A 65,417-nucleotide genomic window follows, 5' to 3' on the forward strand; every position below is an offset into this window, starting at 1 on the left:
TAGGAGGATCGGAATGTGCTGTGGCCTCTTCCTGGAGATGTAGAAGCTAGGAGGACCCTTGCTTGGCTGGTCCTAGGGCCGGGATGGGGTGCGTCCATGTTCAGCCTGGGCCTTGGGGTCCTGGATCCGCTGGTTGCTGGGCTAGGAGAGTGTGTGTGCCACCATGGACGGGCAGCCACCTCCTCGATCCCTGGGACCACCATGTTCCCTTGGCTTTCTCCCCACCTGACTCTTCATCTCCAGCTCTACCAAGTGCCGCTCCTCCCCGGGCTTCCGACCGACCTCGCAGCCTTCCTTGCTTGTTTACAGAGTTTCCCTGGCAATGGGATCAACATCCGCAGCCTTACCCCTCCCATAAACAGCGATCGGGTGTGGACAGGAGAACTAATTATATGGTGTGGGCCTCCCAGCAGCACTGGGGGTTGGAGACAAAAGCCTGAGGCTGATGAAACTTGGGGGTCCTGTGACATTCTGCTGTATGCGAAGCGATTTCGATTTCCGATTGCTTGGCTGCTAGTCTGCAGAAATGTACTGATCTTGTATCTCACAGCCGTCCTAAAATCCTGTTCTAGTTTTATTTATTTATTTATCCGTTCCAGAAGGTTTTCTACATGAACAGTAATGTGTGTGACTCAAGACGGTCTTACTTCTTCCTTTCCGATCTGGATGTCTCCTCATTTCCTTTTCTTGCCTTATTGAACAGTCTCCAGCTCAACGTGGGATGGAGCAGAGGGAGGGCGTCTTGCTTCGTGCCTGAGCTCCGGGGGCACCGTCAATTATAGCGTTAACCGTAGTTTTCCTCACAGGTGACTTTTATTGGGTAGACAATGTTTCCTTCTTAGTTTATTTAGTTTTTTAAAAAAGATTTTATTCATTTATTTATTTTTAGAGAGGGAAGGGAGGGAGAAAGAAAGAGAAAAACATCAATGTGCGGTTGCCGGGAGCCGTGGCCTGCAACCCAGGCATGTGCCCTGACTGGGAATCGAACCTGCAACACTTTGAAGTTTATTTAGTTTTTTTTTTTTTTTTAAAGATTTTATTTATTTATTTTTAGAGAGGGAAGGGAGGGAGGGAGGGCGAGAGAGAGAGAGAGAGAGAGAGAGAGAGAGAGAGAGAGAGGGAGAGAGAGAGAGAGAAACATCAATGTGCGGTTGCTGGGGGTTACAGCCTGCAACCCAAGAATGTACCCTGGCTGGGAATCGAACCTGGGACACTTTCGTTCCCAGCCCGTGCTCAATCCACTGAGCTACGCCAGCCAGGGCTTGAAGTTTATTTAGTTTTTAATTAGGAAGTGATGTTGGATTGTTTGATGATTTTTCTACATTACTCAGATGATCATGTGGTTTTAATTTTATATTCTGTTAACATTGCAGGTCATATATGTTAACATATGAGTACATTCACATGTTATTCTGTTCATAATTCTTTTTGTGGTAAACTATATTGATTTTTAACAAATATTAAATCAACCTTGTGTTCCTGGAATAAACCTTCTTAGGTCTTTTTATACACTGTTGAATTTGATTTGCTAACTTCTTTTTAGAATTTTCACATACACGTTCACGAGGTATTCTAATATGTTTTTCTTTTCCTATAATGTCTCTGTCGGGATTTGTGATATTAGATTAATGGGGGCCTCATAGAATGAGTTGAGAAGTATTCCCTCTTCAGCTTTCTGCATTTGTGCAAAATTGGTGTCCTTTTCCTCTTTGTTTGGTAGAATTCACGAGTGGAGTTTGTGAACCTGTGCCTGGACTTTTCCTTGGAGAAGATTAATTACAAATTCAACTTTCAAAAATAGATACAGGGCATAGCCCTGGCTCAGTGGATTGAGCGCGGGCTGCGAACCAAAGTGTCGCAGGTTCGATTCCCAGGCAGGGTACATGCCTGGGTTGCAGGCCACAGCCCCCAGCAACCACACATTGATGTTTCTCTCTCTCTCTAGCTCCCTCCCTTCCCTTTCTAAAAATAAATAAATAAAATCTTTAAAAAAATAGATACAGGGCGATTCAGTCCCTGTATTTTTTTTTTTTTACTGTGGTAAATATACATAACATAAAATTTGCTCATTTAAACAATAAAATTTTTGTTTTATCCTCACCTGAGGACATTTTTTCATTGCTTTTAGAGAGAGAGAGAGAGGAAGGGAAAGGGGGTGGGGAGAGAGGGGGAGGGAGGGGGGAAGAGAGGCTCCCTGGCCAGAGCCCAAGCTGAGCTGTGTCCTCTCTCTGGAGTTCCCTTGTGTCCTGACGTGAAGGTGCTCAGGACTCACCTCTTCCTGGAGCCCTTCTGGACTCCACCTCATGGCCCTGGGCTAGGGGCTCCTCCTCCAGTGACCACGCCCCCCCACCGACCCCTGCAGACCTCCAGCTGAGTGCATGGCCTCTTGCTGACCCTCAGTTAGAGGTGTGTTGCTCGCCTTGCCCCTCTGACCCCGTCACAGAGTCTGGCACAAGGTGATGCTCAGCAGAAGTCTGTGCGAAGATATGAGCACTTCCTCCCTCTCGCCTCGCCAAACCCTGCGGTCAAGTTCACCCCGTGTGCCCGGACTGCAGGGTGGCCAATGCGGTTCTGCATGCCCAGCCCATCTTCCTTCGCAATCTCTCATCTCTTTACCTCCCCTTCCTCCTCATTCACCCGTCATCCTATCGCCCAGATTAGAAGCCTGGGTCACCTGTGACCCCACTTCACTCCTGACCTTCTTCCTGTGGATGCTGACCTTGTGCACAAGCCTTTCTGCACCCCCACTGCTGCCCGCCACACCTCCCACCTCCAAAGGAAACGCAGACCCAGGCCTTGTTCCCCGCTGGCACTCAGTATCGAGTGCTTTGCACACAGCTGGTCCTGAGAGTGCTTTTCTGTGTCCTTGGGTGTCTCGAGGGGCCTCCTGAACTGGGCTTCCTTTTTTTTTTTTTTTGTTCTTCAGGCCTGGCCTGCTGGACAGCTGTGGCCTGACGGCGGCTGCCAAGAGCAGCGGCTTGCCCTTCCTTTTCGCCTTCCTCTGTTTCTTCACCCACGTTCACGACACTTAGACTTATCGAAGCGGTTTGTCTCCGGGTGACGTCAGCTGCTCTTCCCTTGCCAACGGCCTGAGCGCTCCACCAAACAGCTGTTTCTCGTTTATTGCCCCGTTTCTCGTTTATTGCCCCGGGACACTTTTGTGCAGGGTCTTTACCCAACATTCAAGTAAGTGGGACACCTTTCCTCTCCCTGGTGTTTTCGCCTTTCATCATAGTAACTTTTCCAACTTTGCCACACTTGGCAAACGCCCGCCCGGGCTCAGTCACTGCTGGTCAGGGGAGGGTGCACGTTGCATATGTACGTGCTCCGTGCTTTCACGTGGGGCTGACACACCTCTCGTGTCTTCAGGCGGAGTGGCCGGGAGGTCTCAAGAGCGTGAGCTCCCTGCTGAGCTGGGGCTCAACCCTGACTATTCCTTGCGAGTCTCACAGCGGCCTTGGCCTTGGCGTCGGGGTCGTGGGTGCTGGGAGGGGCCAGGCGCCGCGGAGGAGGAGGAAGCTGCAGCGACGCCTCTTCCTGGTTCTCCTCCGGCCCCAGCGCTGGAGGTGGGCCCGGAGGCAGGCCCTTTCGCTGACCTACATTTAACTTGGAGTCAGCCCCCCTGACCCGGGGCCTGGCCGGCGCGGGAGTAAGCCCTGAAGGAGGTGCAGTAAATGTGGTATACATTCGTCATCCCCAAAATTTGGGAAAAGGGATCCGCTGCTCTCTGGTTGGTGGTTTTTCACACGTTTTTATAAATGCTGGCCTATGTATGTCTTCCGCGGGGAGAGCAGGTCCTAGTTTCAGCAGGGATCGATCCGAGCACCCATGATTAGAAACGGGGGGAGGGGAGACCCAGGGCCCCGAGGGGCAAACGTCTTCGTTAACTTGGTACAGAGAAGAGTGCAAAGCGCAGTGGAGGTGCTCAGAGGACATACGTTGAAGTGGGTTGCTTTTTTGCTTTCTGCAAAATTTCCAAGTGTCAGCCAGGGACGACTGGACGTGATTGTAGCGGTTATCTGAAGTTTGGATAATTCATGAGTGGTTTCCTGGGCACGAGGCCACTGCTCTTTAGGCGTGCCAGGAACCCCTGGGCAAGAACCCTCTGTATCTGCGGCCTTAATCCCAAGGTGTGCCTCCGTGCCCGTGCACACGCACGCTCGTGCACCTCGGAGGGTCGAGGCTAGGTGTGGGAGTTAGGGCAGCAGCCGCCCCTGCAGGGACAGCGAGTGCTTTTGCTGGAGTCACCCTTCCTCGGGAGCCTGGGGCTGGAGGAGCGGGGGCAGGGGCCGGAGGCCGAATCCCCGCCCCCTCCGCGCCCCGCCCCCTCCCATTCGCCTTTTCCCGCCTGGTCCCTGCCCCCGCCGTCCCTCCGCGCCCCTCCCCGCTGCGCGCCCGCCCGCTCCCACCTGTCACCCCCATGCTGACCGAGGCGGCTCTGTCCGGGAGGTGTGGAGAGGGGTGGTGGCTGGTGCCCCTCTGCCTCCAGTTGTGTCCTTTGGTTGGGGACAGCGAGGGGCGGTGGAGATGCGGGGGCGCCCGCGTCTGTGATGTCGCGGCCTCTGTGACGTCTCTACAGCAAGTCCCGCCGGCTGGGCCCAGCGCTTCGGATTTCCGGCGGCGCTTGGGTGGCAGCGGCCTCTGGGGGGCAACCTCCGGGGAGGGCGGCCCCACTTGGCTCAGCAGCTGGAGCCCCTCTCTGGAGACCCCTCTCAGCGGCTCTCGCTCCTCTGCAGCCAGCGCAAGGCGGTGGGGACCGCGGCTGGGCTAAGCCGGGGCTTTTCTGGGCGGGTCCTTGCACCTGCCCTGGGCGCACTGGCACAAAGCCGCTGCCCTTTCCGTGTACCCAGGACCCCTCGGAGAACCCACTGAACCTCCCGCATTTACCCCAAGGTGTGCGTGCAGGTCCCCGTGCGCGTGTGTGCGCGCGCACACACACACACACACACACACACACACACACTTGTGTACGGCTTCAGGGGGTGTGGAGCCAGATGACACAGGCACCCCCCCTCAGGCCTGTGTCCGGTGACCAAGGTACCCACTCTGAGAAGCCATTTCTGACGGAATGCAGGCATTCCGGAGGGGGCTGGAAGGGCTGGGAGTCCAGGCCTACTCCTCTCGGGTCAGTGCCCTGGAGGCCTGGCCTCAGGGACAGGGCAGTGGGGGGGGGGCAGGCCCTTTCTGGACATGCATGGGCCCCACTGTCCAGGCCTGGTCAGTGCCCGGGCCTTCTCTCCGTCATCGTGTTCCTCCCCTCGGCCTGGCAGTGTCGGGCAGGGACGTCCCCGCTGCCGCCAGCCAGGTGGGGCATCTTGCCCGACTGGTCTGAGTGGGTAGCTCAGAGGTGGCACTGGGAGTGTGGGAAAAGCAGCCCCAGTCAAGGGTTGAAAACTGCCAGTGCCCCCAACGAGGGGCAGATCTGACATGGTGCCAGCGTGAAGGTCAAGGGAAGCAGCTGCTGGGATCAGAGTCTCGGCCAGTGGGCGGACGAGAGTGGAGGCAGCCGAGGCCCAGATACATGTTGTTACCCGAAGTTTATTGCTTACAGAACCTGATTGCTTACAGAACTTGATTGCTTACAGAGGTCTCTGCAACTCCAGCCCCGAGGGGGCCGGGCTGCAGTTCTTCCCGGGGTGCTGGGGGCCGGGGCCTCTCCCTGGGGAGCGGCGTGGCTCCACGGGGACAGCTGGACCGAAGGCACCTTGGCAAGTCACGGGGTCAAGCTCTTCCCAAGGAGGACTCTCGCAGGCCCCCTCACCCTCAACAATTCACAGTTGATTAATGCTACATGAGTCTCAATCGGCTCCCCCCCCCCCAGATATAAGGCTGGACTGGGGCAACAGAGAGGAATGGAGGCGGGGGGGGCTTCCTCTCAAAGAGATTTGGGTATTTGGGTCACATGTGTGGAGACGGGGTGTGGGGTCCCTGCACCCCATCTCCTAGTCTGCCTGTGCTCATGCAGAACCGACAGACCCGCCCTCCGGGATGGCGGCCAAGAAAGTGCTTTGAGGTCATCAGAGTGCAAAGTGCAGCTGGCAGCGCCCCTGGGACCAGGGGCAGGGTAGGGTCAGTGAGGGCCTGATGCCCGGACTGTGGCTTAGGAAGCTGGCGTGCAAGATGTGGAAGACCGTGGCTCGGGGAGCAGCAGCGCCCCCACCTGCCGCTCTCTCTCCTGGGGGTCTGCCCTGTCCGCAGACGCCTCCCGTTGGGAGGTCCCAGGCCACTCGCCCCTCGCTTTCACAGATGAGAGGACTGAGTGCCGGAGAGTCAGGGGCGTGTCCCTGGGGACTGAGAACTGTGTCACTCAAACACCTGCTTTGGCCCCTCGCTGATGCTGAGTCCAGCACAGGACCTGTGTCGCAACGCCACGACCAGTGTGGCGTCCGCTGCCAGGGAGACGTCCCGGGGTCAGGCGTTCCCCCCATCCCCCCGACTCTGTCGGACAGTTCCTGGGTCTAAAAGGGGCGGATGGCCAGGCAAGGCCAGGAAGGGGGATTAGAGGGCCCCTTCTTTGTCCAAGGGTAGGCACTCCCACTGCCTGGCCCTGTTCCGACACGGGGTGCAGGTCTTTCGACCCCGACACGCTCACACCTGCCTGGGGGCCTAGGGGCTCACCTGCCCCTCCCCCACCCGAGCCGGAACCTGCTCTCCCCTGACTGCTGGTGGTAAGCGGTCACTGATGCAAAGGGGTCAGGCCAGGCTCTTTGGACCAGGGCAGAGAAGACCCTCTCTGTTCCCTGTGGGAAGAGGCCTCCTGCCTTCCTCCTCCTCCGCCTCCTGCTCACACGGGCTCGGGGTGTTCTCCCGGCGGGTCAGGCAGGACACGGGCGGGGAATCCCGGGAGGCATGTTGCCGGTGTCCGCTTTGTCCCCGGTCCCACTGCCCGGGTCCCTGGGAGCGGCCCGAGCCCAAGTCTCGGCGGCAGCACTGGGCACCGAGGGCGGCCGCTGCTGGCTGAGTGGAGCCGGTGGCGCAGGACCGGGCTAGGGTCTGTTCTCCAGCTGGCCGTGCTTGACCCTCCAGCTCCAGGCGAAGCTGCCATCTGGGGCCAGGGTGCACTGCAGGTCGATGCCCGAGTCTGGCACCTCCATGTCATAGCGTACAGGCTGCCCGTCCTTGGTCACCAAGCTGAAGGCTGCAGCTGGGATCTGGGGCAGAGCAGAGCAGAGCAGTGGGCCTGAGACGGTGGCCTGGAGCCCACTGGGAGGACGGAGAAGCTACCCGGAAGCACAGAGCTGCCGGCCTCACCCAGCATGGGGAGAGGCGTCCCTCCAGCCAAGCAGGCGGCCCCGAGGGCATCCTGTGCCTTTCACCTGGGCCAAGCGGGGGTCCCCAGAACCCCTCAGTTACCACGGCCAGTCTTGCCCTGAGCCCCGGGGGACACCCAAGGCCAACTGGTGTCTACGGGGCCATTTCTACTTCAGAAACCTTCCTCTAGGAGGGCTGGGCCAGGTGCCCTGGCTTCTGGGACTCCGCCCCCGAGTGTGTACCTGCCCCTTACCTGGCTGCTGATGCCGGTGGCGATGTCCCCCACCTTGACCCGGTGGAACTCTCGGATGTGCAGGTGCTCGCCATTGAGAGACTGTATTTGGACTTTCACGCCTAGAAGGCAAGCATGGGGGCGGTCAGGAGAGCGGCCGCCGGCTCTCCAGGGAGCCCTGAGCCGAGGGAAGCGGCCGGTGGCAGGGAGGCTGCACAGACGCTGCGGCCCTGAGGTGACATGCCCGCTGGCCCTTCCAGCCACTTCCCTGTCCGCCCCAGAATGTGGCCTGCGCACAAAGCAGGGTACTAAGGTTAGCTTCTATGGGGAAGTAGCACCCCAGGGTGCACACACAGCAGAAAGGAACTGGAGAAAGAGATTCTTAAATTAGACTGCAGGCAACTTAAGAGTGAGACGTTCCCTGAGCTGGCGGGGCCGCTGGCCTGCTGGCGTGGGCCTGAGGCCATGAGTCACGCCGGCCCTGGGGAGGGCCGCGGAGCTGTGAGCTGATGAAACCCTTGTTCTCTCGGAATCACAGCAGAACTTATGCAATCGAGCTTGAAAACTAAGTTCTGTGCATGTATGTTCTTTCTCCACTTCTGACTTCAAATCCCAGAGAAGGATCCCAGCAGACTTGTGGCTGACTTCCTGCTTTGAATGCTCGTCCCTTCGGAAGGCGCTCATTGCTCAGTTTCTTGACCGTCGGCCAAGACTCTTGACTCCTGACCTCGGACACCATGGGCAGCCCTCGGGGGCCGAGGTCCCTCCGCCCCGCCAGGAAAGGGCCATCAGGCCCTTTGCTCTAAATGGCTCAATGGCCAGGTTCTTCAAGTTCTGGCCGCCAGATGCCTCCCCCTCCCTTCCCCATGTGCCAGAGGAAGGGAGACGGAAACCCCTCAGGCTCCCCAGTCCCAGGCGGACCAGGTGCTGGGGGCTGCCGAGCAGGTGGGGGTCCGACCGTACCATTGAAATAGCTCGGGGTGTCGGTGGGCCGGCCCCGGGCCAGCACCATGTTCCAGCTGGAGCTGCGGGCCTCGGGCTGGCTGCTCCAGGAGTGCACGCCAGAGCTCAGGGTGTCTCGTGAGCTCTGGGAGGCCTTCGATGGGTTCTGGAACAACAAGGGTGGCCAGACTCAGGCTCTGGGCTCTGGCCTTGGACTGCTTTGGGGCAAAAGGGCCCTGGGTTCGCCCCTGCGGTGAGGGACTGCTCTCGTCCTAGGCTGGTGCAGGGCTCTGCTGGGTACTTTCGGGGCTAAGCAGGGAGCTGAGGTCAGGAGGGGCCCCGGAACCAGAAGAGGGTGAGGAGTGTTTCTGTGGGGACCGAGACCCAAGTGTCCCTCCCCACCACCCCCAGTAGCCACACCATCCCTTCGTTTCCAGGTGTGCCGGAGACTGGGCTGTCTCACTCCGAGAAACCCAAACTCCCTGCCCCGGTGAGGACCCCACCTCCCGCTCTGTGCCCCGGTGCCTGGCTCACGGCTGACTCACCTTTTCACTGTCGTCTGACAAGGAGAGACTGTCCACGCTGAGGCATGAGAGGATCTGCTCCTGTTCCTCCAGAGAGAAGGGCTGGGACAGGCTGTTCAGAAATAATTCTGCAGAAAAAAGCAGAAGATGCCGTGAAAAACAGGGAGGGCCCCGCTGTGTTGTCAGGGCTCCTCCTGTGTGGGTGGTGGGCGCGGATCCCCAGGGAAGGAGCTGGGAGAGAACCCACGCTGGCTGGCACGAGGAGGAAGCCCAGGCCGTGGCGGGGCCCAGAGACACGGGGACCCCGGGGACCCCGGGGATCCTGAGGCCGCTGTGCCCGCACCTATTTCCAGCTGCTGCAGCTCCTGCTCCGGGAAGGTCGCCCTCCGTTCCGGCGAGCTGGGGTTTTTGGCGGGGGCCGTGTCCAGGGAGGACAGGGGCAAGGGCTCCCACATCCCGGACTCCTCCTTGCCCCACGTCAGGCTCGGACACTTGTTTCTCTCGGGGGGGTCTGGAGGTAGCGGAGGTTGGAGCTTGGGGGCCCCGCCTGTGGTGTCCTCGGCTGGCTGGGGCCCCCAGGCATCTGGGGGCAGCTCCCCCGGCTGGGCTGGAAGGACCTGGTCAGAGCAGGCCGGGCTTGGTGGCGGGCGGGCGTGCTGCGAGGGCGGCCAGCCGGGCTCTCTGCAGTCCCCCCTCCAGGGGCTCTTCAGACCCCCCACTGGAAAACAGAGAGCAGCGTGGTGAGGGGGGTGGGCTGCACAGGCCCTGCCAGACCGGGGGCCCTTCCCGAGCCTCGGGGGAGGGCTCTCGCCTCGCTGAGGGACACACCCGGGAGGAGGCCTGTTCCCTTAGGTGGCCTCCCATATGGGGAGCAGGACGGCACTCCTGGTCTCCGTTCTACTTTCCTCCTGGGTCACAGCAGCAAGTTGAAACACGACAGAGTTGGCTCCAGAAAAGGACTCTGTTACTATCCACGGTCAAGGGAAGATTTAAAAACCGCTCCGGGGCAACACTGACTCAGGCTCCCCCCTAAAGGCCCGTTTCTCCGGAGGGGGCGGCAGACAGCCCCCCCAGCCCATCCTTATAACTTGTGTTTATGGTTGGGGTCGGGGGTGGCGGTCTTCCCTCTCCACCCCCGGAAGCACCGTCTCTCCCCTGCCCACCTGCCAGGTAACATTCCGTTACGTTCAATGCGCCATTCTGGGGTGGATCTTGTTCTTGCAAAGTGTTTGTCATTTTTATTTATCTATTCTTTTTTAATTAAGAAAGAAGGCGTTGTGGTACAGGCCTTGCTCTGTGGGCCCCCTGGTCTCCCAGCCCCGTGGCTTTAGCCGGCCAGGCTGCTCTGTGGACGTGGTGTTGCTTTAACTGCTGCGTGGTTCTCTGTGGGGCGTTCCCCACCTCTGGCCTCTCCACTCCTCCAGGGGGGGAGGGACGCCCACCGCCCCCGCTCTCCTGACGCAAACGACGCTGCGGTGCGCGTCCTCCGCGTACCCCCGTGTACCCCCGTGTGGGTCTGGTGGGAATTCCTTTGGCGGGTGCCCCTGAGTGCAGTGTGGCTCCCAGGCTGTCGGATGTCTGCCTCAGTGCTGGGGCCCAGGCTGTGGCGGGGGACCCTCAGCAGAGCCGGGGGCTCCTGTCCCGCCCCCCCCAACACTTGGTGCTGCCAACTTCCGGGTTCCCCCGACTCAAATGGCCGGAGAGTGACAACTGGCTTTGCTGAACATTCTCTGATCCCTAAAGAGCGGGAGCCACTTTTGGGGTGACCCCGGGCCCCCGTCTCCTGGGCGCGCTGCCTCTGCACAGTACGATGCACTTCCATTCGCTTCGCCTCAGTCTTGCCGACCAGCCTGCAGCTGGGTCATCGCCGTGTTCTACCCGGGGAAACCGAGGCTCGGACAGGTCGACACCTTGACCCCGCCCACTGCGCTACCCCGCAGGCTCTCCGGCCCCTCCAGCCGGCGCGGGGTTCTCACCGTGCTGCAGCGCCAGGCTGACCTTCTGCCACAGCTCCACCGCAGACGCGCGGTGCACGGGCTCTTTCCTCAGCCCCTCCTCCAGGGCCTGGGCGGTGAGAGGGGCGCAGGAGGGCGGGATCTCCCGCACGGGCGGGGGCTCGCTGGCAATCTGGGGGGCAAAAGGCAACCTGTGAGGCCCGCCTCCCCTCGCTTCCCGGCACCCAGCTTTCTCTTCTTGCCTCTCCCTGCTGCCCCCGCCCTGCGGTGCTGCGGTTGGTCACAAGGGCTGGAGGGGCCTGGGGGAGAGAGGGGGCTGGGCCTTTTCCGAGAAGAGGGAGAAAGGGGGCGAGGTTGGGCAGCGGGATGCGCAGGACCTCCAGGCCCAGCCTGTGAGGGGGCAGGCAGAGGTGGCCCAGGTGCGGACCTGCCAGGAACTCAGGGAGACCCCTCACCTGGGCTCTGCCCTTGGACCCTCAGATTTGGGTGGCATGGATTTTAGTCAGGGTCCCACGTTTGTGATAAGGCCTCTTCCTGCCCCCCTGCTCCCATCTGCCGCCGCTGAAGAGCCGCTAAAGTGCCCGGGGCCCCGCCGGCCCTCCCTGCGGCTGTCTCCGGTGCCGCCACTGACCTTGAGGCACAGCGGCCCTCGGAAGTACCGGGTCCAGGGGTGGCAGCCGTTGAGCATGTGCAGCATCATGCAGCAGCTGCTCCACACGTCCACCTTGGCGCCGCAGGGCTGGCCCGTCACCACCTCCGGGGCCATGTGCGTCTCCGTGCCGGGGATGTAGTCCCCTGTGGGGGCGAGCGAGGCGGGAGAGTCCCCAGTGGCCTCTGAGAGGCGAGAGCTTGGACAGCAACCACCCCAGTCCGCTCCTGAGACGCCTGGAACCTGCCTGCGTTCAAGTGCTTTAAGCAGAGACAGAGCCTCGGCCTCGAACCTGCGGGGGCGAGCCGCGTCGGCGGGGGGGGGGCTCTGCTGGGGGCCGGCACGAAGAACACAGCCTCCGCGTGTGGGCTCTGCCCTTGGGGCCGAACCCTCGCGGGGCTTTTTAAAAATGAGGAGGGGCCCGGACACTCAACGTGAGGTTGCAGAAGACTGGTTAACGGGACCATGTTCCTGAAATTTTAGTAAGTGGAAAAAAAAAAAAAATGGAAAACGTATGTGCGTGAAAGACTAGAAGATTGATACCAGATGTCAACGGTATTGTTTTCTGGTGATCTGTATTTTAGTTTTCATTTTTGCTTGGCTCCACTTTCCGCAACCATGTTAGAAAAGAACTTATTTTTGTAATGAGAAAAAAACCAAGTTACTTGGTTAAAGTGGGGGGCAGGTGTCCACCCCCAACTCGCACCTTCGGAATGACCGCCACAGGCCTTTCCTGACACACCACCACGTCTAAAGGGTGGTCCTTCCTTTCGCCAAAATGAAATCATTTGATGCCTAATGCTACACACGAGAAAAGCAAGGCTCCAGATTGGGTGATAATGGCCTTGACTGGGGACAGAAAACAAAAGACCTGGAAGGAATTATCTGAAACATCCATGATTATCTCTCTGGGCGAGAGGAATGGCGAGAATTCTTTTTCTTCCTTCCCTTCCATACCACTTCACTCAGGAGTTGCCAAATATCTTACGATGGATGTGGATTATTTTGATGATTAGAAAAACCTGAGTGAAAAACAGGTATTTCTCCAGCTACAGAGCCCAGGCCTTTGTGCCCCCAGAAATGGAGCTCTCGGGGGTGCGGAAGGCTGAGGTCCCAGGCTGGGAGCGCAGCTCCCCCAGAAAGGCTGGACATGAGCGATGGAGCCATGGCAGCCCCTCCATTCTTCCGCTCGAGGGGAGCGTCAGAAATGAGCTGTTGACAGGCAAGACCGCATGTAAGCCTAACGACCAAAGCCTCACAGGGCAGCCCAGGTGGCTGTGGGCTGACGTGCACTGGTGGACAGAGAGTGCCCGCGTCTCTGCTTGCTGGTGTGGGTGGCATAGGAGAAGACACGGGGCTAATGCTTGTGGAGGCTACTGGCTATCGTCCTGGGGAGGGGTGGGGGAGCTTACCTGTGAGCAAGGAGTTCTCCAGGCCATCGGGTCGAAGGCACACCGCGTGGCCGAAGTCGCAGAGGGCTGCTCGGCTCCCGTCGCTGGACAGGAGCACGTTGTCAGCTGCCAGGCCACCCAGGGAAGAGGAGGAACAGGTGAGTCACGGCCCCGGCCCGCCCTGGACTTCCAGTGAGGCAATTTTCTGGCTGACCCTACGAGGCAGCTGCTGCTTCTGATTACTGTCATTAGTCACGGAGGAAGGGGGGGGGCGCGTCACATCAGTTCAGGGTCGAGGCAGGCAGCAGGCAGGGGTTCCAAAAGCGATGGCTCAGGAGCAGAGTTTAATCCCGGGGACGCTGCCACTCAGCTCTGCTGCCCCTGCCCGCCCACCCCACCCCAGCGGTCACCGGTGGGTAGGAGCTCGACCTGCAGTTCCCCGTGGGCCCCACCCCTGTGGGCAGCGGCAGTGCCGGGCTAAGGGCTAAGAGAACACTCCCTGCCGGCACACCCCTCGCAGCCTGCCCCTGGAGACGGCTGGCGAGGCCCAGCAGGCAATCAGGCAGGATGGGAGAGGAGGCAGCCTGCTGGGGAGCAAGGCCTCACCTTTGACGTCGCCGTGCAGGATCCTGCGGGTGTGCAGGTACTCCAGCCCTTCGAGGGCCTGGCCCAGGTAGTAGAGGGCCCGGTCCTCCGGCAGACAGCCCTTCTGCTTTATGAGCTGGCCCAGGGAGCCACCTAGGAGACCAACGGCCAGGCTTTACACAGCGCTCTTCCAGGCCTCCAAGCCAAGGGCAAGGGCCTTGGAAAAGGAGGTTGTGCAAAAGCAAGCCTTTCCCGCCAATGTCACAGAGCCAAGAGGTTAAGTTAAAAATGGATCGACTGGGGACCCAGGTCAACCTGGGCAAGACTCGGGGAAACCCTTGGCTCCAAACTTTGCAGGAGAGAGTGTGGGACCTAGCTCCTTACCTTCCAGCAGCTCCATGAAGATGTTGACCCAAGGCCCCTCCTTCACCGCTCCATACAAAGGGACGATTCTGGGTGAAGCCAGCCCTGCACACGATGTCAGCTCCTCGGCCCGAAACATGTCCACTCGCACCTGGAGGGGGGGGCCCAGAGGGGGCTGCGAGTCAGGGGGAGGGGCCGGGGCCGGCTCCCCACACAGACACTGCTGGCGTTTCCAGCAACGATTCTGAGCCCAGGCGGGGCCCTGCCTGGCCCACAGGAGCCTCAGAGGACAAGCCGCGCACGCCTGGGGACAGGGGCAACGCCCAGGACTTGATCAGAGTTCCACAGGGCTGACCTGTACGAAACCACGAAACCCTGCAGTCCTCATCTAGGCTCCTGCATGCTGCCCACCCTCAGATCCGCCAAACACAGACTTTTCTTTCCCTCAACACAAATGTCTGGGCATTTCTAGGATATGGGACATCTCGTTCATCAACATGCACAGCGACTCGTCGGATGCTGGGTTTCTGACGGGGCTAGCGCCCAAGTTGATGCTACCAAGATTCTGGCTCTGTCAATGCCTCAGAATCCTCAGCACCCTTCTCCTCCGACTGTCTCTTTCCTTTGAGGACTAAACCGTCCATGTAGACGGTGTAGTGCTGTTTGTTCAGTCTGCAGTGGTTCCCCCAACATCCGGGCACAGGACCGGCTGCTAGGGAGGGGTGTGGCCAAGGACCCTCCCGCCGCCGAACCGCAGGCCTGGGAACACCCACTCCTCTTTGCCGCGACCCGTATGGAACGGCAGGAAGAAACAGACCCTGGATGCCGACATCCTGGGCGGAGACCCTGGCAGAGCCACTTCTAAAAGGAGATCAGTTCTCCTAAGCAATGTATTTCCATAAGTGAAAGGTGGGCGCAGTGGGATCCGCTCCTGGGCACAGTGAAGATTTGACAGGCTGATAACCAGCACCGGGCCTGACAACCAGGTGCTCCGGAAAGCTAGCTTCTCACCCCCTCCCTCCCCAACCCCGACTCGAAGAAGAGCAGCTTATTAAACGCTTAGACTTCCTAAACGGACTTGTTCTTTCTGGCCGCGGGAAGGTTCTCAGGTTCGCCTTAAGAGGTGCCACCAGGGGGCGCCAGTGGCAGCAAAACCAGCCTGGAAGAAATTAGTCAGGACCTGGCAGTTTTCTTTGGAGACCTGCTGACTTGGCAAACAGGAGCTCTGCGATGTGGGGTTTTGGGACTTTTGCCTATCAGTGGAAAGTGTCTCTCTTCTGGTTACGTAAAGAGTATCTGGTTTTGTTAATCAATTCGCGTGAACTTTGACTCTTTGTCAGTGTTTCCAGCTCTGAATCGGAGTTGGAACTAGTTTACCAACGGGACTTGCATTAGCAAATGTCTGTAACCTTAACTGCTCCCAAACTGTTAGCCGAAGCGCCTTGGGGCACCCCGGAGAACGCAGACGGGCGCGCCGGGATATTTTTACTTTTGAGGGCAACAGCAGGGGTGTACATCCGCGGGACACCGAGTAAACGGCTCGCACGGAGCTAGTTCCCTTTCAACGCTAGACGCGCCGCATTCTTTTTGATGATGTATCTTGATGAAGCTCGATTTTTGGAGGTGGTTGTGATAAACACTTCAGACAGATCACGTGGCGTGGGAAACGAAGGTGATGACGGTGTCCGATCTGATTTCAAAGCTTGAGAAGCTGTGTGGTCCCAGTAAGGAGGACACCCCGTTCGTAATTGTGGTGGTTTAAGAACAGAAGAGGGAATTTGCTCTCGGCTCACGTGCATTGTTATTCAGATGGCTACTAAGTCGTTAGGATAAAGGCACTACTTGACCTAATGACTTAATAAATGGAACTGTTAGGTACTTGTCTTGGCCTGGGGGCGCCATGAAAAAATTACGAGCCATTATGATCTGGGAACCAAGAAAGTTTGGGGACCTCTGCCTTAACTTTCAAGAGATCCATGAGTCCTCTAGAGTGGTCCGGCAACGTTTTAAAAACGTTCCCCCTCACCCAACCAAAGGGGGTTGAGGGAGACTCTTGAAAATACAAGGTGCTTTGGAACTCGGGCCGGCTCTGGGAGAGAAGTTGAAAGGGCGTCTGAGGGAGCAAGGCGGGGTGGGGGCGGGGAGCACAGGCTGTGCAGCCTGGCCAGCTGCCGGCCGCTCTGGCCCGTTCCCCTCTCTCTGGTCTTCAGTGTCCTGGTCTGCAAAGTGAGGGGCTGGCCTGCGATAAGGGTGTTACTGAGAACGAACGGGGAATGCACACTTAGCCCTTGCCAGATCGTTGGTTATTTTACATCTTACAGTAGCCTGTGAGGTGATACTGTGTCCACCGAGCAGGCGCTTGAGAGCCGCTGGCCGCACTGGGCCAAGGCCACGCTGTCCCGTGTCTGGGGCGGAGTCAAAAGGAGACCCCAGAACTCCGTGCTGGAGCCGGATGCTCTCAAGTGAACAGTTCCTAACGCTCTTCCGGCCGCAGATGCCTCTGAAGATCTGGTACATGACACGGGCCCTTCCCCATCAAAACTGTGTGTGCACCCACACGTGCCACACACAGGCACACACGTGCACAGGCACATGCTTCAGAATGAAGTTCCGGGGGTTCCTGGATCCTGTGAATCCATCCGCGGACGCGGCGGAGCTCTTCCACATGGCTCGTTAAAAGGCATGAGTGCAATGCACACGCACCAGGGAGTAAGTCTGTCCACCACACACTTTTATACGAGAAAAGCAGGCACGGAACAACCCCTGGGTGCCATCTCCTTTTAAGAAAGGACACGACTACACGTTTATAGCAAATCTAGACACAGATTTAGATCTGTGCATAACATGTGAAAAGGTTTATGTCCAAGAATGGGACCGGGGAACGGAGATTTCTGCTTTTTGGGTATCACTCGAATTCTTTTATACAGTGAGCCTGTATTTACTTGCAATTACAAGGATCAAACAAAACCTTAAAAAACAAGCAAAAACCCTCTACATCAAACCCTGGACTCGTGACCAATCAGCATCTGACCTGGGGCCACGGGTGCTCTGGAAGGAAGGAGGACCAAGGAGGTGCGGTCCTCGCCGTGGGCTGGACCCTCCCCAGGGAGCGTTGGAGGGTGCACAGGCTTGCTCTGACCCTAGGTGCAGCCTGACCTCTGACCCCTGCCCGCCCACCCCCAGCCCCCCACCCCACCCATCCTGCCCCCTCAGCAGGGAACTGTTTCTCAGGCCTTCCAGCTGAACAGCCTGAAACACCCTACTGCCTGCCCTACCTCCCCCACCCCCAGGGAAAGGAAAGGAGGGGCTGTGGGCCCAGCCACGGACAGCCATGTGGGCTGCCCACAAGCCATCCCCACTGAGGCCCTGGGCAGTGGGAGAGCCCCGAGAGTGGATGCCCTGGTGGGCCCGGCGGAAGCCGAAGCGCAGGGCTGAGGGCGGGGCAGTGCTCGGAGCTCGCCTCGCTGCCCCGGGGAGGTGAGAAACGGAGCCTGTGTCCCCTTCCACTATGTCGGGGCTGTTTACCCCGTTGCCTGGGACCCGGAACTTTAGCAGGGGAACAGCTGAGAAGCCGGGTGACTAAGCTCCCCAGCACTGGCCGCTCATCTCCGGGGCACTTCACACCCTCCGCCCGCCTCCCCAGAGGGACAGCTGGGCCTTCTCCGGTGGCCCGGGGAGGGAGCCGCAGCTGAGCAGGTCAGGCACGTGGCCCTGACATCCCAGGGGAAGAGGATCCACGCTGGCGAGAAGTCCGCACAGGTTAAGGTCAGTGGGGAGGTCAGCGAGGGTGGGGCTTGATTATCTGACACAGTGTGTCTGAAGTTTGGGGTAATACCTGCGGATAGTCCCCGCTCCGCTCCCTTCACCCAGGGGCTCAGACTCCAGAGCTCTCAACGTCCTGGCCCATATGCCAGCTGGGGAGCCGGGCTCATTAACATCACAGTCTGTGCTTCACCCCTTAAAGCCACAGGCACCCGGACAGCGGCAGAGCTGATGTCCTCTCTGCCTGGGGCCTGGTCTGGCTGTGTGGTGCCTTTCCCCTCGGGGACCAGGAGATCCTCGATGAAAGCCGCTTGAGAGCTGGTCCTTCTCTGGGCTGGGTTATTTCACCTTGCCCAGGGGCCCAGGGGCCCAGACAACGGCCCACGGAAAGGGCTCTGACTTCCAGCTTCAGAGGCCCTGGACGCTGGCTTCGGGCCAGGGCCAGGTGGCTCCCTGGCAGGGTGAGCTGAGAGTCCGAGCTCGGGGAGGAGGTGGCAGAGGGGGGGCAGGGCTGGCACCCCCCAGGCCTGTGGGCCTGAGTGGGACTCCACAGGAGAGGCCTCAGTTCCCGGCTGGCTGTGTGGCTTTGGGCAAAAGGCACGTGACCGCCCTGGCTGGTGTAACTCAGTGAATTGAGCTCGGGCTGCAAACCAAAGTGTCACAGGTTCGATTCCCAGTCAGGGCACATGCCTGGGTTGCAGGCCACGGCCCCCAGCAACCGCACATTCATGTTTCTCTCTCTTTCTCTTTCTCCCTCCCTTCCCTCTCTAAAAATAAAAAATAAAAAAAGGCACATGACCCTCTCTGGTCCCCAATTCGAACACCGGGGAGACGGGGGAGGGGAGAGGTGATTCACGCCTCTTCTGTCTCTCCTCGAATTCCTGGCACCACAGGTCCTTCTCCCCACCTTCCCTGAAACGTGGTTCCAAGGTGCACTCTAGTCACACCAGCCGGGGTCTCTCGCTATGTCTCACTTCCCCACGTCGTCCGTCTCCCAGGACGGATCGGACCAGGGTGACGGGAGGCAGAGCCCTACCTTGAACCAGACTGGACTCCCCACACGCAAGGCCTCCTCCGGGAGGCCCCTGTTAGGTGGAGGCTCTTGCTCTTACCTTCTGGTGCAGGTGTGGGGTGACCCCACCGCGGGGTGACCCCACCGTGATTAACGCTCCGCCCACCTCCTGGTTTCACTGGCCCCTGGCTTAGCCTCAGGAGCGGCCCAGGCTGCACGCACCCTCCGGTCCCCTCTCAGGGACACACAGACCCAGCGCAGCTCCCGGGCCAGGACGTGTGGCTGAAGCGGACCCAGGGGCTGCTGGGACAGCCAGGCTCCGTCAGCGAGTCAGACCCTGGGCCACCCTGGGACTGTGCTTGAAGGGAAAGCAGAGGGAGCGCGCAGGCAGCCCCGGGGCGCCGGCGCTCTGTCTGGCGTACCTTCTTGACGGCGCACCGGAAGCCGGTCTGCTTGTCCTCCATCCTGTGCACCTCCCCGAAGGAGCCTCGGCCCAGGCAGGGCTGGCGCGTGGCCCAGTGGACCTCCTCCCGGTACTCGTAATCCACCGGCTTCAGCTTCTGGAGTGGGCAGGAGAGAGGCCGGTCTCAGTGGCCAGGACCACGGAGGGACGCAGAGTCACAGCGGCGAGGGCTCTGTGGTAGCGGGTGGTCCTCGCCGGGCTGCTGGGCTGAGCCCTAACCGCCACAGGCACCGCCGAGTGGGGGGCTGGGAGGGGCTATTCCTTCTGGGGTGATACGAAGAAGGCCAAGGCAAAGGAGGGCCTCCCGTACCGCTCGAGGCAAGGCTGGTCCTTGTGATGCAAAGCTTCCCAGACTTGTGGGTGTGGGATAGAAATGGAATTGTCAACAACTTGACAATGAAAAAAATACAATTCAGTAGCTAAAGGGTAGAAGAAAGGGAAGGACAGGGAAGGGGCAGGTGCCGAGGGACGGTGTCCAAGATGGATCGAATAAAGCTTGGAAATATAAGTGTGTGAGCCCTGGCTGGCGTAGCTCAGTGGATTGAGCGTGGGCTGCGAACCAAAGCATTGCAGGTTCGATTCCCAGCCAGGGTACATGCCTGGGTTGCAGGCCATGACCCCCAGCAACTGCACATTGATGTTTCTCTCTCTCACTCTCTTTCTCCCTTCCCTCTCTAAAAATAAATAAATCTTAAAAAAAGAAATATAAGTATGCAAAAGCCATTTAAAGTTCCAAACTTTTTTAACTAGAAAGAGAGAGAGAACTGAAGTAGGAGAATGAGAGAAAAAAGGGGAGAGAAGGAAGTAGCGGAGGGGGCAAAATCCTCCCATTTCTTATCGGGGTCACTGGGGAAGTTCTGAGGTTGCTGCTTGCTGGTTCCTGTTTCTCGGCGTGTGTGTTATCCATGCAACACACGCACACACACACACACACACACACTTTGGCAACAGTGAAGGAACCAAACAGAAATGAAAACAGAAATAGCTAAAAAGACAGAAAAGGGAGCCTGGAGGTTGAGTGGGGGACTGCTGCTCGTCATCAATGATGAGTCATTGGCTGTGATTTCATTTTTAACCACGTGCACGAGTGATTTTGATAAAGAGGAAAATCATCCCCCTGACGGGTGTGACCTTGACAGTGGGCCTGCCAGGTTTCCAGCGGTGCCCCTTCTCCCATGGCGACCCCTTAGACGCCTGATTCCCAACTGCTGCCCCGGAGCCAGGGCTTGGTGGTAGGGGTCCGTGGGTGTGTGTTTTGGGGGCTTATTTACCTCGGTGAGTAGGACCCCCTCGCTGTCTTCGGCTTTGGGGCTGGGCTCCGGGGGCCTGGAGCCCTGCGCCGTCCAGGTCTTGGCCAGGCTGGCCAGGCTGTGGGGCTGCCCGGAGCTCACGCTGCCCTGCAGAGCGTGCACCAGGTACTCCTCCACAGAAGACTTCTCGTGAGTGCTGCGGGGAGGGCAGCCGGGCTCCAGGGGTGGGCCGGGCAGGGGCTTCTGACTGTCGACATAGGCCAGTTTGCCCAGCGGGGGGCCGGGCAGGGGCTGCTGGCTGTCCACGCCGGCCAGCTTGCTCAGGAAGAAGGACTCCAGGCGGTGAGGTTTCCAGGGCTGGAGAGGGTGGAAGGGGAAGGGGCCGGGAAGTCTGCCGTAGGGGAAGGGGTGAGCGGGCTGGGGCAGCGGGCCCGCGTCCTGCGGGTGGTGGAGCTTCCACACGTGGCTCAGACACTGCAAGGGGCTGATCAGCTTGTGGAGTTCCGACCGAGGCAGCGCCGGACGCAGCCCCTCCCCGAGTTTCTTAAAACAGAGTTGGCCGAGGCCCGGCTCCTTCAGCGGCTTGGTGAACTGGGGGGCGCTCCTAATGTACGAGGTGCCAAGGGGGGACTCGTCCTCCTGCGGGGAGAACACGGGTGTGGGTGAGGGCACAGGGCCAGGGCATGGGTGCCGCCCCCGATGCCCCGGGGGCCGGGGCTGGGAGTGATGACGGGTCTCACCTGTACGGGCACCGTGCAGCTCTCCTGCTCGGGGGTCCTGGGCAGGGGTCTGGCCAAGGCCGCTCCCGCCGGAGCCAGGGGCTTCGAGCTCTTCTTCTTGCGTTTCTTCCGGGCTTTGCTGCGACGCTTCCCCTTCCAGCACACACGGGCCATTTTGCCTTCGGTCGCGTGGGCCACATTGTTGGGGATCTGATCGAGGCTCTCAGACTGGCTGTCAGAAAGGCGACAGACAAGCATTTTGAGGGCGAGGAGGTGGGAAGGCACAACCACTGAGATGACTGTGCTTGGCGCCGCAGACAAACCCCAGCTTACTTGGTACCAGTGGGAACGGGGGGACATCCCTAAAACCCCAGGAACCTCAGTTTTCTCATCTATAACATGGACGCAGTATTTTCTGCCCCGGAGGTGGAGAGGTTTAAAGAAACAGCTCATTTAAGAAGCCTACCTCAGTGCCTGGGCCCCAAGGCGAGCTTCCAGTGAGCAATACTATGACCGTGGCAGCACGCACGCCACTCTTCCAGACACACACCTATTCCTGCTCTCCACGCGGGGCTGCCCCTGGAGGTCCCAGAAGGTGGCGTGTGACTCCGAGGGTCACACTCCACGGTGGGCATTCTTAGCTCTGACCGACAAGAGTTTGTTTCTGCCCTGGCTGGCGTAGCTCAGTGGGTTGAGCGCGGGCTGCGAACCAAAGTGTCGCAGGTTCGATTCCCAGTCAGGGTACATGCCTGGGTTGCGGGCCATGACCCCCAGCGGCCGCACATTGATGTTTCTCTCTCTCTCTCTCTCTCTCTCTCTCTCTCTCTCTTTCTCCCTCCCTTCCCTCTCTAAAAATAAGTATATAAAATCTAAAAAAAAAAAAGAATAAATGATTCTTTGGAAAAAAAAAAAGAGTTTGTTTCTGTCACCTCCGGAAGCAGGGACAGTGGAGGGCGGTTACCTCTGGTACCTGGTGGCCATCGGAATGCGAGGAGCCACAGAAACAAAGACATTCTGCCTGAGTGACCGGGCACTAGGGGAGCCTGGCCTTCCCGGATGGCCTGAGGCTCACCGCCACTGCCGCCATGGGGGATGTCACTTGGCTCTTACCTCTGCCCAGTCCGACCACGGCCTCGCCTGCCCTGCCCTGGCCTCGTCTTGGGAGGCAGACTCCCCCAGGCCTGGGAGGCTGCTAGAGGCCTACACACTTCCCTCGGGTAGCTGAAAGAAGGGGGTCCCTTGCAGACCCCCGGCCCTGGGCAAAGGGCATCCGGGGCAGCGTGAGGAAGCTGACCAAACATGGAGTGTTCTGGGTCCGAGGGTGGCAGCCCACCCCACAGTTTTGTTTTTTTTTTTAATCACTAGCAGTTTCCAAATTCCAATGATAAAAAAAACTCCGCCTCGCAGTAGAGGAGGAAGCTGTTTCCAGGTTCAGCTTTCAGTGGCCAAGAGTCATCCTCGGGGCCGGCCGAGGAGCCTGGGAACGGGCTGGACCTCGCTTGGCCTCCGTCCGACAGGGCCGCGGAGCCGTGAGTCTGTCCGACCCGCCTGTTTGCAAACGCTCATCCCTCCCGGGGCGTGCCTCGCAGGGGAAGAGACACAGCAGGTTTCTCCCACAGTTCCAGGGGCCCCTCTGGGCCTGCGCTCGCGGTCACGCACCAGCGAGAAAGCGCCCCGTGTTCCCAGCACCCTCCCTCACTGATGGGAAACGAGGGGGAACAGCGAGGAGGACTCCGAGGAGAACAAAAATAAAACGTCAAGCTGATGGGACCCAGAGGCAGTCATCCACACGCTGTGAAAGGCTTTTGAAAAGCTTATTTGGCCGAGAGAGCCGCGCAGCCAGGAAAGGCTGGGCGGGTGCCAGGGCTGCGTGCACCACAGGTGCTGAGGGCGGGAGCCAGGGAGCCGGGGCCTGGGCGTGGGGGGGCCTCGGGCGGGAGGGTGCCGGCTCAGGTCCCCGTGTCCCCCCGCAAGCTCACCTCCTTACCTGTACTGTTTCGACCCCGCGATGAAGATCCGTTCGGAAAAGGTGGGGCTGAACTCTTGGCTGTTCTCACCTTTGGAGTAAGGAGAGAGGGCCGTTGGACGAACCAGCAGCAGGGAGAAGAGAAGGGGCGGGAATTCAGCACTTAGGGGAGGGGCGTTTTGCAGACACCGGCCGGCCTGGGCCACCCCTCCCCCGCCTCCCCGACAGATGGCTCACCCCCTCACCCACGCTGGCCCCTCTCTCGGGCTGTCTCACCCCACCCTCCCAGTCTGAGGGTCACGCCTACAATGTGGGGTCCCGGGGCGCCCACCTCGCTTCCTTCACTGTGAAACTTCAGTGAGACGGTCCCTACAGAACCTTCAGCACAGTGTTCGGCACATGTGACAGCTCGAAAAATATGTGCTATTATTTATATGTTTACATACATGTGCATGTGTGTGTTCACGGGAGTCTTAGTATAGTCTGTCACTTGCTCCACTTCAGTTTTTATGCCCTTATCTCCTCAAAAACCAGGCAGAAGGCAGTGGAAGGCGAGAAGGATGTATGTGGGCAAATGCCAGCACAAGCTGCCTGTCTTCGCCCCAAGATACCTCGTGGGCTGGGGAGGTGGGGAGACTCCTGGCCCCCCCACCCCAGCCCCCCCGGGGGGGGGGGGGGCTCTCAGGCCCTGGGGGCGGCCACCATTCGGAGCCGATCTGAGGCGCTGTGAGCTGTGTGGACTCAGGGAGGACCAGGCCCCGCCCCCCGCCCCACCCCCCGCCCTGCCCCCGCAGCCTGCCGCCCGCCCAGCAGGCCCCGAGCAGGTGCCCATTCTTTGGGGTGGGGCCGCTGGGAGGTGGCAGAGAATCAAGCCCCACAGGGGCTTTCCAGGAGACCTGGCCTTTCCTGTCGGGGCCTCTTCGGGGATGCTCACCTGCCCGAGGCCACAGTGGAGGGCTAAGGGCCTGCTCCATGATCCGGCAGCGAGTCCCCAGACGCGTGAAGCCCCCTACTGCCTCCGCCCAGCCCTGGTCCCTGCTCTGGCCGCTGTGGGCAAAAGCCCCCACTGCCGCGTCTCCGGTCTCCCTCCCCAGCGCTGCCACAGCCCCCGCTTCACACTCGTTCTCGGCTCAACCCCCCTGCCAAGTCCCGTGAGAATCACACCGAGTGTTCACCCTGATTTCCCTCTGTCGTGGGGGTCCCCGAACCTCACCTGTGCCACCCACTCTTGCACCACGACTGCACCCACCCGCAGGCCCCCCCTCCTGCCCTCTCCGGCCACCCCCCCCACCTCCCCCCAGCCGGGCCCCCTTACATTCGGCCTGGGCGATGATGGAGATGGCGGCCGGCCCCCCCTTGGAGCCTTCCTTGGCTGTGCCCTTGGTGATCACGTCGTTCAGGATCTCCCACTTCCCGCAGAACACGGGGCTCTTCTCCACGGCCTCCAGCTTGCTGGCCGGGCTCTGCTTCTTCCCCGCGGCCTGGGTCTTCTCCTTGGCCTTGGCGAGCTCCTTCTTCTGCCCGACCGCCGAGCCAGGAGCGCCTGGGCAGGCCATCTCCATCACTGCCATCTCCCAGGCTCACGCTTGCCCTGTGGGAGAGAGCGAGCACAGAGCAGGTCACTCACCCCAAGGGGCCTGGGGCCGGCTTGGCTCGGAGGAGAAAAGCAGGGGGACATGGGGCTCGGCCCATTTACACCGCACGTGTTTATCCTCCAAACGTCCCAAGTGGCAGAGAAGTCCACCCCTCGGCACCCCTACGCTGCCCGGTGAGCTGTGACCCCCGGTCGGACAGCACACCTCCACAGACAGACCCTTCTGTGCGCCCAGAAGGGGGCGTCCGGGCCCCTTCCTCCGACAGCCGAGGCGCTAACATCGGGGTTGGTTCCCTCTGGCCTTTGTAAGCAATGGCTGGATCTCCTGCTGTTTGTGTCATGGCCAAGTTTGCTTCCCCCAGAGGAGGGTGGTGGATCCTGTATTCCAGAACCATTAGTCACAGCGCGGACCGCCCCAGCCTTGCCTCCTTGGAGGACATGTCCCCACCGTCCCCAGTGGCTTCGCTCCAGCAGGAGAGAAGAAAGGGTTTGCTCCCCAGCAGGAGGGAGGTCTGTGTGTGTGTGTGTGTGTGCACATACGTATGTATATATATGAAATCTAACGAAGTCTAGAAATCAACAGCCAGCGGCAGCACCAGCACTCGGCTTCTGTCCCCAGAAGCATCCGTCGGTGGCTCCCCAGACGGGTCTGAACAGAAGGATCGTGCTTCCTCCTGCACCGTCCAGGCTCATTTGCTGGAAACCTCTCCTGGGTACCATTTTTCTTTCGAGCAACAATAGTGGTGGGATGTATACTCGAGTCTCCAACGCTGACCTGCACCTCTTGAACCGTGAGGACAGAGCCCTAGAATTCACCTCTCTCTGGGCCCTGTCTCCACCAGCCCCGTGTGTCACCCGGAAGCTGCAGGGTGGCCTGGTGTGGTGACAGTCTGTGCCAACGGTGTGTGGACGAGAACTGCCATGCGGTGGAGCAGCACTGGCCTGGGACTGTGGCCACCTGGGAACCTTTCCAGAGGCTGAGACCGTGAACTCCCAAAAGCCCGAGAAGGCACCGCCTGCAAACAGGTCTTTCCTAAGTGCTCTCTGGCCCTGGCCAGTGTGGCTCGGTTGGTTGGAGCATTGTCCCGTGTACTGAAGGTCTCGGGTTCAATTCCCCGCCAGGGCACACACCTAGGATCTACAGGAGGGAAACGATTAATGTTTCTTTCTCTTTCCCTTTCCCTTCTCCCTCAAATCAATGCATGTGTCCTCTGGCAATGATTAAAAACATGTGCTCTCTGGTGGCCGTCTGGTCCTAGAGCCGTTACTAACAGCTGCCGCCTCCCCAGCTGTAGCTGTGCTTATCCGGAATCGCGGGTCACGCCTCTGCGTGCTCGTGGGGCGGAAAGGCAGACCACGTGAATGCGGCCGAACCTCTAACGCCCCTGGCCCTTCCTCTCGTCAAGCTTAAGTGAGACAGTGGGAAGCTGGGACACATTAGGCTGAACCCTTCCTGCGGACGCTGTCTCACCACAGCCGCGGCTACAAAGGACCGAGCCAGCGGGGGCGGGGGGGGGGGGGAGCGGGGGGGGGGCGGGGGATGAGGGCGGTGTCTGGAGGGGGGGCATGTGGGTCATGACTGCTGTGGTCCTCACACCCGTGCCGCCGAGGGCCTCCTCGCTCGGAACTCAGAGTGGCTCCGGCTCTCAGCCAGACGGACGCCCGGGTTCGGTCCCCGGGGCTGGGTGCTGAGGAGGCTCAGTGGGTGGGTGACCTCACTGTTCCTTGATGGCCTTAACGAGTCCGGGGAGTGCTCTGACTTCAGTTAGACAGATGCCCTCTGAGGCAGGCTGTTTGCCTTGTAACCACCCTCGCTTCCCACCCCACACCTCTTCAGGCCCTGCCACTTCCCAAAAGGAATTGTTTACAGTGCCTCCTGCCCCTCCCAGGTTCTTCACTGAGATCTCATAAACAAGCCAAACCTCCAGACCCAACAGCCTTAGAGGTCTGCGTACGGGGGCCTCCACGCTACTCTAACGTCCTCATTTTCACTCGAAGAAACAGGCCTAAGTTGGCAGTGACTTGCCCAAGGTCACCCAGACAGTATGTGGCAGGGCAGGGCCGGGACCTAGAACCCCAGCTCTTGGCTGTGCAGCCTGCTCCCCGAGTCTCTTGGCTGCAGGCAAACACAAGCGGGGAGCTCCTAGTCCTCCCTGGCCAGGGGGCCCCTGAGGGCACCTTGGGGCGCAGACGAGACAGCTGAGGTCGGCTGAGTGAAGGAAGCAAGGGTAAGCTTCAGGACAGGATGACCCTGGGCCTGGGGGATGGAGAGAGACGAGGCCAGATGGTCAGTGGCAGTTCCGAGAGTGTCCAGCTCTTCCAGGTCTGGCTGTGCTGGGCTCCCCCTGAGCGAGGGCTCCACTGGAGAGGCTGTGGGGGACCCTCTCACCCCCTGCAGCCACCCTGTCTCCTTGGTGGTTAGATGGGCCACTGGCCAGGGTCCCTGATGCTCCTCCCTCCACGAGCATGTCCGCTCCCCTGCCCTGGAGAAGCCGAGGTGGAGGCAGCCGCGCTCAGGGCCTCTGTACTGAGTTCCCCAGTGACTCATCCAACAGCCCAGCAGGCAGAGAGAGAGGAACAAGAAGGCTGTTGAAAAGCTAAGGCAGCAGCTGGCAGCTGAATCTGTGAAGGGCACAGGGAAAACGGGCTGACCCTCACCTCCCAGGGGCACGAAATCACGGCCCGGGGACCGGAGAGCTGTTCCTGTGGCTGCCTTTCCTGGGCCACATGACCATGACTCAGGCCCTCATCGACAGACTCCAAGTTCAAGAGGCTATTCTCGGGACACTCTGGCCTCACAGCAATTCTCTCTCTCTCTCTCTCTCTCTCTCTCTCTCTCACACACACACACACACACACACAGGCTCCTCCCCTCCTCCCCTGCTTCTACTGCTTTTGTTCCCCACTTCTTTTTTTTTTAAGATTTTATTTACTTATTTTTAGAGAGGGAAGGGAGGGACATAGAGAGAGAGAGAGAAACATCAAAGTGCCGTTGCTGGGGGCCGTGGCCTGCAACCCAGGCATGTACCCTGACTGGGAATCAAACCTGCGATGCTTTGGTTCGCAGCCCGCGCTCAATCCACTGAGCTATGCCAGCCAGGGCTGTTCCCCACTTCTATACTGGTTCTGATCTGCAAAAGCAGGTTCTGCGTTATGCCTGGGACTGCTGGCCAGGGGGCCTTCCCAGCCCTGGGTTTTGGTCCCTGGCTTGTCAGCCCAGCCCTCAGCCCCGCAGCTCTGCTACCCCCTCCCTCCCCTGCAGCTTGTGGACAGTGAGGACTGAGTGGGAGCCAGCTGTGCCTCTGCCTTCGAAGGCAGAGCAAAATCCCGATCCATCACTCAGCCTGGACTCTCTCCCCGGCTCCATTCGAGCCCCGAATGCTCTATCACAGCTGAGGACGCATGTGAGCGGTAGCAACGGCCAAATCCCCTCGGCCCAACGACCGGGGCTTGAGAACAGAAGTGGAAGGGAAAGGGGTGGAACTCGTTCAGCATTCTCTCGGCGCCTGGCGCATGTCCACTGCCTGCTTTCTTTGCCGTGGCGCCTCGGCGAGCCCCTGGGGGAGCCTGGGGGTCGGAACGACGGGGGAGGGACCGGGCCGACCCTTGGGCGGGTCTGTACGACAGGCTTGCTGTGGACGGAGCTCCTGGACCCTGGGACGCAAACTTGGCTCCCTCACGGGGTGCTCAAGTCTTCTGACCAAGAGGCGGAGTCTCTAATGGTGGGTTCGAGGATGGCTTCAGGGCGGTCTGTGAACCCCAGGACTACACACCACTTTCTTTGAACTTTGAACTCTCTTCCCGGGGAAAAGGTCCATAGCTTCTGTCACGTTGTTCTGCAAGGGTGTGACGTGCCCCGGACGGCAGCTGTAATCCCCCTGCAAGGGCGAGGGCTAGCTAGGTGCCTGCTGCCAGCTCTGCTCTCCTGCCCCGAGGAAGCGGGCACGCGGCTAAGGCGGGGGTCTCCAGCCTGCCTGCGAGTCGGGACAGCCAGGGGAGCTCCGCACAGGCGCTCACCCGGGATGCACTGGCTCCTCAGCGGTTGGGCACCGGGCCCGGAATCTGTTCTTTTTGCGAGTTCTCCGGATGATTCTGATTCCAGGGGGTCAGGGATTTCCATCTCACCCCTCTCTGCACTGTAAGGCTGCGCTGTCCGACATGGCAGCCACAAGCCACATGGAGCTATTTACCCTTAAATCAATTAAAATGCAAGAAAAGCTAAGAATCTGTTAGCGTCGCTGCTGTGTTGCACGGTGCAGCGGGAGGAGGCCTCCATCCCGGTGGGAGGTTCTACGGGAAGCTGTGCCCTAAGCTACGACATCCGTGTTTTCTCGACAGAAAAAAATTTCCATCCCCAGGATTCTCAGGCGGGAATGGGGTTTGGATTCGACACATTTTTAACTAACTGGAGGGTACAAAAATAATGTTTGAAACGTCATCTTCAGTGTTGAGAACCCCTCTGAAGTGTATCATGTTTCACTTCTCTGTTTTAGTGTGTACAGTAAAAACACCAGACTAGGAACCAGGAGGTAAGCGTTTTAGCCTTGGCAAGTTTAAACAAGCAAACAAAAACAAAAAACAAACAAACAAACAAAAAGAAACCAATGGGACCATTTTTGTCCAAGGAATTCGTACCTCCACTCCAGATACACAGAAGAGCTAGAAGCATGCAACTGACACGTAACTCACAGTGGGATCAGCCGCTCTGCTGCAGAAGGTGGGCGGGGTCATCCATACTCAGCTTCCGTTCACCCACCGAGGCTCTCTGTGGGCTCCTCGGTTTCCAAGGAAAAGAGTTTGCAAACCAGTGGCCCAGGAAATCTCCCGAGCGTCCTTCTAGTTCCCCAAATGCCACTGGTTTGTCACAGTTATTGGAGGGCCGGATGACTCCAACTCAGAATGATAACTGTCAATATTTGCTGAGCACCTATTGTTATTAATTTCCTTTTCCGACGTGAAGACCGAGGCTTAGGGGAGCTCAGTGACCCACCAAAACAGTCACACGGTCGGTCACAAGGGCCAGAGGCGGGTTGACCCCACGCTGCTGCCCCTCGAGCCCGCACCCCAGACCTCAGGAGGCCCCCAGTTTCTCCTCTTCACGTATTTGGAGTTGTTTTGAGAACAAAATGGGGTAGAGTACAAAAACGCCGACCGGTCTGCCTGGCCGATAGGAACGCTCAATGAGAGTTTACCCCTTTACCCTTCGCCGGGCCCGCCAATGCCCCCACTGAGACAATGGGACTCCTCCGTTTCCTGCAGTCAAGGGGTGCAGGCTCGCTTGCGCCATTCAACACACTGAGCCCCGGTTCTCCGTATGGAAAGGAGGTAAACATCTCCATCTCACAAGGTCAGCTTGAAAATGTCCACTGAGGGGCCAGGGGAGACCAGGGCAAATCCCTCTCATGACTATTTCATCTGGAAGTAAAATCTGTCCCTCTCTGAATGCCCAGAGGGGACAAATAGCAGAAGTACAATGACTCAACTTCCTTAATAAGATATTAGTTGAAAACTAATCTTATTCTGATGCTTCCTCTTTTAAGCCCCAGCTCGCCTGGCCACTAGGCCACACGGGGCCAGCCTCTGCCTATCAAGAACGAGGGGCTGATTCAGGAAGGGGAACCAAGGGCCAGAGCCAGGCAGAGGGAGCTGGCCTGGCAGCGCAGTCATCCGGCTGGGCAGGCCCAGCCCCGGCTCCCTCTCGGCCCCGCCAGCCCTCCCCGAACCCTTTCCCCGGCTTCCGTTCTAGCCAGGCAGCCCCAACGGGCGGGCCTCCGATGCCTGACCTCTGCTCACCCTGCCGCTCCCACGGAGAATGCCTTCTTTCTTTATTACTGTCTGTCCGGTCTCGCCTATGCTTTACAACCCGTCTCATCGGTGAAGCTGTTCATGGTGGGCCCTGCGTGCATTCAGCCAGTGTTCAGAGAGTGTCTCCTGTGTGGGGGGCATGTGCTCCGTGCTTTACTTCCATTGCCCATGAACCTCCCAGTGGCCCGGCAAGGCTGGGGATATTATTCTCATTTGACAGGTGAAGAAACTAAGTTTCCAAGCTATGAGTTACCTGCAGAAGTAAACGAAGCCCATGTATACAGCTAGAGAGTCTACCGTGGGGTTAGGGCTAAAGCTAGGACACGCCTGGGCTTTTCCCCTGGGACTCAAGGACCTCCCAGTTCCTTTCTAGGATCAAAGCTCGTTGGCAGGGGCACCTGGAACCACTGGGAACTGAGCAGTATTACTACCCGTGTAGACATTACTACCCTCATTTTACCCATAGAATCTACCCACTGTTGGTAACAGTTTCTTAGCCTGTGGACACACAAGAATTAAAAATGAGCGCTTTCAGGCCTGGCTGGCATAGCTCAGTGGATTGAGCATGGGCTGTGAACCAAAGTGTCGCAGGTTCGATTCCCAATCAGGGCACATGCCTGGGTTGCAGGCCACGGCCCCCAGCAACCACACATTGATGTTTCTCTCTCTCTCTCTCTCTCTCTCTCTCTCCCTTCCTTCCCTCTCTAAAAATAAGTAAATAAAATCTTTAAAAAAAAAATGAGGGCTTTCATCAGTAAGGGCGGAATCAGCCCAAAATTGGTCAGACTGCTAGTTGGCGCACACTGATGCCTGTTCCTGGGGTGTTACGATTTTTAATTTCATTAGCTTTACCAGGTCATTTCATTTTCTTAAAACGATTAAAGAGAAACTCATACACAACGCACACGTACGAACAGGAGTTCCAGGAAAGACGGCGCTACCTTCATCAAAAGAACCACTGAGAATGTCATCCCAATAAATTCAAGAAAAAGGTTAAAAAAAAAAAAAAAAAAGAAAAGAAAAGCAAGAAGGAAAGAACCACTGAAGGATGCGCTTTGACGAGCAGAGAAGCAAACCAGACAGGAAATGGGATGCCGGAAACAATGGTAGGCTCGGGGATCAATACTGATCTGCCTGCCGGCCAGTTTAATTAACAATTGAATGTTTAAGCAAATTAGCTGGAACCATTTTAAAACACTAAGTTCCAGGCCATATAAGTAAGGCGGAAGGGTGGGGCCGGTTGTTCCATCCCCAAAGAGTGATAAGAGCCTCGTCTCTAGGTGGAATTTACATATCAAAATGTTTCTACCGTGTTAGAAAAAAATCATAGTTACATACCTATGTTAAAATTGAAGAGTAACCGCGTGAATAGAAATTCAATTGAGAGTTTCCAAACCAGAAGGGTAAAGAAGGAAAAACAGAAAACTTGATCGCAAACAAAAACAAAGTGAAGGAGGGGAAGAAAAGAGAAGCAAAGAAAAAGACAGTGGGTATAAAAGGCAACACAAGTTGAAGCCCTGGCTGGCGTAGCTCAGTGGATTGAGCTCGGGCTGCGAACCAACGCATCGCAGGTTCGATTCCCAGTCTGGGCACATGCCCCCAGAACCACACATTGATATTTCTCTCTCTCTTTCTCTCTCTTTCTCCCTCCTTTCCCTCTCTAAAAATAAATACAACCTTAAAAAAAAAAAAAGGCAACACAAGTTGAGGTGGCATGGCATGCGTCAGCTGAAATAGTAACACATCATGGATCTGGACAGACAGGAATAGATTAAGCCCACCTATCCAAACAGACAATCAGCTAGGATTTTAGAAGATCCAGCTAGCCGGTGACTACAAGAGACAAAACACAATTATACAGAAAGGCTGAAAATAAAAGATGGAAAGCGATATCCAGGTCAATACAAAAACGTGCGATATTGATATCAGACAAAATACTTAAGACAAAAAGATGTAACAGTCACGTACATGCACACCCAATAAAGAGCCTCAAAACCCAGAGACGGGTGTCGGGCTGAGACTTCACGGAGGAGCGCGGTCTTGGCTTCAGAGTGTCCTATCTCGGGGCAGAGAACTGCAGGCTCTCGTAACACAGCATTCTTTGGGCGTGCGCTGGGTCTGCTGGGGCCGCGCCCTGTGCTGAGCCCCGGGGTACACGGAGGAAGAAGATGCAGTCCCCTTGAGAAGCTTACAGTGGACTGGGGCGGGGGGGAGGGAAGAGACACGCAGTCAGACAGTCACAGCACAGTACAGCAATGCAGCAACAGAACCAGACACACGGCAGATGCGGTGGGAACACACACCCAGCCCAGCCTGGTGGGTGTCAGGAAAAGCTCCCTGAAAGCAGCTGATGATGCCCATGCTGAGTCTCGAGGGCGGGCAAAAACTTCCCAAGGAAAAGCAGAGGTATTTCAGGGAGAGAGAATGGCCGACGTTGAGGCGCAGTGAGTGAGTCCGAGCGGCAGTCATGAACAGCTCCAAGTCACTGCTGGGCAGCTGAGGTCAGGAAGCCGCAGAGATGAGGCTGCAGATGGGGTTGGCGTACGAGAGAGTGGAAGTGTGCTTGGTCCTGATACACCCACAGGGGTCAAGTTCTCAGGAGAGAGAGAGAGGGGTGTAATTCAGGGGCAGATTTCAGATGGAGGAGGAGCCTATAGGGTAGGGGCAATGGCTGTGGTGGGGCGTTACACGAAAACCCTGCCATTGGGACAGAATCTCCCCCCCACCTCCCTGGCCGGGCTGGCATCCAGGAGGCTTAACTCTTTCCTGCAGGTGGAGAGACCCAGTGGGCACTGGGACCCAGACGCAGATGCCGAGGAAGGAGGAAGGAGCGCTCCTTGAAACCCGCCTCACTTGCCAGCAGCTTGAGGCCTGCCTCCCAGGAGAGCGATTTCTGCACAAGCATTTCCCATTAAGGAGGCTATGAGATGTGAATGCACATTCATCATTAAAACCCTCCCGATCGATGGCAGAAGAGAAAACGCCATGCCCACAAAAACGCGGTCTCGCTGCCCATTCCGTAGGTCGGACCGCCCGGTAACTGGAATGTATGGGAAGAAATTTATGAGCTGGCGTCAATTCCCACGGTGCCTGTCAGCACCAGCCAGCCCCCCCTTGCAGGGATCCTGTGGTGGATGGGCCCCTCCAAACCATTAAGGCAATCCTCTGCCATCTATTCTATTAGCCCAGGTTTTACCCACTTCTAGCTTCTCCCTCACACCCTCCCACCCCACTCGGATGCTGAGCCGATCTTCAGATCACGTCCTGGAGATAACCTCGAAGACATCTATTGACTGCACCGCTCATGGGCCCAGTCCCAACTCTGAGGTCTGCAACGCCTGACCGCTCTTTCCCTAAACACGAGGTTTGGCTCTGGCCACTGTGATCTTCCCACACCCTGCTGGCAACTCAGACCTACAGGGCTCTGGAGGAGTGTGCTGTGTGGGCCGCCCTGCCCGTCCTGCCTGTCCTCTGCAAGCGAAACAGGCTTCCACCTCCAGGAAGTCCTCCCAACAGCTCCACAGCCCGGGGTTCCTTTTCGACTGCGTACAGCCCTGGGTGTCCTCCCTTTTGCCACCCTCACCCTGGCCCTTAATCACACCCGTCCTCCCTTTAATCCTCACGGGAAATAATGCCCATGAAAGAGCTCTGGAGAAAATAAGGCTTTACCCTAAGAGAAGATGGCCATTTCTGTGCGCACAACTCAGTTCTGCCATCTAGGTGAGGAGCAAACAGTGGCATGGAAAAAGACGCACAGAGATGTTCGGTGTTTTTTTTTTTTTTTATAGCAATAAAAATCTGGAAACAATGTCTAATTTTAGGGGAAGGATAATTATTAAGTAAATCCTGTTACATCCACCAAAATTGCTTATAAACAATTTTTAACTATGTGGAGAAATGCGAGTAGGGTACAGCGTTAACGGGAAAAGGGTACAGAATTGTAACTCAAGTGCGACCCTGCCTATCCTGTGTCCGTGTGTTACAGCCACTTTTAAAAGACGCCGACACCTCCCGCGGACACACAGCAACGCAACGCTCCTCTCTTGGAGGTGTTTGTTGCTCTTCAGACTTTTAAACCTTTTCCACATTTTTGTTTCAGTGAGCGTGTATTGCCTTTCTAAATGTTCATTTTTTCTCCGCAGATGTTTCCATGCGGTTCAGAAACACAGAAAGGACACACAGGGATGAGCCTAAGTCCTTTCAACCCTTCTCCCATTTTTCTGAGGAGATCTCTGTTGCCAGTTTCTTGTAAGTATATTTCTCCAGAGAAGTTCTCTGGATGTTAGTTTTATAGTGAAGCGGGGGGGGGGGGGGGGGGGGGGGGCTGTAACTAAGAAAGGGGCCTCTAAGTATGGGATGAGAATTTAGGAGGCGCTGGTCCGCCTTTGTGAATGGGCCTTAATAAGCAGGTGACGCTGTCCCCCTTGCTCCACCCCCCCCCCCCCCCCCCCCCCCCCGCCCCCGCCAGGAAGCCTCAGCAGAATGGCCGCGGCTGGCTCACAAGATCTGGCAGCAGGGCCACTGAGACAGAAGGCTGGGGACCAGCAAGCTCATCCCTCTGGCTCTGGCTGTCATTTCACCACCTTTCTTGTTCTCCCCTGGGGACAGCGGGTTTGATCAGTTACGCCTCAAAGAGTAGGAAGGTGGTCACAGGTGGCCCTGTCAGCTGTCCTGGATTCCGACGGCCACTGCCTCCCCGCTGTCATTTCTCACCACCCACTGACGCGTGCACACAGTGGTGATGGGCCTGGGCCAGTGCTGGGCAGCAGAAATGCTTGTGGGCACGCGTGGCCCTGCAAAGAGTGGGAGACGGCGGAACTGGACCTGAGAGAGAACCACCCGCTCCGCCCCTGGACGCTTACGACGTCAACAGGTGGGATCTGAGGGCTGGTTCCAGTCGGGAAAACTGGGAGGGGCAAGTTCCTTTGCTCAGTCTCTCCTACCTTCCGTATATAGCAGCTGACCCTGCTTTTAAACAAACTTTGTTTCCAAACGCAAAAGTAATACCTGCTCCCTGTAAAAATTTAAACAGTACAAAAGTAGACGGAGGAAAAAAAAATCTTTGTACTGCTCCCTCCTCCCCACAATATAAGACACACTAAAGTTGGGTAAGAACCTTTTGGTTCCATTACCATACGTATACAAACATCGAGTCTGGGACTATTCACAGGATACACACATAATATTCTATAGTTCTGGGTGGTAAATTCCTGGAATCGAAATTGCCGGGTGACTCTTTTCTCAGTGGGTTCTCGCTTCTCTTTCTACATGTCGGGGTGCAGGCAGCGTGTATCAATTAAAAGCAGGAGGTCCCCAAACATTACATTGGCTATTTGCTAGAAAGATATCCTTGCCCTCAAGGTGCTTACAGTCCAGTTGGGGGAAATGGTGGTGGCTGGATAAGTAAATGATAAAGGAATCACAAAGTGATCTCGGGATGAGAGGACCCTAGAAGTCATTTATGCCAACATATCACTTAACAGTCCCGAGGGATGACCATCCAGCTACGTAACGGGATGGGCCTAAAGTCCGAAGGTCTCGTTTGAATCTTAGTCTCTCAACACTCTGCTGTGTGACCGCAGGCAGGTCACGAATCTGAGACTCAATGGTCTCCTCTGCTGAACGGGGACCCTGAAACTTACACAGAAGCACTTAGTAGGGCACTTACACGTAAGAGACAACGTTTACATGCCCGGGGCAGTGGCCGGTACGTACACAGTGGGCGCCCTGTACACATCAGCGGAACCGCCAGAGAGGCGGAAGCTGTCCTCCTATGAGCAGCCCTTTGAAGGTCCTCGCCTGTGCATAGCTAAAATGCACCCTGCACCCCCACTTCTAGCCAGAGGCCCTTGGGTCAGAAGGAAGATCTGGACCAAATAGAAGGAGAAGAAAGAGGCGAGAAACCGGAGCGCAGAGGCACAGAAACGGTCAGGAAGACAAGGACAGCCCCGGAAGGAGAATGTTCTTGGATGAACACCGCACACGCCACCCAGCTCCCCCGCCACGGGCAGTGCCTCGGCTGTCCCGGGCTGAGGGAGGACCCGCCGGCGCGCGGTGAGCCGGGACCTAGAATTCCTGGGCAGCCAGAACTGAAATTAGTTGTCCCTTGCACATCTGTGGGTGTTTTCGGCCGTCTGCTGCTCCGTGGGTACACAGTTCCGTGCTGGTTGTCAATAATAATAAAACGAATAATGACAGCTCTCATTGGTTGCTATGAATTAGGTCATGCAGGCGTTATTTCTTGAATCCTCACAATAACTCTGTGGGCAAGGCACGGATATTATTCCCTTGATACAGAGGAAAACTCTGTGGCTCAGTAGGTCAAGTGATTTGTCCAAGATCACAATGCAAGGAAGTGCCGGGCACAGGAATTGCACACGGGACTCTCATGTTAAAGCTCATACTCTGAGCCACAGCGCTGTAGCCACTTTCGAACGATCTAAGTCTTAAAAACTGGGACCCCGTGCAGACGACACTGCCAAAAGCCAAAGGTTTGTTAGTGAGAAACCCAGGGACTGACCCAAGAGGAAGCATCTTAATCAGGAAGCATACACGTGGCCAGCCTGTGTTCTGGGAAAAGCAGCTTGAAGACGGCACTGGGGAGCGAGGGCTCCAGGCCGGACAGGCAGGCGGCTTCTGGTTCGCCGGCCGGCACTCAGTCCACTGAGTCTCACCAGCCAGGGTGGGGTTTTTTCTTGTTGTTATTGTTGTTCTTTTTTTTAATAGCAAAGCCTTGAGTATCAGCTACTGTTCATCATAAATACGGTCAGTACTTGGTCTCCAGGCCCCTGATTTGGGCATCATACAAGCTTTAAAAGAAAAGCGTGACAATAGCATTTTTCATTTAACTTTTAAATCCTTTGCATGAGGACAGCCAATGGCACCTAGGAAAATGCCGGCGGGACATCACGGATCCACAGAGACAGGTATGCGGCTGGGGTGCAGGAGAATGGGGGAGCATGCAGTAGGAAGGAAAACATCCAACCATAGAACTTCATTTCATACGATAAGCAACAAAGAACTTTTTTTAAAGACTTTATTTATTTGTTTTTAGAGAGGGAAGGGAGGGAGAAAGAGAGAGAGAGAGAGAAACATCAATGTGCAGTTGCTGGGGGCCGTGGCCTGCAACCCAGGCATGTGCCCTGACTGGGAATCGAACCTGCAATGCTTTGGTTCGCAGCCCGCGCTCAATCCACTGAGCTACGCCAGCCAGGGCAGCAACAAAGAATTTTTAATGTATGTTAGATAAAAACTGTCCAGTGTCCCCGAAATCTATAGATTGGGGCTTTTTGTGCTGACTGAATGTTCCGGGCTGCAGTGTGTACCGGTCACTAGTGACCGGAGTCCCAAGATCCCAGAGCCACAGACTGCCCTGAACGTGACATAGAGTTAGCCAGACACAACCAGCCTTCTTCGATGAGTCAAAACGCACTTCTGGATCGCGCCAGCCCGGAGTCATCATTACGAGCAGTGTTTGGTTGTGAAAATCACTCCCCTTATGTAACCTTTCCAACTGGCTTCTGAGCAAGGAACAGCTCCCGGGGCTATGGGCCCGCGCGCGGCAACCCGACCGCTCCCCTCCTCTCCCGGTCGGTCGGCAACTCCGGTTTTCCCGGGTGGGACCGGCCTGGAGCGCAGTCAGTCTCCATGTGTTCAGAGGAGATGGAGAGAGACAGGCCCAGCCTTCCTGTAAGGGAGGAGGCTTCAAGTTCATTGTAGTCACTGATGACTGGTCCCGAAATTGAGGAACTAGTTTGAGGAACTTCAGAACAAACAAAAAGCCCAAACACCTCGGCCTTCCACAGAAGGCTCCTGACACTCGGGGGCAGATGGAAGGAGGCGCAGGGTCCAGCTCGGCCCTCGGGCAGTGGGGCCCTGACCGAGGAGGCCTCCTTTCAGGGGCTGCCCCCCACACCCGTGGCCGGACTTGGCCCGAGGACACGCGCAGCAGGGGTGCCTTTGACACGTCCCTTTGAAATCGAGGTCCACTCTCTTGTCCACCCCCCCCACCCCCGCCAAGGAAGGAAGGGCTTGGGGCCTGTGGCGTGACGGAACAGTCCCAGAGGATCTCAGGCCAATTCCTCGGTAAAAGTGGGGGGGCGGGCGTGAGACAGCCTGTGGTTCTCTCACCCTCCCTCGGGCCAGCGGGGCCTGGGAGGGGGGCATGTGGCTTCTGGCCTCGCACTGTCACTCCACGACAAAGCTTAGCCGGCGGCCACCACGCTGCAGGTGCTGCGCTCATCATCAGTGTCTGTGACCACGGCAGACCAGGTCCTCGCCCTCACGGAGCTCTCACTGCCATCCCGGAGAGGCCCTCCTGGAGGGCCGGACCCATCACTAAGAAGCCCTGTCAGGGCTCGGGCCTTGGCCCAGGAATCCGCCCCAGTGGCACCGAACCACGGGATGGGCCAGTCCGGTGGCTGCCCTCCCTACCCAAGGCTGGGAGGCTGGGAGGCTGGGGCCAGTCGGCCCTGTCTTTAGCAGCTGGACACTCATGCTCCGCCCCTGCTCTGAACTGCATCGAAGCACGTTCCTACCCACAGTGCCACACCGCTGCACACGACCCCTTTCCCCCACAGTGCTGAAGGTTCCAGATTGTTCTCAAGCTCCCATTCCAAGCAGTACCAGGCCCCAAGGTGAGCGAAATGCTGAGGGTGTTCCTGCCCCAACACCTGCAGGGTGGGGAGGGGGTGCTCTCCCCTCTGAGGAGTTCCGTGGGTGACAGTTCGTGCTGGGTCAAGCTGGAAACGGGGGTTGGGGTTGGGGGGGGCATTGGGCATGGTGCCCCCAGTCGCAGCTCACAACTCAGCACCTGGAACCTGTCTGCTTCCACTCCACCTGCCCCCTGCCCACCGCCACAGTGGGCTCCTCGAGGGCAGCACCCCGTTGTCTCCATCTTCACACTCAAGCCCCCCCGCAGAGCCAGCCACATCTGATATGCCTGACAAGTGTGCGCCCAACCGGAGAGTGGCCGGCACAGTCCCGAGAAACGGGAGTGCCGTGGGCTCTGGGGGCCGGGCTGGCCTGGGAGAGAGCGCCCGGACTGCCCCGTCCTCACCTGGAGGAGAACTGGAGGGGATGAAGCCAGCTCCCCTTGTACGGTGTTACAGCACGACATACTGTGACTGCGCCCCAGCAAGGAGGCCTCGTGCAAGCTGGCTATGCAGCCCCCCTTGTCCTGCCGTTTCCCACAGGCTGACTGAGAGACCTAGTCATTCCCATGTCCTGGAGAAACGACCCTTTGGAGCTGAGCGACGTCTGTCCATGCTCAGAGGTGGACACACACATTAGGTGGGAGGCAGCGCACAGATCTCTGCCTTTGACGTTCACCTCTACAAAGCCATTTCGGCCTCTCCAAGTTCAGCATTGCTCAGCTGGGACCGTTGAGCCTGGGCTCGAGGAAATTGGTTCATCCCACTGACTTCTTGGGCCAAAGGGATCTATTGCTAATCTCAGTTGGCAAAAGCAACCTCGCTGGAGCCTGGCTAAGCCCCCCTTTCTTCCCAAGCCTCCCAGCCATCCCTGGTAGTGACCAGTGGATGCACGCATTCTACTGGCCCGGGAAAAGAAAATGTCACTGTGAGCAGGTGGGTGGGAGGTAGGTGGGAGGTGGCCCTCAGATACAACAGCTCTTTGTACTCGCAGGGGCCACCATCCAGATATGACATCATGCTTTGCCCGCAGGACAAGTCTCTTCACTGGCAGGACCTGGAGGGATCTTGCCAGGATGACGCTGACCCCTCTGGCCCTTCTGGCCACCTGCGCGCCACCGGCCACATGTCTGCCTCGCAGGGCCAAAGACACAGAAGAGCTTCCCGGGGCCGAGTGGGTTGTGCCCTGGCAGTCAGTCATTCCCAGCCACCGAACGCCCACTTTAGGTTAGGCCCTGCCTGGCCAAGTAGGAGAGTGCCCTACAGGTGTGGGTAACCTTTGAGACTTCCGGGTAACCCTGCCCAGGATTGTGTTTTCTTATCAACCTTGACCTTCTTTTAGTTACATGAACTTCACGGTACAAGAGAGCGCCAAATAAATAGCTTTCTGTTTACTTTTTCTGAGACCCAGAGCAGCTGCTGCCCTGACTCCGCCCTTCCCAGGTCTGCCAGAACTTGCAGAAAGGCCTGGAGTGATGGGGTCAGGGTGGGGGAACCAAGGAGGAACAAAACGTAATTCCTCTGTCCCGTGGCGGGACAGCCTGGGCTTTACTCGCTTTTAGTCATTAACTGGCTTTGGGCAACTCACTGGGTTTCCTTGGGTCACCATTTTCTCTCTAGTGAAAAAAAAAAAGGAGCATGCAACCAGTCATTAGCATGTCCAGCCTGTGAATCTAATAGCACTTCCTTGGCAGAGAACTTAAGGCCTGATGTCGCGTAGCCATTCCTGCCCAGAGCACCTGCTGGTGGGTGCAGGTTGCTGGGGTGTGAACCTGGGGCCGGGAGAAGCTTGCCCACCACTGGCGAGGCGAGGCTGGTTCTCTCCCTGCAGTTCCAGTAAAGCGGAGCCCGCTCTGCGGGCGACCCTGGGCATTGATCACAGGTTTCCCCGGCTCCCAGCATTTCAAGCTCGACAACGACTGCCCGGGTCTACAACACAGTCTGAGCGAATTCTCTGCCTTGATGGACACCCGGTCACAGCCTTAGCAGTGAGAGGGTTGGCAGAAGCCGCGGCAGCCGGACACGGTGGTGACAGGGACGCCACCGGGTGGTCCTCTGAGGCTCCTTTTTGAGTCCACACGGCGGCTCCAGAAGGGCAGAGGGGGTGGCGGGCTTGGAGTCCCACAGTTTCCAGACACGCAGGGTGTGGTCCAGCCTTCCCTGTTCCTGGAGCCCAGCGGAGCCTCCGACGCAGGTGCTGGACAGCAAGGCAGGTAGAGGAAGGTTGCCCGCAAGGTCTTTCACACCGGAGCTCGGTCTGTGCCTCTCTGCTCTTTGCCCAGGGGCTCTCCCGCTGTGTGGGGTCAGAGCTCCCCCCCGGCCTGCTTCTCGGCTGACTGTCACGGGAAGCGGGTCATCTCCACCCACGAGGTGGCTGGACTCAGGAGGGCACTGAGACTGCTGATCCGGGCTCCGTGCCCTGGACTCATCTCCCTGCCACAGTGGGTGGGCCCCGCGAGCCCACCTAGGCTCCCGGGTCCCTGCCTGCGATGCCCTTGGCCTGAAGTGAACATGATCTTTGGCAGAGAACTTCTCCACCGGTCCTGCTCAAGACTTCCTCTGCGACTGTGTTCTGTGCATACATCGCCTGTCACCTCCACCCCTGCAGCGGTGACTCACCTTCCAGAGAAAGTACTCTGCTCACCTAAGCAAAGCTGCCTGGAAAATGACGACGGCACCTAGCAAATGCAGCCTGTGGGGCCAAACAGCCACCGAGCCCGGCTGCAGACACACTCTGCCTCTTCCCTCCAGCCGGAAGTCAAGTGTGGCCCTGCCACTCCGGGCCTGCTGGTTTCATTTTCATCTGAACATGATGCTTGACATCCGGTAATCTATTTTTTCTAAAAACTAGGTTCACTTTAGAAATGACTCTTGGGCCATCGAGACAGTTCCCCAGGAGAAAACAAAATGTTATTTAAAGGGAACATCAGCCTGGTGGGAGCCTATATTTTTGTGTCATAGTAAAAGGGGGGGGGGATAATTTACAATGTAATGGGAAGCCGCCTCCCCCCCACCCCTTGGGTGATTTAAAGGAAACTCTCCATGTCTCTGACTACAGATCCAGGGCCCCCCAGAGATGGCACACCAGTGAGAAGTCGACGGAGGCGTATTTATAAGAGGAAAGGGTGGTGAGCTGGGGGTGCCACGTGGTTGTGGGAACCCTGCCCCACAGAACCAAAGTTGCCTCCCAGTCCCCCGAAACAAAGAGGAAGGAGTCCTGGCCGACTTATCTTTCTACACAGCATTTTCCTTTTCCACCCCCCGGGGTTAAGGTTGGGACCCACCACACCGCATGGAGGACTCAGGGAAGGCCTGGCAGGGCCCAGCTCCGCCTGTGGCTCCGAGGCCTGGGCGGGCCGAGGGCGGCCAGGATTCAGAGTCACCAGTTCTGACCAGGCAGAGCCTGGCTCAGTCGGAGGGTGGTGAGGGCAACGTGCAGTGTCAAATAGGGAGACCCTGAGAGCTAAAACTTGTGACAGGAGAAACGTCCCCCTGGAGGTGCTACTGAGAAAATGACTCTGCCTTGTCAGGCAGTCTGACCCACCCTGACATCATCTTACAGAAAACAGGGCTCGTCAATGATGTGGTAACTGGCAACTGCGGCTACTGCTATTACTACTGCTACTGTCACCGGCATTGTTTACGGCAGACAACAGCACCGCTGACAGCTCTCCTGCTCTGTGGCTGACGGCATGCCGGGCGCCGAGCAGACACCCTCCCATTCTCCGCTCGCAACAGCCGAAGAAGCGTTTCCGATTCCACGTACAGAGGGAGGCACCCCATGCTTCCGGGAGCGAAGTGGCCTGCCTGAGGTCACAGGGATAGTGGCAGACCTGGACCGGACCCAGGTCTGCCTGCCCTGACAGCCCGGACCCCCACACTGGACACGGAGACCGTGTGGACCTGCCCCGCGGCTTTGGGGAAATCGCTTCCCCACTCCTCTGCTAGCATTTTTGATAATTATGGATGGATACTGATGAATACTTAATGACACATATTACTATTAAATAATACTTGCTGACATAAATAGATAAAGAAGCTACCCTGACTTAGTTACTTCCAAAATGAACCTGTTTTGGGGAGAAAAACAACTGATCCCTGCATGAGTTAGAAAAAGCAGCAAACTAGGTGTCAAGAATCGCGAGTTTAGATTCTGAGCGTAACACTGATTTCCTGAGTAATTTCATCCACTTTATTTTTTTTCTTTCCAGGCTTTACTCCACTGCCTTTCCTTATATGAGTATCGTGAGGCAGTACAAAAAATAGCTACAAAGTACCATGATTCTTGATGCCATATAATTTCAAGGGATTTCATCGGAGGGCAAGGGGTTCAAGGACACAAAATAGCAAGAAGGGAAGAGAATCATTCAAGCCAGAATACAGGGAAGGGCGCCCAGGCCACCGAGGAAAAATGACTCGTCTCCACACTGTCACTGGGGTAGCTAGGCCAGCCCACAACTGAGGGCTTGCATCCAGCACACCTCAGTGTCTTGCTCAGCTCCACCGAAATGGTCTGCTACACAATTTGCCCTGCGTTTGGCCTTCCATTTCTAATCTGCCGCTTTCGACATTTCAGTCAGCATTGCCAAGGACGTGCGAAGCCTTCACACAGGCCTCACTGCGATTGCTCACCCTCTCCCCCGAAGGTGCTCCCGCCCACTCCTTTCCCTCGGCGTGCAGAGGCCAGAGGGGCCGGCGGGTCCTGAGAGACCCTCAAACCTGCTCGCATGGACTTGTGCCCCTCCCCACCCGTGGCACGCCGGTGCCTTCAGAAGCGCCCATCATGCTCAGATGTTTCCAGTTTAACTGAAATACTAAAATGGGACAAACAGGAAGCATCAGACACAACTGCGGTAGTGACTTATTAATCATGAAAGCAGAATTTTAGTTGCATTTTAACCTTTTGCCAGGAAAAAAAAAAAACCAGCCCTGAGATGATGAAAGCCGTTGGTACAAATATGCTGCCGACATGTGTACAAGCTGACTTTTACTTTTAATTTAGAACTGAATTTGGTTTTAATGTTTCTGAACGATCCACCCGGAAAGACATCCATCAGGTCGACCCACGTGAACCTGTCAGCTCTCCGTCACGGCAGTCAGGCCCGTTGGGAAAGCTCACGGGCTGCTGTCCACTGAGACAGGAAAAAAAATAGGAAATTCAGAGTGACCTCACAGGCCAAAGTGATAGGACACTCTTAAGAGGGTGCCAACAGTGAAGAAAACAACCCGGGAGGTAGGTTTACCTCGTTCACGTCTCTACAGATCTCCCACCACACCCCGGCCACGACCAACTGTTATCACGCACGAAAAAAATCACAACAGTGGCTTGGAGCTGGACGACCAATCAGGGCAAGCCTGCTTCTCGACATTAAATGATATACAGACACTCCAAGCATATCACAAAGAAGTTAGTGTTCAACAGGAGAACCAAAATGAGGAAGCAAACCTCCATCTGTTGAGGCGAAACGGCCAACCAGACATTTTTGTTTAATAGATGAAGGCTCTTCTGGCAAGGTCTCTTGTCTCGGTGCCCCTCCCACGAACTCTAACAGACAATACCAGGGGCGAAAAAGCCCCTTCAAAACTGCTCCCTTGTAGTCTTAAAAAACAGAAGATAACCTGAAGTTTAGCAACGGATTGCCGCCTGATTCACAAAAGTGCTAGGACGCATACCTGGATACGTATTTCTAAACTTCAAGTCAGAGACTATTCCTTTTATTTTGAGAACTCCTGAGGAGTTCACCCCACCCTTCAAAATAAACGAGGATGTGCCTAAAGGTGTCCGAGAAACTCACAGGTTTGGCACCACTGCACCAAGGAACTGACTTCAACGTCACTTACAAAACACCCAGAGTAAATCCAAATGCATCATAAGCAAGACAAGCACCTGAGCACCCTTCTCCCACGTTAAGAGCATAATTCCACACCAAACACTCCCCGGCTCTTTTCTTCATCTCAGTGCCAGGTTGTGGCCCTGGTCCAAGGTGAGGAGCCCCGGGGAAGACGCCGGTGGCCTAGGCATGAGTCCTCACCCTAAGTCCCAGCTACGAGGCTTTAAACAAGATATATACCACCCCCCTCCTCAGGTGCCTTACCTATAAAACAAGACAAGGCTATCTATCTTATCACACATACGCGTCTGAAGGAAAAAGGAGGTTACAGGTATGAAGATACGAAGTCAGAAACACATCACTAATGGTGAGATACCATCTCCTTCTAATCTTTCAGAACGACCATGTTTCTAGCCAAGGGGTTTTCAACATTTTTCCTGGAATAAACTTCAGACTGCTATTTTGAATTAAGCTCCACCTCTCATCATTTCAGTGCACTTGCTTTTCGAGTTCTTAATCAAGTCACCAGTGTTCACTCTCTCCATTGAACAAAAACAGATTTCTTTACTCCATTCATCCTCTTTCCCGCCCATACTCATTCCCCATTCCGTCATTTAGGACTGAGGGCAACATGTTAACTTTAATAAGGAAGGAAACGCTTTAAAAAAAAATTACCCAGCACCAAGGAGGCTCCTTGGGCAGGTGGGACTCTCTGCACCGTGCAAGCAGCCTTTTTCTGCCTGGTGCCCCGTGGCTGCAGGTTGCTAGGGGCCACAGCGGGCTTCTAAGAAGGAAATATATTTGAGCCGACAGATAAAGTCCCAAGTGGAGTGGCCAGAAGAATTACAGAGGAGTCAGGGGAAGCAGGAGGATGCTGCGGGTGGCCAGCGTGCTCCGCTGTACGCCAAGGGCAGGCTCTGCCCCTTCTCCTCGCCCCGGGGTGTGTGACCCGAGAACTTCCCAGGGAAGGCCAGAGCGCTTCACTGACAGGGCAGGTGGGAGGACGCATGCACAGGGCGCACTTGTCCATTAAACACCTTCGGCCCCGAGCCGAGAGGAGCCCCTCTCCTACGGAGCACCCAGGGAACGAAGCAGGAGGCGCAGGCCTGGCGGTGGGGGCAGCCGAGCACTGGGCAATCGGGATGTTGGGAAGGGGAAGCAGGGCGCCCCCGCGCGCGCTTCTGGCGACCGTGTCGCCCGCGGGGGTGCGGGGCGAGCACAGCGCGAGACAGTGGCCCTGACAGCGTGCGTGAGGGCGCGCCGGCGGGGAGACCCTAGGGCTGAGGGCCCGCGCGCGAGTGGACTCGTTCGATCGGCCGCGCCGCTGACCCCACGATTCTGGGGTGGCGCGCCAGGCCGCATTCCGGTCCCGGGCTGAGGGGCTACCCATCCCCGGTGCTCCCCGCTCCGAGACTCCAGATCCCGCTCAGTCACCTACCAGCCGAGCGCCGATCTCTCCCAAGCAGCGACTGTCGCGCTCCCCTCGCCCACGATCTCTCGCTGCCGGTCGCCGACCGCTGTGCTCTGGGCCCACGGTCGTCCCGCCCCACGATCGCCCCGCCCCGCCCTGGCTCCGGGCCCCACCCCTTTACCCTCTTCCCGACCGCCCCCGGGCCACGCCTCCCCTGGCGGCGGCAAATTTGCCTTCGTTTGTGCCTCCTACCTTTGGCCGCACTCGACCCTTGGCCACGCCCACTTTGCCAATCTAACCAATAAAATGGCACGCTTTAGTCTCGTCGTACCGCCCCTAGCAACGATTGGTTAATGAGGCCTCGCTTCCAGAAATGGGCACTATTTCCGGACAATGTTTATAGTAAAGACACTGCTGGCCGGCCGGATTGACAGAAGGCGGAGGCGGTCGGGGTTTGGTCTAACCACACAGGCGCTCTTGCCTTCTGGCAGTTTTTTTTTACGGGTTGCGTTCTTCAGGAGGTTACGGGAAGTACGAATCACTGCGCATGCGTGGGCACTCCCAACCTTGGACTTCAGTTACCTTGGAGACAGCGCGGCGTTCTCCCTGCCGGGCCAAATTCCCCCTCTTTGCTCGAGGCCTTGCCGGCTAAGGCAGGTGGGACGGAGGGGTGGGCGCGTGGAAAGTGGTGGTGGTGGTTAGGAACATTTTTATTGAATATTTACTCCGCGCTCAGCGCTGTAGAGTCCTTGAGCACTAGTAAGACAGGTTCTAGTTCCTGCCCTCGAGAAGTGTGGGGAGCCAAGGGCCTACACAGGTCAGGCCTATGTGTTGAAACCCAAATCTGATGAGAGCGGGGGGATGGCGTGGTGCAACCCCTTCCCACAGTCAGAGAAGCAGCATGGTGCCAGCGCTGCGCCAAGCATCTCCTCGGTGGGTTCGCAGGTTACAGAGCTAGAAGGAAGACTATAACGACGTGAAGTGTGAATACGCATCAAGGTGTCAACAGTGTTTGTTTGTTTGTTTTTTGTTTTCCAGAATATGGCAGTGGGGGCAAGGGGGGCAGTTAAGGAAAGTATGGATATTTTTTCTGTTTAAATATTTGCTTCTCTGTATTTTCAATAGCCTGTATTTTATTTGTCATACAGAAAAAAAAAACCCCAAACTTTATAAGTTTGCAAAATGAAAAAGGTATACCCGTCCTTGGCTCCGTCAGTGGTCCACACAGCAGGCAAGTGTGGTAACTGGCTTAGCAGCGGGGGCAGGTACGCCCCACCCAGAGCTGGGAGTAAGGTATGCCCTCAGCGCTGGAAGGCTGGAGCAAAGAGCTGCTCAGCACAGCTCTCTTCAGGCGGTCCTCGGTAGTTCAAAGCCTATTTCCGGAGATCTGCACACCACAGAGGTCTCCCTTGTTGGGGAGCAGGGAAGACCATTCATTTAGGGAGGGGTCGAAACCTCAGAACTAAGGGCCTCACCCACTCTCTCACTCGTGCTGTCCTTTGTTCGGCTGGCCCAACGGTTTTTTTAAATTTGAATTTGAACGGCTGAGGGCAGAGCCTGCAGTTCCCCCCTAGCCCCCGCCCCTGTTGTCTTACACCCAATATTTAACTTTCTGTCCTCTGTCTGACCCCTGGAGCATTCTGGGTTGTGGCCCTGGTAGAACCTTGCTTTGGAGCTGAACAGTCTCTGGCGCATAAACTGGCTGTGCTATTGATCGGCTTGCAAGATGGTAGGCAAGAAAGCTGGTGGCCCCCCAAGCTCCTTTCAGCTCCAGGGGTTTTCATTTCAGTGACTCAGGGAGAGGTGGAGCTTGGCTTCATGGTAGGTTACAGGTTGGTATCAGCAAGCCCGGATGTCGAGCTTGCCTCTTCTACCACCTGTTTGCCCCTGGGCACACCACTTCTCAGGAAAGACCTGGGCACAGGTCCAGAGTCTGCAGATGCTCCCTGGCTCGCCTTTGCCTTTTCCCTCCATCACCCATTCCTCCTTTAGGACACCCAGTGCCCACACACTTCACCCATCTTCCCTTGACACTTCTCTGGGTCCCTGCCTGCCCACATCCACCTTATCAAGATCATCTGCCCTTAAATCTGTTTGTTAACACTGGTGTGTATCAGTGGGAGAGAGTGAATGTGATGACTCAGAACTGCAGCTCCCAAGAAGGAATTTCACAGCAGGCTGTAGGGGAGGGAGAAACCACTGCAGACTAGTGAGGAAGGTAGTGCAGGGTAAGAAAGCTCTCATAATTTCAGCTCCTTTTCTCAGGCCTTTCCAAACCCCACCACATGTGGGGTGAGGTGAGAAACAGCACAACGCCCACTCTGAGTGGGCACCATGGAATCTCTGAGCCTTGAAACGCTTGCTCCTTCTGGAAGGAGAGCTTCAGAGCAAAGTTACTTCCTCCCAGTCCAGCCAGTTCAGTCACAGACAACCTGAGGAGGCTTCCAGCCCTGAGTCACTTGTGCAGCTTCAGCTCCGCTTGAAGTAGAGATCAATGGGCACTTACTGGCTGACTCACACCTGGAGCAGCGATCCAGGTTCTCAGCAAGGGAGAACTCCCCCGTCCCGCCTCAGTGGTTCAAGACTGAATATAGGAGGGTAAGACTCTCCTTCCAAAAAGAAAAGCAGCGTCTGTTTTTTGAGAGCTTACGAGAAATAAACCAGACACTTCTAAGTGCTTTTGTGCATAACGCCTGAATAGTCACTCTGGTCCAGGGTTTTCCACCCTGGCGCTATTGACATTTTGGATTGGATACATTTTTTAGCAGGGGCGGGGGTAGCCCTCATATACATCATCTGGGCTCTGCTCACCAGATGCCATCACCCCTCCAATCCCAGTTGTGACAACAAAACGTGTCTCCAGACATTGCCAAATGTCCCCAAGGGAGCAAAACTGCCCTCGGTTGAGACCCCTTGCCGCCTGACCCCACCGAGTAGATGCTGTTACTACGTCCCCCCTCCACAAGATGAGCAGACTGAGGCTCCTCAGAGAGAAGTAACTTTCCAAAGGTCATTCTGCTGCAACAGAAGACCTGGGATTCCAACTAGGTGTGACCCCAGGGTCCCTGCTGTCCCACGTACAGGATTCTACAGAGGGACTTTGGGTCTCAAGGAGCCAACTGCCATCAGTTCTGTAGAACAGTGACGGAGCATGAGTGAATTTTGTGCATCAGCGAGAGAATGCTACCCCGGGGGCAGTTTTCCTTTTTCTGTTTGCTTTGGAGGAAAAGAAATTACATGCTGGTTTTTACTGCCCAAGCACAGTTCCCAGTGTCTGCCCGTGTTTCGTGAGAGAGTGGCTCGTAAACCATCTGAGTGTCTGGCCCTCAGGCCCCACATTCCCGTGAGCTCCCGACCTTGTACTTGAGAAGGACTCAGACGTGAGGCGGAGTGAGCTCAGAGGCCGAGTGAGCTCAGAGACGGCTGGGGGGGGGGGGCATGCTCCTGAAGGAGATGCAGTTTTACTCCCCACCCAGGGGCCTCCCTGAGGCTGCAGCTAGGAGACTGTCACTGCCCTCCCTGGCTTGGACCCTCTGCACTGCCGCCACTGGGTCTGGAGGGGCGGGGGTGGGGGTGGGGGCGGGGGGCAGGAGAGAAAATGGCTTCGGGCACTGTTGTCCTGAGCTCTCTTCCCACTCTGCAAACGGTGACAGTTTCATGTTGGTGGCCCGACATCGAAAATGATGGGAGTATTTGTACCCCAGAAATGAGCAAACAGTATACACCGGGGCTACCCACACTCAACCTGGAAGTTATACATTTACCCGCATACCGCTACACACGGACTCTGGACCCTGGCCGTGCCCTGATGTGGGGGAGAAGAGGAGGTGCCAATCTCTGCCAAGGGCGGCGTTGCCAGGGTGGGGGTCTCCGTGGGGGCACTCGGCAAAATTGACCTTACTGAGACCGGGTCTTAGACATACCTGTCTGAGACCCTTCCCAACTTGGAAGCCTTCTTAGGGAGCCCTGGGTGAAGACTTGACTCCGATTCTTCCCACGTCCTGATTGGTCATCGCCCTCTAGCTCATCTCTCTGCCTCCAGTCTCCTCTCCGCGCCACCCTCCGCCCTTCTGGTGGACTTCATCCTCCCAAGAGACCACTTAGGTGGTATGTTCCGCCCCCAGTCTCCCCACAGCTGCCCGCCTTTAGCTTCTTCCTCTCAACCCCCAAGTGTGACCAAGTCTCTGCAGCCTAAAGACAGACAAATAAAGAAAGAATCCTCCCTCCGTCCCGGCTTTCCCTGACACTGTTGGCCCAACCTCTGTCCCCTCTCCGCTCCCAGACTTCTCGGTTCCCCTTGTGTCTGTTTCACCTGCCACTTGCATGTTCCCCTCATGGTCTGGTTTCTGTCCACTGCTCCTCCCCTCCATGGACACCCACTGATTGCCTCCTGGTCAGGTGACCTCATCTCAGCCCTCAGCTGCCGTCAGCCACAAACGTGATGCTTTGGGCACCTACCGTGTCAGGCCCTGGGGTGGGGGGTGTGGAACCTCCAGACCAGTCCCTGCCCTTCGGGGGCTTCCACTGTCGTGGGGGGGGGGGGCGGACCTGGAACAAGTGGCTATGAGAACTTAAGTCACTTCAGGAGATGAGGGGATGGGTAGAGCGTCCTGTGTCAGGCAGGGCCCACCCGTGGAGGCAGAACTCACTCTGAGTTTTTATACGTGGAATTTGTTTTTTAAAATTTTTATTTATTTTTTTTTAAGATTTTATTTATTTTTTTAGAGAGGGAAGTAGAGAGAGAGACAGAGAGAGAGACACACACATCAATGTGCGGTTGCTGGGGGCTGTGGCCTACAACCCAGGCATGTGCCCTGACTGGGAATCGAACCTGTGACACTTTGGTTCACATCCTGAGCTCCATCCACTGAGCTACGCCAGCCAGGGCTGGAATTAGTTTTTTTAAAGGGTGAACAGTAATAGTTCTTTTTCTTTTTCTCATTAAGTATTTTAAAAAATCCTCACCTAAGGATATGTTTTATTGACTTTTGAGAGAGAGGAAAAGGAAAGGAGAGAAATATCGATGTGAAGAGAGAGACATCAATTGGTTGCCTCCTGTACCCCCAACCTAGGCATGTGCCCTGACTGGGGATGGAACCCACAACCTTTGCTGTATGGGATGATGCTCCAACCCACTGAGCCACCCAGCCAGGGCCATCCATGGAATTTGATGCAAGGATTGGTCACACAGAGGACAAAAGAGCTGAGAAGCTCAGCAGGAGGGGATGGGACATAACCAGGAGTCCCCTACTTCCCTAGGGTGGAGGGACTCCAGGGGGAAGCACTGTCGTCAGTGGGTGGAGGCAGGAGTCACCTGGAAGAAATTGGAACCACCGGGAGGCACAGTGACTTCCATAGACCCCACTCAAGACCGAGAGGCGTGAAGGTGCTCCTTTCCTTTCACCCCCTGGTCTCCTGCCCGAGTTTCTCATTGGCCTGGGAGGCTGCAGGGGGTGGTCACCCGCAGTACAGAGCAGAGCAGAGCAGAGACGGTAGGACCGGTGGGAGGGTACACGACCCAGGACTAGCACAGTGTGGGGTAGGAGAGGGTCACGGGGGATGGGGACTAAACTGGTGGAGAGGGCTCAGAGAATTCCTGGAAGGGGAAGGGGAGAGTTGGAGGGGAAACGATTCTCAGCGGTCACTGGCACTTTTTACTGAACGTATTAGGGTGACATTGGTTAATAAAGTAATACAGGTTTCAAGTGTACAATTCCATAATACATCATCTGTATATTGTATTGTGTGTGTGTTTTTAAAAATATTTTATTTATTTATTTTTAGAGAGGGAAGGAAGGGAGAGACAGAGAGAGAGAGAGAGAAACATCAATGTGTGGTTGCTGGGGGCCGTGGCCTGCAACCCAGGCATGTGCCCTGACTGGGAATCGAACCTGTGACTCTTTGGTTCGCAGCCTGCGCTCAATCCACTGAGCTATGCCAGCCAGGGCTTGTATATTGTATTGTGTTTTTTTTTAAGACTATTGTTTAGAGCAGTGTTAGGTTCACACTGAGGTCGAGCAGAATGTACAGAGGTTTCCCATAAGCCCCCATGCCCCCTCCCATACACAGCCGCTCCCACTACCAACATCCCCCACCAGAGTGATTCCTTTGTTACAAACGATGAACCTACATCGACCTATTGTATCACCCCAAGTTCATGGTTCACATTAGGGTTCACAAACGTATGATGACATGTAGCCAGCATCATAATATCGTACAGAGTATTTTCACTGCCCTGAAACTCCTCTGTGCTCTGCCTACTCATTCCTTCCTCCCCTCTCAACCCGGGGCAGCCAAAGGGCTTTTTACTGCCTTCACAGGGATAACTAAACGGTGATCCATCCAGACAATGAAATGTTATTCAGTGCTAAAAATAAATGAGCTATAAAGCCATGAAAAGACAGGGGGGAATCTTAAAGGCATATTTCTAAGTGGAAGAAGCCAATCTGAAAAGGCTGCATACTGTACGATTCCAACCGTATGACATTCTAGAAAACGCAAAACTATGGACACGGTGAAAAGATCACTGATGTTTTGGAACAATCCTCTTCCTGACACTTTGGAGAGAGTGTGTTTTCTGTTTCTGTTTTTTTTTTTCTCTCCCTCATTCTTAAAGACTGAGGCACTCCCCAGATTTCAATCCCAGGCCCCCCCTTCTCTACACATTCTCCCTGACAGTTCTCATCCCCCCCGACTACCTCTAATCATTCTGCATACATGAGTCAAATACTGATTATGTGCCAGGTGCCTGATTAGATCCCGGCGACAGAGAGGCATGAGTGAGTCATGGGGCCTGCTCTCAAGGAAGGCGATGGACAAGGTTTCAATACAATGTGGGGGGTAGAAGGAAGCCCTGGGTGAGGTGAGAACACATATGAATGATCAAAGAAGGCTGCCTGGAGGAGGTGATGCCCAAGCTGACTGCTGCCAGGTACACTAGCAGTAAGCCAGATGAATGAGGCAGGAAGGACATTCCAGCAAAAGAAATAAAATGGGAAAAATGCAGCCCTGGCTGGCGTAGCTCAGTGGATTGAGCTCGGGCTGCAAACCAAAGTATCGCAGGTTCGATTCCCAGTCAGGGCACATGCCTGGGTTGCAGGCCACAGCCCCCAGCAACCACACATTGATGTTTCTCTCTCTCTCTCTCTCTCTCCCTTTCTCTTTCTCCCTCCCTTCCCTCTCTAAAAAATAAATAAATAAATAAAATCTTTAAAAAAATGGGAAAAATGCATGGAGACAAGGGACATGCGAGGTCTGTGCTGAAAAAGTCCAGCCATTGTCAATATAACAAGAACGTTTTGTGTGACATCAATGTAACCTGGCGGCCAAGGAGAGTGGACTGGAATGCGCATGTGTGAACAATGATGACTTCACCATACTAGTCAGTGGTGATGGCAGTTGAGTGAACAGGTGCACTGTGTGGCCATTGCATTCAAAATGAGCAAACAGAGCGACGAATCTGCATCAAATTTTGTGTGAAGCTTGAACACTCCTCCAGGGGAACTATTCGAATGATTCAGCAGGTCTGGGGGACGATGCAATGAGTGCAGCGCAAATAAAAGTGTGACACACGCTTCAGAGAAGGTTGAGAATCTGTTGAAAAAAGTGACCCACGTTCTGGAAGGCCAGCGACAAGCAGAACACCTGAGAACGTTGAACGCGTACCGGCTGCAGTCCGCAAAGATCGGTGAGGGCGGAAGAAGCTGAGCTGCGTGTGACTTTGACGCAATATCCGGGCAAGAAGCATGTTGGGAAAAATTTGTTCTGTGACTTCCGCTACCAGAGCACAAGGAACATTCCGCTGCAGTTGCTAATGACTCGATTCAAACCACGACCAACAAACCAGATTTCCTCGAGACGGTCAAAACTGGAGATGAGTGGTAGCTCTACGGCTCTCATCCGGCCAGGAAGGCCCAGGCGTCCCAGTGGAAGCCTCCTGGTTCTCCAGGACCAAAGACGGTGCAGCGAAGGTGCAGCAAAATCACAGCAAGGTTAAGACCAAGTTAACTGAGGCTTTTGGTTGGGAAGCTGTCGTCCATCACAAGTACACCCCTCCAGGCCGAACAGTTAGTGAGGAGCACTAACTACCTCAATGTCCTTTGTCGGTTGCAATACGACGGCTGCAGCTGTGGGCAACTGGTGATGGGCAGCTTCATCACCACAGTGCACCGGCTCATGCATCGCGTCCTGTGCAGAGATTTTGGCAAAACATCAAATCACCCAGGTGACTCAGCCCTGCCTACAGCCCAGATCTGGTGCCCTGCGACTTCTGGCTTTTCTCAAAACTAAAATCACCTTTGAAAGGGAAGAGATTTCAGACCATCGATGAGATTCAGGAAAATATGACGGGGCAGCTGATGGCGATTGGGAGAACGGTGTGAGGTCCCTACTTTGAAGGGGACTGAGGTGTCATCGTCTTGTGTACAATGTTTCTTGTATCTTCTTCAGTTAGTGTGTCTGTTTTTCCTATTACGTGGCTGGGTGCCTCCTGGACATTTGGGGGAATTGGGAGGAGGACACAAGGGACGGAGTAGGAGAGGTCCTCAGGCTGGCCCTGCAGGACCGTGGAGGGCCTTGCAGTCCGTACACAGTAGACCGAATGGGGGAAAAACAAGTAACCTTTCTAAACTGGAGTTCTAGAGACACGTTTCTGCAGTGTGAATGGGTTGTGTGTGAGGGGAGGGATGCAGGCTACAGTTTAGGAGGACAGCTGTGAGGCTTTGCAGCAAACCAGGTGACAGGTGACGGAGGCCGCACTGGGGCAGCGCAAGGGGCTGGGGTGCCAGCGTAGATTAGCAGAATACAGAGAGATTCAGAAACAAGAAAATAAGGCAGATGACAGGGCATGGATGGAGGCCGGGAGGGGCGGGTCTGGGCTGCCGCTGCTGAGGTCAGGCACCATGGAAGGAGAGGGGTTTGGAAAGGAGAGAAGTGTCAGCTTTGGACACAGTGTATCCTTCTGGGCTGTTGACTTCCAAATCAACACCCTCCTCTCTGACCTCCAATCTGAATTCTGAACTAGAATTCCCAGGGTAAAGCATTTCCACTTCTAGCCACCTGCCATCTCCAGCACCATGCAGTCCCCCAGACGCGTTCCTCACCCACCTCTCTCTGTGACAGGCATCACCGTGGGGCCCAGGGCGCCTCACTGACTCCTTGCGCCATCTCCCCCAAGCCGTGTTGATCCCAGCCCGGAGCACCCTTTGCGTCTGTGGCCCCCTGGGTCTCCCCTTTCTGCCAGCACCTGCGTGGTGTCTCACCGTTTCCTCTCGCTTCCTGTCCTTTCCATTCCAGTCCTTCCTGTTCTGTCCGTCACTCCCTCGCTCCAGACTTTCAGGGCTCCGCCACTGCCTGCTGATACGTGCGGGCTTGCTGCCTGGCTCTCAAGGCCTGCACAGTCCAGCACCAACTTACTTCTTGCTCTCACTTTTCACAGCCTCCCTGCAGACGCCCTTCTGTACTGATTGCTCACCATTGCCTCGGACCGCTGTGCATTGTACACCCAGACCACAGGCTGTCCTCCAAACCGAAGTGCACCCCCACCTCGGTCTGTCAAAGCACACCCATCCCTCAAGGCCCCGATGAAATGCTTCCTCTCCAAACACCACATTTCCCCATTAACTGCCTGCCCTGTTTCTCTTAGCAAGTAGTAGGCACCTCGTGGGCAGCTTATAATCATTGCATGGTGAGTTGGTGTTTGGTGTTGAACTGAATTGGCTAAAAAAACCATTCCTCCGATCGAGAGCCTACTGTAGCTTCCTATTGCTAAACACTGCAGAAGCCTGCTCCTGTGGCTTCCCAGGTTTCGTCTTAGGCATCTGGCCTTGCGCTCCCACTGTCTCCCCAGATACGTCCCACGCTCAGTTTCAACTCTATGCTAGAAGTGTGAAGGATTTGTAAGTGCATAAAATACATCTTCCTTGCCTTCCCTTCCCTTACTACTAGAAGGACGAGCTATGCATACTAATAGCTAATATAATGCTAGCAGTCGGATTTTGTTCGTACTGGTAACCTGTGCCGTCTTAAGTGCTTCCCCAGACTCCCTTGCAGCTAGAGTGGCCACGTGACAGAATTCTTCCCAGCGAGATGTGCATGGAAGTCCCGGGTGGGGCTTCAGGAAAAACTTGCCGAAGAGGGCCAGCCCAGCTGGCACATGCCCTTTTGTTTTATCCTCCTCCTCAGTGTGGAATGCAGACCCGCTGCCAGGAGGCGTGGCGGCCAGTGTTGGAACCTGGAATGATCACCTCATTCTCTGCAGGCAGAGCAGAAAGCTAGATGGGCTCGGGGCCCCTGCTGGCCTAGCGAAACCGGGATACCACCAGGGACTGTCCACGCCCAGCCTCCGGCAACATCATGAATGCACTGCCGCTGGGTTCCTGTTACATGCAATGCTGACTGGTACGGGGAGATGTGTAAAATTTATATAACCTGAGAATTCCCAACAGTGAAGAATGGTCCCAGAATGAAGTCACACTGTAACATGCCTTAAGATGTAATGAGCTGTTGATTATGAAGGATTGTGGAATGTGTGGAAACCAGGTCGGCTGAGAGCGCCACTCCTATTTTCTAAGGAACCTCACCTGGAGAAAGCTGTGGAAAAAGATGAATGACTTTTAATGGGCTGGGGAGAATGCCAGAAATGTCATCCAAGGACTACGTGACTTCCTTGCCGACGGGCCGTGACACTTCTTTGTGGATGGGCCGATCAGGACCAAGGTGTTTTTACCCAATGACGATCCCAGATGCTCAGATTAGGAAGAGGGAAAACCCAGGTGTTCAAAGGCAGAGATTAGAACAGATGTCAGTCTGGGCTGTCGTAAGGTCTGTGTCATCCTTACCGCTTCCCTGCGAACCACAGGTTCCCCGGGGGGCATGCGGTCCCCCGTGGAGCACAGGCTGCATGCGGAGGTCCCCAGCACTGAACAGCGCTGGAGCTCCTGCGGAGAAAATTGTTGCCTCTCCGGTTCTTTCCTTTTACGTGGTGCATCCCTGGAAGAGTCGTTGTGTGCATCTGTGCGCATTTCAGAAGAGTGCGCTTCTCCCACCTGTGGCCTCGTGGCTCCTCTTTGAAGGCAACTGTTCTTACTAGCTTCTTGTGTATTTTTCCAGATAGGTTTTATGCATTTACAAACAAATAAACTCATAGAACCTCCTTTTAAAAATTAATAGAAGCATGCTAAACACAGTTTCTTTGTACCTTGCTTCTCTTACTTTGCATACTAGTGAGTTCCATGCAGTATATATAAAGCCGCCTCCATCCTCCTCCATCGTGCGGCTGCTACACAGCTTACCTGGTCCCCTACTGATGGGGCTTACCCGATTCCAACTGCTTCCTGTCGTAGGAATTGTTGCAGAAAATATCCTTGTACCTATAATCGTTTTGAATATTAATTAGTCTGTGCACCCGACAAATATTTACTGAGCAACTGTCACTCGGCAGGCCAGCTCTAGGCACCAGGGATGGAGCAGTGAGCACAACGGACCTTGCACTGCGGGGTTCCCACAGAAGAAAACCCTAGAAGCAGGCCAGCAGGTCAGGCTTCGGTCCTTCTAATGAGGTCAAGAGGAGACTCACTTTGCTGAGGAAGTCTCACCTTAGGGCCAAGGTCCTTCACACCTCTCTCCACCTCTTGGTAATGTCTTTCAGGTAGACTGTTCGTGTCAGGATTAGAATCTCTTGCGGGCCACAGGGCCCAGCTAGAGTTTAATAACAACGTTTGGTTTTTACTGGATTTATTTTCACATAGCAAGTGATACTGATGTTCCACCTAATGTAGCATCAGAATACGCAGTTTCCATTCAAAGTGTGAATGGAAAGGTTCTTTTCAAGATAATTTAAGTTAAAAGAAAGTGTGAGTCTCCCTGGCTGATGTGGTTCAGCAGATGGGGTGCTGGCCGGCGAACCCCAACATTGCAGGTCCGGGCACATGCCTGGGCTCTGGGCTGGGTCCCCGGTTGGGGGTGGTTGGGGGTGTGCCAGAGGCCACTGATCCACGATCAATATTTCTCTCGCACTGCGGGTTGGGTGTTTCCCTCTCTCCATTCCTTTCCCTCTGCCTAAAAATAAATAAATAAAATCTGAAAAAAAAAAATGTGAGTCAGTTTAAGGAATGTTGAGTAAATAATAACACAGAAGGAATTTGGAGGTGGAAAACACCCAGGGGGTGATAATTCAGATGACTGAGGCCAGGAAGCTGCTGATGTAAACATAGCCCGGAGAGAAGGGGAGCCCCTTTATCCCGTAGCTGATCTTCATTTTTGTCTCCTCACTCATCTTCCGCATCGAAATAAGTCTCGCCTCGATATTTCTCCCTAGGCGGCTTATTATTTGTCATTGATTAGTTTTATTTGCTTGATAATTCTGATGCTTCCATTGCACTGAGTTTTGGATCCTGAGAGGGATTTTTTTTTTTTTTTTTTATTAATGAACTGTTATCAGTAAGTATTCTCTCGGAAAATCTCTTTCTCCTGAATTCCCCGGATGCCCCAGCCTCTTTGTCATCCTCGCTGGCTCCGGAGGTACTTGGGTCCGTCTCTGCCAGGAGCGTTCGCCCAGGCAGCAGCCTTCGTCGGATGGTCCTAGTCCGGCTGGGGCTTGCTCAGGGATTCTCTGAAAATACAATGTGATGAACGGGCCAAGCCCAAGTAGGTGTTCAAGGAGGTTCCAAAGCCAGAACCTTCTGAACGGTCCTGACCGCCACCAGTAGGCCCGTAATTAACCTGCAGCTCGTTAGCTGAAGACAACGAGCTCGGTGGTGGGATAGATGAGTCCTTTTCTTATATGGGTGCTTTATGCCAAGTGGGTGGTGGTGAGCTGTTAGTACTGCTTGTCAGCTGTGGTCAGAGGGTCCGGGGTGCCTCAAGGCCACAGGCAGAGAACATTCATGGTAGGACGTAAGGAGGGCCCGGGATCCAATGGAGGGGACTGCTGGGGTCGGGGCAAGCAGAGCTGTAGGCACTGGGTGCCTCTGGGTGCTTGGACGTGAGAAACGATGAAAAGTAAGGCCATCCATTAGCAGTTACATTTTCAAGCTTTGATATCTGATGGCGTTTAACCATGAGTCAGCTATTGAGGACCTACCGTGTACCAGGCACCAGTGTTTTTTAAAAGATTTTATTTATTTATTTTTAGAGAGGGAAGGGAGGGAGATAGAGAGAGAGAGAGAAACATCAATGTGCGGTTGCTGGAGATCATGGCCTGCAACCCAGGCATGTACCCTGGCTGGGAATTGAACCTGCGACATTTAGGTTTGCAGCCCATGCTCAATCCACTGAGCTACGCCAGCCAGGGCCAGGCATCAATTTAAGATTTTTTTTTTAAAGATTTTATTTGTTTTTAGAGAGCAGGGAAGGAAGGGAGAAAGAGAGGGATGTGTGAAAGATATTATCAGCCGGCTGCCTCTCACACGCCCCCAGCTGGGGACCTGGCTGGCAACCCAGGTGTGTGCCCTGACTGGGAATCAAACCATGACCTTTTGGTTCACAGGCTGGCACTCAGTCCACTGAGCCACGCCAGCCAGGGCTTAAGAATTTTTCAAGTACGAACTCAGTGGTTCTCAAACTGTTTGGCTCACTCTTAAAATTTTGGGGGGACCCCCAAAGAGCTTTTGTTTCTGTGGATTATATCTGGCAGTGTGATATTTAACAGGGGAGACATCCTGATTTGTAGCATTTATTTGCCAGCTCCCATGGTGTAAACACTTCTACTGTGGTCAATTTCAAGGTGCCAGCCTGACATCACACTATGTGACATGTGAAGGGAGATGCCCAGTCAGCTCTCCCAAGCTGGTGTAAGCTGCCTCCGTCCAGTACACTGCTGGAGCATTTATCGATATTTAAGGTATGAGAAGTTAACACTGGGAAAATTAAAAAATATACATTCGTTAGAAATACCAATAACAAACCCATCACATGTTAGTATAAATAACAATCTTTGTGAAAATAACTATATTTTCCAAAATAAAAAATATTTAGTTAAAAAAAGATGACTTTTTAGGCCCTGGCCAAGTAGCTCAGTTGGTTAGAGTGTTGTCTCAATATGCCAAGGTTGTGGGTTCAATCCCCAGTCAAGGCACATGCAAGAAGCAACCAATGAATGCAATAACAAAATAAGTGGGACAACAAATCACTATTTCTCTCTCTCACGTCCTCTAAAATCAATCAACACAATTTTTTAAGTGACTTTTAAAAATATACATTTGTAACCCCCTTTAATGTCTAGTTTAATTAAAGACAGCTGGATTCATACATCTTCTGCGTTCAGTCTGTTGTGATGTTACACACCGTATAGTCTGTGAGTAGCACTGTGGAGCCATAAAGGTGAATAATGTCTTACTATTACTATGAAAATAGCTTTGACCTCATGGACACCCAGAAAGCATCCTGGGGACTTCTAGGGGTCCCTGCACCACGTGTTGAGAATTGCTTTACTAATGCATTTAATTTTCCAAACAGCCCAAAGAGGTCAATTTCTAATCATCCTGATTTTACAGATGGGGAAACTGAGGCACGGGGAAATTAAGTAACTCACTCAAGGGCACTTAGCTTGAAAGTGGCCATTGGAATCCCAAGTCAGTCTATTGAGATGGGGACTGAGTTGGTGACTGTCACTTACTAAATGTGTGGTCTTGGGCGGGCGGGGGGAAGTCAGCCTCTGTGAGCTTGAGTCACTGCCATTTGGTTAACCCATTAACATCCCTGGGCTGGATTAGACCTGACTTCCTTTGTGATGGGCTCCTTACCTGGGCACCCTTAGCACTCTCTCTCTTTTCCTGCCCACGGGGCACTGTATCCCACGCGACTGTGGCATTGTTCACGCGTTCCCTTCGGACTGTACGCTCCGTGAGGGCAGACGCCACATCTGTCGTAATTACCATCGTCTCACGGGGGTCCGGAACAGGTGCTGGAAAACCTTCGCTGGAGAAAGAAAGGAATTAAATAAATGCGGATGGCGGGCTGCAGTCCATCCTCCCCCGAATTCCCCGTGGCTCCGGGAAGGGAGCGAGGGACAAGGACAGTGCAGGAGAAGGGGACTGCGGTGCACTTGTGTCCACTTGTCCAAGCCTGTCACATCGCTGTGATCGCGGAATTAATCACACACTAAGAAAAGCCTCCTCCTAAATTCTGCAAAGCGTTCCGATCATCTTTTTTGCCTGGAGTCACTTCTACTCAATGTGCCTGACCCTTGGCCCGGACACATTCAGTTTAGCAGTCCCTCCAGATAGCCTTCATCCTTCTAGAAAATTCCGCACCTCCCCCTGTGCTGCTGAGGGGGAGGATGGGGGAGCTTTCTGCTTTCCCTTTATCTCCTGGGCTTTGTATGTTGTCAGCAACTTCCCGACCCTTTTCTGGAAGAGTTAAACCTCTGTGTCTCATCACCTCTAGCAGGGGGCAAGCGTGAAAGAGAGGTGTTGCTCCTGCCCGGGTGGCCCACACCACTGGCTGCACTTTTGAGGCTGGGACCCTGGGGAGAAAGCGGCCTGGCAGGTGGAGAGAGTCAGATGGAGGCCGTCTCCCTGGGCTGAAGCCACTGAGCTTCCTCTTTCGCTCTCCGTACGGTCCTTTCCAGCGGTGACCTTCTAGGATTCTCAGAAGCCCCCCCTAGGAGAAGTGTGATTGCGGGGGAGGGAAGGAGGCAGCGCAGAGGCGATCAGCCAGGATTCTGCCTGGAAGGTCATGAGGCTGACCTCCGGCACCAGAAACCTTTAACAAGATGCAAAAAGGAACTGAGAAAACAGCCAGGAGCGGGCTCGGCTTGGAGTTCCTGGAATTCTGCTTTGTGTGTGAGCTTCCAGCGGCAGCCACAGCACAGCACGGCGGACAACAGGAGATGAGGACGGGAAGTGAGAGGGTGGGTGGAGCTGTGACAGACGGGCCTGACAGCTCTCCCAGGCACTGCCAGCCCCGCAGGCTGGCTCCAGGTTTCCTTTGGGAGCTGACCTGGGTCTACCCAGTCCCTCACCCACGGGGGGGGGGGGGGGGGGGGCGGCTGCCTGCCCACTGAACCAGAGGCCAGCCAGCTCACTGCGCCAGGTCCTCTTCCCACCCAAGCTCCCTGCCCACCTGGTCCGGAGCAGGCAACCAAAGGGAGGCTGCTATCTCCAGAAGGCCATCTTTAAAACATGACCCTTACCCAGGAAGGAACACATGATCCCACGCCCATTTTAATGCTTTGCTAGTTGTCATCCTGGAGGGCACTGCGGCCTGGCGTGGGCCACCGGACTGATGGATTTCAGTTTGCGGGGGGGGGGGTGGGGGCGGTGGTGGCGGAGGAGGAGAGAGCGGGAAAAGCAATGCAGTCGGGGTGGGGGTGGGGTCCTTAAGGATGAGGTGCATACTGGGATCAGAATTGTTCCCCAAGTTTGCAGACAACTCAGGGACCCCATTTCCTCCCTCCACTCAACATCAGCGTGGGTGATCTTGCTAAAAATAGAAATCAAGTGTAGCCTTGGTGTCTTCTTCTCACACCACATCGCAAGAGTCATTCACATGTCTGTCCCATCCAGCCTGCGAGCTCCCAGAGGACAGAAGGTTGGGGTGTATGTGCTCCCCTCTGGATCCCTGAGTCCTGCACTGGGTCTGGCACACGGGGAGGGTCCAATAAGCATTACATGAATGAATGAATGAATGAATGAGGAATGAAGCTGTAAGTGTGGAGACTACAGTCAGGCCTGGGATGTTGTTGAGAGGAGGCAATACAGCCAGAAGGAGCTAAAAGCAAAGGCAGATTCGGGGAGGGGAGTGGGTGCACGGTACATGCATATGTTGCTGCTTTGCTTTAAGGGCTTAGAGCAGCTACCTCCTCCGCCCTCCCCTCCCCTCCCCTCCCCAACAGCTGCCCTGGTCTCTAAACACTGAGATAAGGTGGTTAATCTACCCATTTAACAAATATTTATTGAGCGCCTGCCGTGACAAGCCCTGGGTTCTGAATAACTGGAAAGGAGACCGACCTACACGTTTGCCTGCCTCAGTTGAGTGCCAATAAATAGGTAATTGCAATGAGCTGTGGCAAGCTCTGTGACCTGGTAGGCCTCATGGAGCTGGGGCAGCTGTATCATCTGTGATGGTAATTGAGATGCTTTTGAGAGTTAAAGCGATAGTGGCAGGTTGAGTTCTCCAGGAAGCAGATTCTGAGAACGAGACTGCATGCAGAAGAATCATGAGGACCCACACCCGTGGACAGGAAGGGACAGAAGCCAGACTGGGCAGAGGGAGAGCTTGAGGTGTGACTCAGCCTTCACGCAGGCCCCCCGTCAACCCCATGGGGGAGCCCAGAGCTGAGACGGCCCTTCAACCTCGTCTGCAGCGGGGCAAGGGGGGCCTGGCTCTCCTACCACTGCGGTGATCCCTCGTTGGCTACTGGCTGCCTCTGACAGGAGGTGTGACCTTGGGTGAGGCTGTTTTCTTCAGTCCCCAAAGAGGGCTGACAGCTGAAGGCATCTTCTGGCAGCATTCCTGACAGCTGGGGATTTGGGTGGTGCCCCGCAGCATGTGCCACCGGGGCACTGGTGACAGCCACAGGCAGCCCGTCGGCGTAAACCAGGCTGTCCCAGGTGCCCACAGCCGGAGCACCTGCTGGGCCTTTCGGCTGGAACCCTGGGCCAGCGCAGGGTGCGTAAGGCTCCGGCTGACGGGAACAACAAGCTCAGGGCTAGTTCGGTCTGCAACCTTTCCATGGATCGCTCTCCTCCTTTCTCCCTCGCCCACTTCCTTTGCTTTTTAGGACTCGATGTGGCTTTCACATGCATTGCTTCACCCCTGCATATGTTTATCCTGTCATTTAATTTGCAGCGACGTGGGTGTAATGGTAACCTTATCCCCACATCCAAGCGATCAGGGAGTCCTCGCACTGTTACCTCCAAAACAGCCCCAAACACTCCTTTCCCTGCCCTCACCACCCCCACCCGGCGCACACCTCCACTGCCTCTCTCCTAACAGCTGGCGTGGATCTGGTTGTGAACCTAAGTGGCCCACGGTGTGAAGCTGCTGAGAAGACGGGTGACACTATGAATGACAACAAAAAGAGAACCCTGGAGGAGGCCCAGGTGGAGCACACACACTGAAAGTGTCCAGGGGGGCCAAGTCGGACGTGCAAACTATCAGCACGTGACCTTCGTGTTGAGGCTATCCTGTCTCAGGGATACACGGAGAGGCGGGAGGGACAGTGGTTAGTGGCGTGGCCCCTGAGGTCAGACTGTCCAAAGGCCAGCTTCTTGATTTCTGTCTTAGTGTCCTTGTCTGTCGAACTGGGTGGTGATAACAGAACTATTGCAGAGGGTTGTTAGGAGAAGTGATAGGCCACACGGGTACGGGGGCACGCAGGAAGCGCTCGTCCAGGGCTGGCCGGAGGCTTGGGGAGCTGCTGCTGTCTTGGTCCGCATCCAGCCCGCCGGAGGTGGTTGCCGGTGCCCCTTCCAGTCCCTGTCTTCTTTCTGTTCCTGTCTCCAACGCCCTCGGCCCCACTCCCGCATGAAGTCACGTATCCATTCAACAAATATGGATCAAGTGCCTGCCCGTGGGCCGCGCACTGATCTCTTGTATGATTCTTCTACATCCCACGAGTCCCCGAGCTGGTGAACAGGCTGCCCCGCGCTTACTTTTGCTGGAGTTGGGAGGCTCCGTCCCCTGCCCTTTCCTGTTGACGCTCAGGGTCACCCAGATGGAAGGCCAGCTTCTGCGGGGCTCAGCTACCTGTCTCCTACCTTTTGGACCTTGCGCTTGGACTCCAAAGGGCTCAGCGGGAGAGGAGGCCCTTTGCAGCATGGAACCTGCTCTCTCTCATGTGGCTGCGTTCGCCACGTGGTTCTGACCTTGGCCGTGGTCTTCTGTACTCCTGGCCTCTGCCTCCTTTTCTTGGATGTCCCGCCCAATCATAGGAAATCCCTGGAAAGAATGAGGGAGATGGAAACCAGACAGAGCAGGGGGCGGGGCAAGCAGAAGACAGGAGTGAGGCCAAGTGAGATGAGAGGAGATGGAAGGGAAGAAGGGGGAGAGGATGTTGGTTCTGGTGCCCCCATTCCTGTAACCGCTCCCTGAGCTCAGTACTGTTGTGACCCCCATTT

At 55.9% G+C, this 65,417-nt stretch overlaps 1 protein-coding gene and 1 long non-coding RNA gene across 2 annotated transcripts; one reads left to right on the forward strand and one right to left on the reverse strand.

Annotated features, from left to right (window-relative positions):
- Window positions 1-5,521: 5,521 nt before the first annotated feature.
- Window positions 5,522-46,492, reverse strand: MAP3K14 (mitogen-activated protein kinase kinase kinase 14). Its single transcript, XM_028520104.1, has 16 exons — window positions 46,384-46,492; window positions 24,380-24,655; window positions 23,086-23,155; window positions 21,120-21,330; window positions 20,401-21,018; window positions 19,089-19,226; window positions 13,914-14,043; window positions 13,551-13,682; window positions 12,966-13,070; window positions 11,536-11,699; window positions 10,926-11,076; window positions 9,293-9,667; window positions 8,971-9,077; window positions 8,447-8,591; window positions 7,505-7,605; window positions 5,522-7,151 (listed from the first exon to the last, which is right to left on the reverse strand). Exons 2-16 carry the CDS (start codon window positions 24,633-24,635, stop codon window positions 6,987-6,989), a joined length of 2,868 nt encoding a protein of 955 aa, XP_028375905.1. The 5' UTR covers window positions 24,636-24,655; window positions 46,384-46,492; the 3' UTR covers window positions 5,522-6,986.
- A 1,080-nt stretch (window positions 46,493-47,572) lies between these two features.
- Window positions 47,573-49,041, forward strand: LOC118502232. Its single transcript, XR_004904941.1, has 2 exons — window positions 47,573-48,188; window positions 48,622-49,041. It is a non-coding gene; the product is annotated as an uncharacterized LOC118502232 (long non-coding RNA).
- The last annotated feature ends 16,376 nt before the right edge of the window (window positions 49,042-65,417 follow it).

This window comes from Phyllostomus discolor, chromosome 8 (genome assembly GCF_004126475.2).
Source record: "Phyllostomus discolor isolate MPI-MPIP mPhyDis1 chromosome 8, mPhyDis1.pri.v3, whole genome shotgun sequence".
Taxonomy (NCBI): Eukaryota; Metazoa; Chordata; class Mammalia; order Chiroptera; family Phyllostomidae; genus Phyllostomus; species Phyllostomus discolor.

What these genes read in the sequence shown, in the direction of transcription:
- MAP3K14 (XM_028520104.1), bottom strand. Translation starts at nt 24,635, where the DNA reads ATGGCAGTGATGGAGATGGCCTGCCCAGGCGCTCCTGGCTCGGCGGTC. An exon ending in GCTGCAGCAGCTGGAAATAG is followed by an intron (nt 9,078 to 9,292) that starts GTGCGGGCACAG and finishes TTTTTTCTGCAG; the next exon opens with AATTATTTCTGAACAGCCTG. An exon ending in TGTCAGACGACAGTGAAAAG is followed by an intron (nt 8,592 to 8,970) that starts GTGAGTCAGCCG and finishes TTGTTGTTCCAG; the next exon opens with AACCCATCGAAGGCCTCCCA.